This window comes from Pholcus phalangioides, unplaced genomic scaffold, assembly GCF_987345545.1.
Source record: "Pholcus phalangioides strain wild (caught in Gottingen) unplaced genomic scaffold, Ppha-v1.0 ptg000013l_1, whole genome shotgun sequence".
NCBI lineage: Eukaryota > Metazoa > Arthropoda > Arachnida > Araneae > Pholcidae > Pholcus > Pholcus phalangioides.
The window spans coordinates 18,638,987-18,711,075 of record NW_028301606.1 but is presented as its reverse complement, the minus strand read 5'-3'; the positions used below and the strand labels follow the sequence as shown (position 1 = coordinate 18,711,075).

Genomic DNA, 72,089 nt, shown 5'->3' with positions numbered 1-72,089 from the left:
ACGATCAAATGAAAGTTATCAGGTGAAGTTATTTGTTGGAAGCTAAATATCAAGCAGATAAATTGATGAAAGATCTTTAATATAGAAGTAAATATATTTTAAATATTGAAGTATTCACTTGCATTAACAGGTAAGTGCTCATTCATAGAAAATAATGTTCTGATAATATTTTTTAATACTGAGGAGAAACCCATAGTTTAAAATACAGAACTACAATACGCAGCAAGGCGTAATTCTTGTAATTATAAATTATCAATAATTTATTATTTTAGTTGCTCCAGAAAGAATTTGCAATTCGTTGTTTCAATGAATTTAAAAGGAATAAAAATGGATAATAAAAAATCATTTAACAAATTGGTCTTTAAAAAAAAGTGGCTCTCAATATTAAAAATAGTATTCAGCTGGGGCCTCAAGTAGGGCTCCTGAGGTGAATAGGGGGCCCAAAAATCTATAATTATTTTGCATAATAACCCTTTCAAGAAGAGCCCCCCCCCCCTCCCAAAAAAAAGGGGAAAGTCTGCCCCGAAAAGGCACATTACGGCCATAGGCTCAACTAGTGCCGGTAACCTTAAATTAAAATCTCACATTTTGTTGTAAGAATTTTTTTTTTCCAAATTTTGATTTCATCAGTATGCGACCTACTTATATGCAGCTGGGGTCCCATATACTCGCTTCTTCAAGCATCCAAAAGTGGGGTCCATGAGCTCGGACAAGAAAAATACTTTGACTATTATTATACACTCATTGCTATAAAAATTTGCGCACCAAGAAATAATTGTGGGATCGAAACGAACGTTGGCCTGAAAGTACATGTTCGGCAGATATGCAAATGATTTGAAATGCAGCGTGATTGCACATTGCGTAATGCCACTAGAGGGCGTTGAACTTCGTTCTCTTTGGAGTATAAAACAGGTAAGCAGAGCTTGCTGGAGTGTATTTAATCGTTTGCAAAGGAAATGCTGAGGGAGACATGCCGTTACGCCGCCGTCGAAGACCATATGAGCAGTTGTCAGAGTTCGATAGGGAAAGAATCATCGGGATGATGGAAGCTGGGTGGTCAGCTCGGCGAGTAGCTCGTCAACTAGGCCGTTCTGATTTTACTGTGAGGAGGTGTTGGGACCAGTGGACAGAAGAGACGCCATTTACACGGCGACCAGGTTCAGGACGCCCTCGACAGACCAGTCGTCGAGAAGACCTTCACATCATCCGAAACGCAGGCGTAGAGCCAACTGCCTCATTGGCCGCTATCCAGACACAGGCAGCAGCTTCACTACGGGCCCCTGTGTCTTCCCGAACCATCGCAAGGCGCCTGGCTGAAGGACATCTGGTATCGCGGCGCCCATTTCGTGTGCTGCCAATGACACCCACCCACCAACGCCTCCGTTTGGAGTGGTGTCGAGCACGACGGGATTGGACTGCAACGGAATGGAACCAAGTCGTCTTCAGCGACGAATCGAGATTCAACTTGAGCAGTGATGACAATCGTGTTCGTGTGTGGAGGCCCCGTGGTGAACGCTTCAATCCTGCCTTCGCTTTACAGCGACACACCGCTCCCACAGCTGGTGTCATGGTATGGGGTGGCATTGCTTACGATACACGGTCACCCCTAATATTGATCCATGACACAATGACAGCCCAGCGGTACGTCCATAACATCCTTCAGCCACATGTGTTGCCACTCATGGCAGGGCTCCCAGAAGCCATTTTTCAACAAGACAATACTAGGCCACACACAGCAAGGATGTCACAAGACTGCCTCCGCCACATTACCACCCTTCCCTGGCCTGCTCTATCCCCAGATTTGTCACCAATCGAGCATATCTGGGATCATTTGGGACGGCAAGTTGGACACCCTACGAGGTTGGTCGAACTAGAGGCGCATTTACAGCAACTGTGGAACGAGATGTCTCATGACATCATACGGAACTTGTATGCCTCAATGCCCGCTCGTATCGCATCGTGCATTCGCGCTAGAGGGGGTCCAACAGAGTACTAAAACTTCTGTTCATTTGTACTTTTTTCTGCAATAAATGTTCCTTTTTCTTGGATTTTCTAATCACTTACTTATATCAACGTAGTACTTACATGTGTAAAATTTCGTTTCATTTTGACGACTTCTTCCGGGTGCGCAAATTTTTATGGCAATGAGTGTATACTGAATCTTATTCTAAAATAAAGTCGCAAGATGAAAAATGCAACGTCCTCATACGTTTACAAAATAACTAAACTAGCCAGCGATATTAGAGTAAAAAAAATTGCAAAACACGGGTGACAAAAAGATCTATGGCGAGTCCCTCGGGAAAAAAAAGTTTGTTTACAACATGTTTGTTTGTAAACATGAAATCGCTGCCACAACCCACTGCGGAAAAACGATTGTTAAATAATTTGTAGTAGTCGTAGGCTTCAAACGGCATCCCGATTGGTTAGAGATCTGTTACTCTCGAAACCAAAAATTTTCTCCCCCTTCTAACTACTGTTTCACGTCACATGACCTTAAGGACTGGTAGTACATAGTACCTCTTAACTACTAGTAGTTGAAGCGGTCCTTAGCTTCAGTCCACCGACCGATAATGATAGATTAATAGATATATTCCCGTATAAACAAACTTCAAAGCATAAATAGGTGCACAAATCGATATCTCAACTCGCCGCGACACAAAGTTTGGCGATGCCCCTAGAAACAACGACGCACACTTTGAAAAAGATGCTCTATATCCATTACTTTTCCATTACTTTATATACTCATTTACTGCTGAAAATCATAAGGGAGCTTACTGCTATTATGCCGTGTAAAGGGTTGAAAGGCATCAATGAATAGTCTCATCGATGTAGTTAAAAAGTACAAAAAAAGTCGCTGAGAAAATAAAACTTGTAAAATAAAACAAAAAATAATAATAAATGCGATAATGACAGCTTTGCTATCTGAAGTTTATACCGCAAAAAAAAAAAAAAAAAATCAGACTACAGAATCATTTATTCCAGTGCTATTGCCAAAATTTAAATTCAAAGTTCAACATAAGTATAAATAAACAAATGCGGACACAGAAACATGTATTAAAAAAACAAAAACACCCCAGTAAAATGAAATGCTGAATATTGAGATTCAAAAAGGAAGGAGAAATGGTTCGACGTTTGTTTTTACATTTTTCCCGACTTCTGGCAGTGTGAGGGAGAATTTGTGAAGGAAACAAAATACATAAATGACTTCAAATATATATAATACATATATAATATATAAAAAGGAAAGCTACACAACGTTTTAATTATCACCCTGAAGTTATCGTCGAAAACACCAGGAAACCTCTTCGCTACTTCTTCCAGAACGCATGTGAATAATCATTTCAGCATTCTATATTCACAGAAGACAAATCTCAAAGATGATTCTTGTGCATGAAAGAAAAGATGATTCGATAAACGAGATCAAACACTGATTGCATGCACCATCAAAATTGAGAAAAAAATGTCTCGTGCATCTCTTGTGTGGACATATACGCATACACAAATTAAACATCACGTTGCACAATCGAAAAAGTGAAGAAATTTTTTTTTTAACTAATTAAGAAAAATTATTTCAAGTCACTGTATTTATTATAATTTTCGTGTTCTTTTTCATTATTTTTATCCCCTAGGGTTACCATCCCGTAAGGACACCATTAACCACATGTCGTTGTCATTTTCTTTCCACCATTTCTTGTATTCATGCTCCCTACCCGTGGGATTTGCGTTGTGCAAAAGCAAGGCCGGCACCAATGCCCGCGGGAACCATGGGGAAATGGGAATTGTAAACGGATATTAGCTTTTTTCCCCCCTCTCGGAACCAAATATTTCTATAGGGGAAGTAAAAAATCGTTTTGCAGACCCATTCAACACATGCGTTCAATTAACAATATTGAAGCTGTCGGTCTTTTTTTTTACTCAGCGAAAAGAGAGCCGCTGATAGCATACAATTAGTGTGCGGCTAAAATTCCCTGGCTGTTTTCTTGGATAGATTTACAGTATACCTATACCACATGAGGGGAAAAATCGTTTTTGCTGGACTTCCTACGGTGTGTAATTTTTTCCCGCTCATCTCTGTCCGATGACCAGCTACATGTAGAGAATCGAACCATTCCTTGCCGTTCGTGTAAGATTGAACTATTTATATCAGATAGTAGTACTGTAGTCACAAATTTTCTCCATTGGAATAATGAAACGCTCTTATGTGAGCAAAAAAAAAAGCTTAAGATTGGTTTTTTTTTCAAAGTTCAAAGGATTTCATAGTGACATATTGATGAACTATTCTATCCCACGTATGTTTTCTTTTATCTAAATGACATTTTTTTAATACTTTTTTTGCTTTCTTTTGTGTAATTAACTGTAAAAAACCAACCGCTGTCGTTTAACCTAGGAATATGTTTCCAATAACTTTCAAGTTCAACTCTTAAATTCGGTAAAGTGGTTGTGCAGATGTCGACGCCCGATTTCCGTATGGCCAAGTTTGGAATTCGACCCCACAAGAGTAGGGCAGACATAGGAACAGGCCTGGGACAATTACCATAATTTTTTTTTTCAAGCTGTAAATTCACTAGGGCCCGTGAAAAGTTTTGCTCGGGGGGCAGATGCGTATTAAAGTCAGTTGAGGCTCCGGACGCAAAAGTAAATACTGGAACCCTTAATTTAGAAAATAGTGTGACGTTTTCGTTTTACGTGGCCCAGGGTATGCGCGCACCTGGTGCGCCCGCACTTAAATCCGGCTCTGCTTGGGCCCGCCAAAAATCGCAGCCTACGGGATGTAAGGGCATAGCCCAGCCAAAAAAATTTAAACAACAGATATTCACTGACTAGCCAAGCATCTCTTCACCTTAGTCTCATCCCCCCTTTCCCCAATTCTTGTATTGCCACAGCTGTGGTGGCCGAGTGATCAAAGTGACGGACTTGCGTCGCGAGCATCCGCGTTCAAACCCCACCGTCGCCGCAGTGGTGGCCGGCTGATGTTGGTTTTCTGCGGTTCCCAACTTCGAGACGTGAATGTGAGCCGATCTCCCCGTTAGAAAGTCTCGCCGCAGAGAGCAACAGGCCTACAATGTTACAATTATTCATTCATTACACTTCATGCACTATGAGTTGAGAAAAAACTCATAGTTTAATGGCCCAGTTATGGATGAAGAAGACAGGTGAGAACCGATTAGTTGTGAACTACCGTCGGTTGAACAATGGAACAAAGAAAGAAAAATTCCCATTGCCACGTATCGATATCTTACTGGAAAATTTTGCCGGTTGTACAATATTTACGACATTGGATCTAGCTCATGGATACGTGTAGACACCGCAAACGGAGGAATCGAAGTTAGAAACAGCATTGATCACTCCAGATAGAACAGTGATAGATAGGAACAGACCTGGGACAATTACCATAATTTTTTTTTTCAAGCTGTAAATTCACTAGGGCCCATGAAAAGTTTTGCTCGGGGGGCAGATGGGGATTAAAGTCAGTTGAGGCTCCGGACGCAAAAGTAAATACTGGAACCCTTAAGATAGGACCCCCCACTCCTAGATAGAACTCCAACATAACAGTTTGAACGTATGATATTAGGATTAGCAAATGCACTGGCAGAGTTTAAAATACTGATGTGATAAATGTTGGGTCCACTCATAAACACGATCGTCTTGTGCTTATCTCGATACCAGCCAAGGATTGGATAGATATGATGGAGCGAAAGAGAAGTAATCGACAGACTGAGGACAGCCGGGATGACACTGAAGTTGATGAAATGTTAATTCGGGGAAAGATAACTTGAGTTCTTATGATTCGTTGTTAATACACAAGGCATTCGGCCAGGTGCAAGGAAGTTTAAGGCTGTCAAGGACTTTCAGATAGCCGATAATATGTACGAACTACGTAGATATTTAGGATTGACTAGTTATTTCAGAAGATTAATAAAGAACTACACAAAGAAAGCTGATCCATTGACACGAAAGAATGAAGAGTTTACTTGGAAAGAGAAACAGACGACAGCCTTTGAACATACTATCACACCATGATGTGACAGCTGAAGCCGAAGTCCATTCTGACGCGAGCTCAGTCGAGTTAGCAGGAATTTTGTTGCTGAAAGGGACAGACGGCAAGTGGCATGTAGTATATTATGAGAGCAAGAAGACCACAGTAACCAAGAGTAAATATCCCTCGCGATAATTAGAATTGATGGCGATTGGTTAGACGTTGCACAGATTGCGACAATTTCTAATTGGATCAACTTCAGTATCGTCACTGATTGTCCAGCTTTGATCTACATCAATGGGAAGAAATGCATGAATCCAGAGATAAACAGATGGTTTAATTTAATTCAAGAATATGATTTCGAGCTGAGACACGGATCAGGATAAAAAATGACGGATATAGACGCTCTTAGTAAACACTTGTTAAAGAGCCAAAGGATACTCTAGACTCATTTATCGATAAGAAATTAGAAATATGCGTGATTCTCACTGACGCAATGAATCCCAATAATCCATTTTACAGATGACGAACTGAATAAAATGATAGAAATACTACAGAAAACCGATGCGGACCAGACAAAGGAGAAAACACAATTAGTTATTGTGTACGAGCTGAAGCATAACCGACTCTTCGGAAAGGTGGACGACGAAGAAAAACTCAAACTATTATATGCAATTCCGAAGTAGAAGTGGAAGAACGAGCAGAAGATGGCTTGCGAAAGATGGGAAAACTAGAAAGAAAAAGGGTGATAACTCGGAAAAAGGAGAAAGGTATTTTAGAAAATAAAAGCAAAACATATATAGGTCTATAATTAATCAATTGTTTTATATCACTTTTCATGAAATCGGGAGTAACGATAGAAATTTTGAGACAGGAAAGGTACCTTCATTTATAAGTTCATTTTTTAAAAAGACATGTCAATACAAGAGTGTGTTTTTACAAGAATTTTTATCAATATTGCATCAATTCTCTGCGTGACAAAACTTTTTTTATCGTTAGTCCGACAATAGCGTCAGATACTTCACGAGATCCGATTTCCGTGCAAGAAAAGGAATGTATATTTGTTCTGATATATGTCATAAAATTATCACTAATAATGTCTCTAGATTGATTCCCAGAGGTGAATTACTAGTAAAATGATAGCCTAGATGTGATGACTCGGTGTCAGAGTAAACAGAAGTTTTTTTTTGTTTTTTTTCAAGATTTCATTCACTCATCTCCACTGTTGTCTTTAATTATTGTTGGAATGTTAACATTGTTTGCCGTGGTTCCACAACAATAGTTTTAGACTGTTTTATTCCTCTGTAATGGTTTAATTCGTTTTGGTTTCAGCATATTTGGAAATCCCGGGCAACGCCGGATATTGTTTCTAGTACACTTAAATAGCTTCACAGCGCATATTCTTGGTCTGATTTAGCATACTGGAAAATAAATTAGGGGTGGGGACAGAAAAACTACATATAAAAAGAAATTAATATTGATAAACCTTTATTAAAAGAACTCACTGGATCATAAGAAAAAAGAAGTATGTAACAGTACGAGATAATTTATCCATTGTTTTCAGGCAGTGATTTCCTTGTTTGCTTGTGAGAAAGTTGTTCAACAATCGGGATAAAAATTAACACTCTCCAGGAAAAAACAAATCTTAAAAGGAAAAATGTCTTTTTCAAAAACGTTTTGGGGAAGTCTCTTATTATTCGCAATAAATCTGTACAGATTCATAGTTGCTTCACCCGAACTAGAGAAAGTTCTTACTCAGTACAAAATCACCGATTTAAGCGTATCGTTTGAGGAGAATGAAGATGAACTAGAATCATTCGGCACCCTAAACCGCACCTTGCACATAGGTTTCGACTACTTCGGACATAACATTGCAATATCAGCCTATAAAACTCCAGATGTGCTGCTGAAAAGGACCTCGGTGGAAATACATGGAGATAGAGAGAAATACGACGGTCCATTTCAAGGCAAGTTTTACGAGTTCGAGAACGAAACAACGTCAGTATTAGGATACTTGACTGAAAGTGGTGGTTTCGAAGGAAATGTGAAAATGAAAAATGTCACTTATTATTGTGTTCAGGCGTTGAGGTACTTCAACGACACCAACATGATGACGGAGACTGTGGTGTACAGAGATGTCGATATCAAGGACAAGGCAACTCCGATTTGTGCCCCGAATCAGCATTCCACGGCCAAAGAAAAATATATGTTGACTGATCAAAAATCCAGAAACAAGAACGATTTGTACAACAACCGCTCACACTTTGATCACAAACTCAATGTATTTGAAGATTTCCCAATTGCTAAACAACAATTTCCCAGTTCTAATAATTCCCTGGTATGTAGAGTCGAGGTACTCGGTGACGTAGAACTTTATGAATCGTACAGAGGCGATACTCTTCAATTTTTGTATCTAAAGCTGAAGGTAGTCGACCAGGCGTTCCGCAATACAGATTTAGGAGCGGATGTCGTCCGAGTATTGCCTTGGAAGATTAAGATTTATAAAAATAAAGACGGACCAGACTATCCGTTTCCTGGACCTATAAAAAACATTTATAAATATCAAGCCGAATTCAAAAAGCTAAACGAAAAACGTAGTAATTATTCTTGTTTAATACTTGGTGTAACAGGAACGGACTTGAGTTCTTATGGGATAGCAGGTGAAGGAACTGTCTGCTCTAGAAATAATGGAAATTTCTTAGTCGTAAAAACTGGCGTGGCGCACTTAGATAAAACGTTCATTCATGAGTTTGGTCATTCATTTGGGGCACCCCATGATATAGATGAAAATGCTACATGCGTACCATACGGGATATTCAATTACGTGATGATGTCTCACGGTTCGATGGGTGAAAATAGCGAAAAATTTTCTCCGTGCAGTATCGATGGTATACGGGCTACGCTAAAACTGGGCTACGTGAGGGAGTGCATGAGACCCTCATCTCCAGAATGTGGAAATGGAGTGAGGGAAGGTGACGAAGAATGTGATTGCGGTCCTGATGAACATGTTTGCGAAAAAATGGACAAGTGCTGCACACCGAAAGGTGGTCTTGGTGAAGACAAAGAATGCACCTACCGTCATAGTAAAGGTTACACATGCAGCGACAAAACGGACTCGTGTTGCGCAAACTGTACAGTGGCCGTAAATGGGACACGATGTGCTTCTGAAAACGGTGGTTGCGTCGTGGGGACATGCGATGGTAATTCCAAAGACTGCTGGAAAAAAGCTTTTTCTAGAGATGGGACAACTTGTACAGGTATGAGCGACGGTGTTCATACCTGCTCTTCAGGTTCGTGCAATAGCAGCTATTGCCGAGACCACCATCTCGATAACTGCATGTGCAAACACGAATGGAGATGCAGAGTTTGTTGTTTGAAAGAGGGAAAGTGCATTTCAAGCGAGATACTTGGACTCGTTCCGCACGGCGTTAGGGCAAAATTGCCTTATGGAACAATATGTGGCCCCAAACTCCAGTGCAATGGTTACGGGTGGTGCAAGTCACCCACCGGTGAATACCCAAGTGATGTAAAAGTTTGGCCGTATGTTCTTACAACGCTTATCCTTTTTACTGCTATTGTGGCTGGTGCATACTACTATTGCGTTAGAAGAAAGAATAACGATCTTCCTCTAGTGTGGCCTTGCAAAACTGCACGGAATTCTTCCGCTCGTCAGGCTTTACATATGTCAAGAATTAAAGGAAAACATCATGTAACTCAAGCTCACCCGAAGCATCGGCTTGGAACACATCATTAGCTATACTTGGAGGTCACATCAGGAAATGACTTACATTGGAGATGATTCGAGAATCCACAAAACACTAAATCTCGGTATATTTTATACGAAGGTCAATATATGACAAATTTTATTGGAAAATGAACCTTTTTTGAAATGAGTTAATTTTCTCTCTATCTGTTTCTCCTCGGGAAAATATTTGATTCGTAGTAAAAGTGTTTCTTTCATCAGAAAAAAATTCAACACACACGCATCTCTGGTAGTATTTTCTGTTTACAGTTAGATCATTGATTATTTATTTATTTATTATTCATTGAATTATGTCTTTTTAATTCTATAGTAGTTATTTCTTGGGATAAAACGCATCACTCTATATTGGTCGCATTAATCCTCAAAATATGTTTATTTATTTACTTGACGTATTTTCTGAGAATGCTACCAGATAATTCTGAGACAATAATTTCAGTTTCCACAATATTATTGCATATAAGGTGTTCGTAAACTGTCAGGAAAAATGAAAGGGTGATATTACCGATCTAGACGAAGATTATTTGCAATGAAACCTATGGTCGCAATCCACTCAGATTTCCAGAAAAACGAAACGGAGAAACACGTTCAACAAGCACAATGTCTCACTTCTGACATTATTTCCGCTCTGCCGAAGAAGCAGCACTTCTCTAGAGCATAACAGTCAATCATTTGCCACGGTTAATATGGGTATTATCACCCGTCAATCATATTATAAATATGAGTGCTATATTAGCTCTCTATTTTCTTCCTAAACAGTTTATGAGCACCCTGTATATGAAATGACAGATTTTTTCTCCGTTGGGTTTTTAAAAGTAAGAATAAAAATATTAAAAGCAATAATGAGAATCTGACCTTCAGAATGAACACGAAACTTTAATCTAATATGCAGTTTTATTGATTCCATAATTTCCCTTCCCGCATTTTACAGGAGAACTGTTGATCCCACAGGCATACTTGCAAATAGAAAAAATATCCAAATAAAGATTGTAGAAGTTAGATATGTTATTCACGTTTAAAAGGTTTGTGTAATTGACACCCCGTCCTCAAATCTCAATTAGAAAGTTGTTCTGTCTATTCTGAGTTTAACAAGAAGTTCTCTCTGTTCTAAGTGGGTGCGGTAGCCCACGTTGAATAAACACTCTCCCAAAGTACCAACAAATGTCTAGAGGTGTCGTGAGTTCTATACCTGATTTCTTCTTGTCAAGATCTTTCTTGACGCGGAGGTACAACAGAAACGGCAACAACATAGGCACGCAAAATATATTCCTACCGCAGAGTCATACACCGAGGAGTTAGCGCTCCAACCCCTCGATAAGTATAAAAACCCCGCCATTCGGAGTTGACAATAAATTGTTGGTCCCGGTGTAATTCCACTTGTGCGCAGAAATCGGCCGTAGTGCGACAAAAACGATCAGTGACGTTATTAAGTGCAATATCCACTGAATTTTAATTCAGAATTTTCACGGTACTCGAATTAAAAACCAGGAAAATGGTGTGAAATAACAGCGCAAACTAACGGACAGCGCTTTGACCCCTCCCCCTTTCGTTTATGTTGTTCTTTCGATATTTAAATTCAATTATCTCAGTGAATATTTCACTTAGAAACGTGGAATGTTCTCTGTTGTGATCAGGAGAGACTGAACAACAACTTTCTTGAGCACAGGGTGTCCGTATAAGAAGTTAACATTTTTATTTTAATATACAAAAAAATCTTTTTGACAAGAATAGGGTGCAAAGGTGTCCACATCCTAAAAAATTACCAATAATTCTAACCATTTAAATATGCACAAAAATATAGATATATCCGGTAGACATATCACGGGTCACCCAAAGAAAAATTGTAAATTATTATATTTTGAACGCCAATACAGGCCAATAATAAATTTTAAAATACTGCAAACCCACAACCCTACAGTCTTATGCTGTCGTTATTCAAACTGGTGAAATAAATTGAGAGAATTTGCATATTTTATCGAATTTCATGAAAAGAACTGAATTGAATGTAAAACCACTACTTCTAGACAAAAATGCAAATCTTGTACGTCATATACGTAAGCGTACAAGTGTGTTTAGGCGGAGCCAGTAGAGAAACAGGTTTTATAAGCGCGCGTAAGTTAAGACGCGTTTCGTTCACTAGCACACCGCGGCGAATTCCTTGGTGTTATTTTGCAACAATCGGTTAATTTCAAATTGTAACAGTAAAAATGAGTAACCACCAACGTTTAGATGATGGAATGAGGTGACGAATTGTGGGGAGGCTAGAAGCAGACCAATCTCAATCCAGATTTATAGAGAATTCAATTTAACGCCCAGCGTTGTGTGTAACTTATGGAAACAGTTCCAGGATACCGGATCCATCGAGAAAAAGCCTGAGAAAGGTCGTCCAAGAGCCACGACGGCCAGAGAAGATTGTCATTTGTTGATTATAGCGAGGCGTAACAGGAGTGCTACAGCTTCTCAGCTCTCTCGTGACTTGTATGCAACCACAGGAACCCGTGTATCAAGGGGTTTTCAAAAGACTTCATGAGAGAGGATTGTTTGCAAGAAGACCTGCTGTTTGCGTCCCGCTCACTTCTACGGAGAGGAGAATCCGTTTATCGTGGTGCAGAGAGCATAGAGATTGGAGTATGGATCAATGGGCGAACGTTCTCATCACTGATGAGTCCCGGTTCAGCCTAAGTACCGATTCTCGCCGTACGTTCATATGGAGAGAACCAGGGACCCGCTACCTACCCTACAATGTCCGCTAAATTGACCATTATGACGGAGGATGTTTAATGGTATGGGCACGCATCATGTTTTATGGCTGCACACCTCTCCATGTCTCTCCATGAAAGTGGCACTGTTACTGGTGTGAGGTATATGGATGAGATCGTGGAGCCCTATGTTCGCCTTTTCAGGGGTGCAGTTGGTCCTGAGTTCATTTTAATGGACGATAACGCGAGGTCTTCTGCTCGACGACTTTCTAGAGAGTGAGGATATTCGCCGGATGGATTGCCCAGCCAGATCTCCAGACCTTAACACTACAGAGCATGTCTGGGACGGTCTGGGGAGGGCAATTGCAACTCGCAACACCCCCTCCAGGAACCATCCAGGGAATGGAAACAGCGTTGCTGAACGAGTGGGACCAATTGCCACAGGAAATGATAAACTGCCTTATTTCAAGTATGAAATCACGCTGCGAGACCATACGAGGGGACCATACCCCCTATTAACCCATTTATTAACCCATTTTCTTGTTTATTCTGCAACCGCTGTTTCATACCTTCCGACTCCAACGAGTGTTAGGCACGATCATGCGTGTGTATTACAATTATTGAATGGTTATTTGTTTTGTATTGCATCAATGTATGTGCATATCAAATTTCATTAAAATCGGTACAGTAGTTCTAGAGATAACCGACCAAGTCTGCAAATTCTCTTAATTTCTTACACCAGTGTATGATTAGGGCTTTGCTTGGTGGCTACTACTCCTTAAATTACATTTTTATTATGGATTTTGCTTTAACCACTTTACGATCAACGACATATTGCGTCCCAACCCCAGTTGAATAAATTCAAAAAAAGTTCGGTTTTCTTTCATTTCTCCACATCGCGAAGCCATGTTCCAACCCTATATTTTTTTCCCCCTTTAGGTTTTGTATACCCTGATAGTGAATTTTTTTCCACATACATATATGGTGCATGTTTCTTATGAGTGAAAGAGAAAAGGTAGGATGATGGTTTAAAAGAGAGAAATCTACAATTGTTTACCTACATTCTTATCAACGTATCTACTATACTGTTTTACACTTTCATTTGTTTTGTTTTTTTTCATTTATTTTAACGTGCGGTTAGGTTAGGGCTAGGCAACCATATTTATCTTAGATAAGTCAAATACAGAACATCCGAATTTCTTGTCAATCACTTGCAGGCGAAGGGACTATATATGTGTGCGGTGTGTGTGTGTAGGTGGTACATGGTACTGTGAGAATAACACAATATGTGCACTCATCAACACACACTCCTATAAAGGCTTTTGACTCTGAAATCTCCAAACATCACACGAAAAAAGATTTGAAGGGCTTATTTTATGAACTAATTTCGCACAGCGATTATAACGGGAAGAAACCAACCGCTTCAGACGGTTATGCTTCCCACGATGTCGTATTCTGAAGAGCTGTAATGACGCGAATAATATAAAGTTTCACTCCAAAAACTTCTGTTTCCGATTAATCACGTGAATGCGGGTTGAACGGGCGTTTGATACACTTAGAAATTGCAAATCTCACGATGAAATCGTGAATTTCATCGTGAGATTTGAATTTCATCGTTGAGAGATTTCGAAAGTTTTATGCACTCGTGAAATACACCTCTTGAGCTTAATTTAAGGGAATTTCAATTTGAGATTGTATTCTGGAGGGGTGCTCAGATCCATTTTGTAAAATGGTAACATTTCCAGAATATAGTGATACCACCGCACACCAAGTCCGGTCGTATCACTATACGGCATTGGATGGAAATAAATGCGTCATCTTTTCGTGGTCACCCCAGGTTAGGTAGGTAAAGAATTTATCTCTATGTTCTTTCCACGGTTCAAACCCATAGTTTGTCAATCGCGATTTCTTCTGCGCTTGGCAAAAGATATATTGTGAAACCATGGGAAACGATCAAGACCTAAATAGATCTCGGCATAATGACCCATTGCGTAATCATTACTATTAACTGTTGTCCAATAAAAGTTGCCAGCAACCCTTTGGGGAGGTTATTAGAACCTCCGCATATGAACAGTCAGCATTCGTGGTCAATGCTGGCTATTCAATCCGGAACGCGAAGACTGTGATAATAGGATATCAATTGGAATCTCTTGAAGTACGAGGCAACAAGATGAGCGAGGAAAGGGCGCTCAAGCCAAAAATTAGATCATGTCATCTATTCTTGATTATTGATTTACATCTTCTTTACACATGATTTACATCCGTCCTCTGACGGTGATTACGGCACGGTTCTTCTTCACCCGTTGGCGAAAAATATATATGTACACTGAAGAGCCAAAAAAACTTGCGCACCTGCCTAATATCGTGTAGGGCCCCCGCGAGCACGCAGAAGTGCCAGCACCAGGACCGGACACAACCGCTACAGACGGACTCGAACGCAATCGCACAAACAACTCGACCGCAAAATTTCTCAAATTCAAATCTATTCTGCGTTTGCATAGGCAAGCCTCAGCTATGGCATGTTGAAGATAAGTCGCTGCGGTCAGCGGAGTAGCAGATATTAGCAGCTAACTTCACCTTTTTCATAAACTAAACAAGTTAAAGTACGTTGAGAAATGAATTTCAGGAGGTCACATCAGGTCATTTTTTTTCTACCGCCACTCACTAAAATGAACTTTTTTAAAAAATGACTTGGTATTAACAATAATTTATTTTTTAATAAAAATACCAAAAACGAAATTCAAAATGTATTTCTAAATTGCTAACACACTTGAAAGAAAAGAAATAACTGCCTAAAATTTCCCGGAGAGCTACGAAATTTCTGAACGAGAGCAGCTTTGTAAAAGGTTTAGATTGATGTGCGGTATACTGCTACTTGAATCACCACATAGGATCTCCTTCTGGGCGAAAACTAAGAGGTGATGAACGAAAAAAAATGTACGTCGAGAAGCCGGGGGTTATTCACTCTTCATCTGTGAAAAAAATCATTGTTGAACGGAAAAACATTTTTTTGGGGTTTTGGCCAGTATTTCCGCAAAATGCACCACTGTGAGTTGCACAGGATCCATTCAATCGGAAAGAACGACTCACGCGCCACCACCAGGACCGGACACAACCACTACAGACGGACTCGAACGCCATCGCACAAACAACCCGACCGCAAACGGAGACAACTTATATTTATATAACAAAAATTCTTTCGTCAGCTTAAGAAAAAAAATGTGTGTCCATGAGATCCACTTTCAGTGAACTCAAGTTCTGAAGCCCTATCATGAAAAAATCACCGTTTCGGGGATATTTCCCGAGGGTAGTATTTCCGGGATTTGATCGCATTTGCTCGAATAGCCATTCGAGGGTAGTAAACCAAATCCTTAGATGAATGGAAAGACACGATGAGGTACCGTGCGTGGCCCCACAGATACTTACATATATACTAACATAAATGAATGAACGCCAGGGTCTCTGCCACCGGACTTATCCCGTTGCCGAGATCTCTTCCAGACCAGCTTCGTGGCAGAGTCTGGAACAAAGTGAGTGTGTACACCTATCAGTCTGAGTGTGTAGCTAGTGTTGTGTATGATATTTCAGTGCTGTCATCTATACTTCAAATTATGAGTGAAGTGTAATGATTGAATATTTGTAACGTTTTAGGCCTGTCGCTCTCTTTGTGGCCAGACTTTTTAACGGGGAGATCGGCTCGCATTCGCGTCTTGGAGTTGGGAACCACAGAAAACCAACTTCAGCCAACCAGCACTGTGGGGTTCGAACCCGGATCCTCGCATCGCGAGTCCGTCACTAACAGAATATGGTATCTGTATCTTCTGTTACATATATACTAACAGAAGAACTATTGCCAAGAACAATCAAATTTGGGAAAAGAAAATAATCAAAATATGATGCAGTCACAGAATTTTATTCAAACACAGAAATCCATCACAGAATACCAGAACATATTAGAAGATGGAAATCATATGCAAAATGCAACTATGGCACTAATATGATATTGATAGTGGCAGAGACCCTGGCGTTCATTCATTCATGTTAGTATATATGTAAGTATCTGTGGGGCCACGCACGGTACCTCATCGTGTCTTTCCATTCATCTAAGGATTTGGTTTACTACCCTCGAATGGCTATTCGAGCAAATGCGATCAAATCTGGGAAATATCCCTGAGATGATGATAATGGTGATTTTTTCATGATAGGGCTTCAGAACTAGAGTTGAATGAAAGTGGATCTCATGGAAACAAATTTTTTTGTTTGGGAGCTCCTTTAAAACGTCTCAGAACACTGTTTTGAAAAGTTTGTAATCTATACATGCTCTCTTTGGAAGCGAATAGCCAAGCTGGTGCCGCGTAGAGTAAAGATGGACGAATCAAAGCGCCCCCTTGCGCGTTATCGTGTTCTTCCATGTATCGCGCGCGTGCTTCCGGGTTAATAGATTTGTGTCTTTCTGAAAGCAAAAAATTTATGCCGTTGAAGTACCCCATTCTCAAACAGTAGTGATCCCATGTTGGATTGTTGTCTACAAACAGTTACACTGTCCGTTATTTAGAGTGAAATTCTTTCAAGAGTTAAAAAATATCCACAACATATTCATGGAGAATTTACATTTCGTGACATATTCAGAGTGATTGGTAGACGAAAAAACAATGCATGTTTCAAAAATCTTTAGGAAATCAGCGCTCTTGTTTCCGTTGCAGCTTAGTGGATTTTCAATGGTTTCATCTCAACTGGAGGAAATCTTATTCCAGTACAAAATTACGGAACTTCGCATATATTTTGGTGAGTATGAAGAAGGACCAGTACCATTGGATACGCCGGATAACATAAACATATGTTTCGACTATTTCGGACACAATGTTGAGGTATTGGCCGATAAACTTCCGGATTCCATGATGAAGAGGACCACAGTTGAAATACATGGGAATGGTACAACATACATCGGAAATTTCAGAGGTAAATTTTATGAACGAGAAAACGACGAGTATTCTGTTTCAGGATACCTTACGGATAGTGGCAGTTTCGAGGGGATAATCAATATGAAGAATGTTACGTACAATTTGGTACAAGCTTCCACGTATTTCAACGACATGCGGTCAATGACGATTGTTTATAGGGATATTGATATCAAACCTACGCGGTCTCCAAATAATTCGAGTTACCGACATTTCATTGCAGAAGAAAAGTACACTCCGAGTGATCACAAATTGAAAAGCATCACCGTTTCAAACTCGAGCCCTAAAAATACCGAAGACATCATGAGAATATTTCATGATTTAAAGAGGGCAAGAAGGCAAGTCTCTGGTTCTCGTAATATTCTGGTGTGTAGAGTTGAGATGATCGGCGATGCAGGATTTTACGAACAGAAGAAGGAAAATGCTCTCCAATACATGTATCTGATGTTGCACGAAGTCGACAAGGCATTCCGCAATACAGATTTTGGAAATGACGTCGTCCGAATATTACCTTGGAAACTCAAGATTTACGAGAGCAAGAACGAACCGGGCTATCCATTTAGTACACACTTCAGTGACACGAATACATATTTACACGACTTCAGAGTTATTTATGGTAATACTCGTCATACATATAACTCTTGTTTGACATATGCAGTGACTGGACAAAAGTTAAAAGGCCCTCAGGGAATAGCAGTTGAAGGAGGAATTTGTTCGAAACGTGGGGGAAAATTCGAGATCGTAAAAACTAATCCGGATGTAATAATTAAGATGGTTTTCATCCATGAATTCCGTCATTCCTTTGGAGCTCCTCATGATATAGACGAAAATGCAACTTGCAAGCCATATGGAATATACGACTACGTAATGGTAGAAGGAGGCACACCGGGGGAAAATAAATATCGCTTCTCACCATGCAGCCTCGATAACATGCGCCCTATGCTCAAAGAAGATTACGTAAGAGAATGCATGAAGCCCTTATCTCCAGAATGCGGGAATGGAATAAGAGAAGGCGACGAAGAATGTGACTGCGGCCCCGATGAACATGTATGCGAGGAATTAGACAGGTGCTGTACGCCGAAAGGCGGCAACAAGGATGGGGATAAAGAATGTACATACCGCCGTAGTAAGGGTTACAAATGCAGTGACAAGTCAGATCTGTGCTGCACGAATTGCACAATATCAGCAAGTGGAAAGAATTGCTCCAGAGACAATTTTGGATGTATTGTAGGAAGATGCGACGGTAATTTGAAAAATTGCTGGAACAAGACCAACGAGAAAGACGGAACAAATTGCTCAGATAGTGGTGGAGGTATCCATACCTGCTCTTCAGGCTTCTGCAACAGCAGCTATTGCCGAGATCACGGACTCGATACATGCATATGCAAACATGAATGGAGATGCAGAGTTTGCTGTTTGAAAGATGGGAAATGCATATCAAGCCATATATTAGGATTTGCCCATTATGATGTCACACCAAAATTACCTTATGGTACAATATGTGGTCATAAACTGCAGTGTAATGGTTATGGTTTTTGTAAATCACCCACAGGCGAATATCCAAGTGAAGATACTGTAGTTTGGCCGTGCATTCTTGTTGTGCTGATACTGATAGTCATCACTGCATCTGGTGCATACTATTATTATAATATCAAAAAGAAGAAACCTGTGCCACTAATATGGCCTTGCTGCAAGCAGCAATCTTCTGCTCGCCAGACATTGCATAGCACAGGAAGACACCACACAGCTCATTCTCACCCGAAACATAACATTGTATCACATCGCCAGCGACACCATTGGCATTGTTTCGATCGAAATTTGCAGAAAAATTTAAGATGAAGTGAAAATTTTCAGAGGACAGATAGATATAACAACACCGTGGAAAATAGTGCTCAAGCGTTATTAGAACACGTGTACATATCATTGTTTTTAAAGATTGCATCTAATTTTCTGATATTTTCAAGTAACTGCAATTTGCATTCATTTGTACTTTATCTTCGTTCGACTCTTTTGTTTCCTCCAGGCCGTTCAATAAAAATGTGATTTTTTGAAACATTAATGGGAGATTGTGCAATGCTATAATTACAAAAAATACTAGATAGATAGCATTCAGCTCAAAACCCCAGACTGATGCAAAGAAACGTTTGTTACCTCAAGCACGCACGCACACACACCTAAATATTTTGGCTGTTTTTCGAATCCTGCACCATTGTCAGGATTTTCTTACGACACGGCCGTCTTAAGCGCATCTCATCACGGGCCCTACGCACAAAATAATTTTTCTGAGGCCTCCTTCCTGATTACAAATATGCGCCTTCTAGTTTACACAATGTTTACATTATTTATTTATTTATTTATATAAAAACTTTTTTTTTAATTTCCACCAGGTCTTATTTTCATCTGTAATTGAAGTCCCTGGGATCTGAATCCTGGGTAAGCCCATGCGTGAAGACGGTATTGTCTGGCTGTAATGAATTTTTCAAAACTTTAATAAATGCGGAAAAAGAGCTATGGGTTCTTAGTTTCTAGCTTCATCTCTAGATTTTCCGGCTTTTAGCAAAACGGATGATTTTTTATGATGGCTTCTTTTTTTTCCATATTTTCGGACAATATGTTAGCTCTAGTAGTATGTTGAAAGTATTGACTATGGATATAACAACATTGGGAGTTGAGAGTTTAAGTGATCTGAATGTCAAACCATCATAACCTGGTGCTTTCCTTGGTTTAAAATTTTAGCGAGATTTTCCTCCACTTATTGAATACTTATGGGAGAAAAAAAAAGCTGTTGTATCTAGTGGAATATTTTTTGTCAAAAAATTCTGGACCTCCAAGTGTGTTTTGTCTATAAAGTTTTGAGATACAGTAGCATTTAGGGTAAATTGTCCTTCGTACACATTAACAAGCATTCCGGGAAGAAATAACTCAGGAAGTTTTTTGCCCACGAAAAGTGAAAAAAATTTTGTACACGAAACTGTTCGAAAAAATAGAGTTCAGTTCAAAACCAACGTCAATGTTTCGCCGATATATTTTATTATACTCAAACATTTGCTTTCGTTGATTGAAGAAGATAGCTTCCAGCTTTAACCTGGAATAAATGTAAGTTTTTGAAATATACTTTTGCAAAATCATTTATTTATTTTTCAATCTCTTCCCAGAGCACCAATAAATATTTGCCGGAGTACAGTTAACCGGTAATATCCCGAGTATAGTATACTGCTTGTGACCAGTCATTGTTTATGACGGAGTGTATTGCTTTCAAGATATTATTAGTCTATTATTATTGAAAGACGTTCCATTATTGCTTAAGTTAATTATTATTGTAATAAACTATTGCGATATCAAACAATCTACCATTGCTTACAAGAAATCAAATTATTGTTTATTACACAACACATGATTAGTTAAATAATTAAACACATGATTAGTTAAATAATTAAACACATGATTAGTTAAATAATTAAACACATGATTAGTTAAATAATTAAACACATGATTAGTTAAATAATTAAACACATGATTGAAGAACAATTAAATGCTTTACATTACACCATTACATGTTGATTTGTGTACGATTTTAATTGTTGCCTCATTCAACAATTTACCATTGTTTAGAACATCATTGTTTGTGGCACAACCTACCATTGTTTATAACGGAGCACATTATCAATATAAAATTTTAACAATAATGTTCTAGGCAGGGCAAAAAAGTAGGCACTAGAAGGTCTCACCTTGGGGTAAAATGTCTGCTTTTTCAACAAATATATTTTGTTTAAATTTGAATTCTTAAATTAGTAGGGCCATGCAAAAAACGGGTCCAGCTCGAATAGTCATTAAAGTTTGTAGAACTTTTGTTTTTGACGTGACTCAGTTACCCGAATGTCAGTTTTGAGAAAATCAACGTTAAAGTTTTGTGTATTTTCATAAATGCCTTATCAAGTATTTTTGGCATTAAAATTGCCCCGCTCCATATGAAAGTCCTTATTTCTTCATCTTATTTCTTTAGTGCTTTTATGGTCATTATTTGCCAAACGTTTGCACTTGTAGTACCAGCTTCATTGGTTTAAGGCATACTTCACCATTCAGCTGCTCTTTTCAATGCCAATGTTTTTTTTTACATTCGAATGCTAAGATTTCGCCATCTCGAACTTATGGAACGACTCGTTTTACTAGACAGATAGTGAATGAGTAAGTTAAAGTTTCACTTGAATAGTAATAATTAGAACACTTGTTTAGTAAATAAAATAAATTGGCTCCGAAAGGGACCGTTTTTTGAGTGTGAAAAGAAAGAAACATCGAAAACGGCAACGAAAAGACACGAATTGACAAATCCAGCAAATGTAAAGAAAATGTAAACAAACAAGGAAAGCCGGTTACAGTTTGAGAAACAGTCAAACGATTACTAAATGAAAGCATAATTTTATAAAGATTTTAAATTAATTTTTCCAGATTTTCGCAAACATATCCGAACACTAATTGAGGAAAAACTACAAGGATTTGGAGAAAGAATGACTGTGTTCAGGTTCATTTAAACGAAGTCCCTTTAAGTCGAGCCTGCTGATGTAAACAAAGAATTTCACGGACACAAAAAATTGACGATTATATAAAAAAAACTACTATACGGATTTCGATACGGTTTGAATTGTCAGAGTCTTTGAAAATTTAACTATTTTTATAAGATTAAAAGTAAAAATCGATTTCTTGATTATTTCAACGTCATGTGTCCCCTTAAGCGCTGCTTTGATTCTCATAAATGCAGATCGACAACTGTGTGGCGAGCAAACACCTTCTATAGCAGAAAGTCTCCGCGCGAAGCTTTGACGTCATTGAAGTCGTCCATTTCACCTGTAGCCATTGGATATAACAGGTCGACGTTTTGCGAAATCTTTACTTTTTCTTGTAGTACATCCGATGACTAGAACTTTATTCCTACAATCAGCACTCAGGGCTGGGCATGGGGAAAACCTCTGATACTGGTCTGGTAGGTGAAATGAAAGACTTCAATGACATCATGATCTTCGCGCGGAGACTTTCTTCTATAGACGGTGTTGGTAGGTGGTTCCGTTCATAATCCTGACAGAGTCGAATTGAAAAAATTAATTTCCCCCTATAAGCAGCACTTCACGCTTTTTGACGGGATTTCATTTCTTGCGGTGACGGTGTTGGGGTGCCAATAAGAACAACAAATTGCGAACAGACAAATAGAATGTATTTGATTCAATTTATTATTCTTATCAACGCTCCACGTCGCGAGAAATTCAAATCTCTACAGAAAACACGAAGTGCGGCTTATACGGCGAAATTAAGTTTTTACATTCGACCAACTTCTTAATAAATTGACATATTCATTAAGTTGCGTTCCTAGATAAAGATGTAATGCATCAAAATACTTAGCTTCTTCCGCAAATTACTCCATCCAATACAATCACCCATACAGTGGCGTCGGAGTCGGGGGTGCTCAAGCACCCATAGTGATTTGTGGCATGAATCCCAACACCCCCACAATTGATTCAGAAATTAAAATTTCCGATATAAAACTAAAGACGAGCACCCACAGTTTAGAAACACTTCCGACGCCCCTGCATCCACATAAGTTTCATGTTTTTTAAAACCGAAGCGATTACAGAGGTTGCAAATGATAAATTTCCTATAGCAAATGGTAAAAAAATTTCTTCATCCATAACTACTACCAGCAACAGCACAAGACTAACGAAAACTGACAAACGGACGAAAACTTTTGCAAAAACAATTTCATACAAATCTTTTATGTAGCGTAATGTGGTCCATTTCCTTTATAAAATAAATTTTATAAAAAAAATTGAATACAAAATTTATAAAAGAGCTTTGCCAAGTTTTATAAAAGAAAATTTATCAAACTTTTATAGTGTAACGCCGACCTTATGCGCTAACCACTATACTAATTGCGGTTATAAAACACCTGTAAAATCAAGCATATCTATCATTAAACGTCGCCAAGTATGTTGGCGTCAACCAACAATCGTGTCAAATAACCAAGATCATATCCTGCAAGCAAGCTCTAGTGAAGATGAGAGGAAAAAACCTTCTCCACTCCCTATTTACTGACGTCATAAAATGCTGCTTTTTTATTGGTTGCTGGTTTTGGGTCTACCGCAGGCTGTAGACGCACGTTTTTCTTCTGGATGTTTAGCGGTGTGCCTTCACATTTCTCGGTTGGCAACAGGACATTGCCAAAGTTGTAAATTTTGAATGGTTCTCAACAAATAGCGGTATCCATAATTTTCGTAACAATGTTTTGATGTTTCCGAAGCGCTGTGTGAAGATGAATTACAATTATGAAAGAAAGTGCTCTTCGAAAAACGAATTTTCTCAAATACACAGTTATAAACTCATTTCATCAAACACAACCAGCACACACTAAGCACAGCTATGCTTAAAATCGTTTGATAGTACTTCTGAAAGAGGCATGCACCAACCCCCTGCTTACGTCAAGGAATATCGCATCATCATTTGAATCTTTAGCCATTCCAGAATGTTTACGAGTAGTGAGTGTGGTAGTAAGTAAATAGGAAAGGTAGCTATTTAAATGGTGCTCTTGAAGAAAAAGAACAGAGTTTTCTAAATCCTTTTCGCAAATTTTTATTAACATCACAGAGACTGCGATCGAATTTGACAACTTGGGGATAAAGGATAAAAAAAAACTATGCGTTCTTGTATCTTTAACCTTTTTAGACCCGAATATTGAATTTTGGAATTTTATAGATGTTTGCATTTTTGATACACAAAAAATACATTAAACACATACTGTATATGTCAACAAATCATTATTTTTGTTTCAAATTTTCGATTTTTTAATATATTTTTGTAAGTTTTACTATTTGTGAAGAAATGATTCACGTGCAATTTTTTTATTCAAGATCATGTACATTCATCTTCCCATACATGAATTTTTCGAAAACTTAATTGCTAAAATTTTATGTAATAAATCACATTTTTCTGGAAGCACTTTCTCCTGTAAGCCATTTAAAAACCCCCGGAAGTTCAACTCTAAGTGCCGCCTCTGATGAAAGCCACCTAAGTTTATATTTGTCATATTTTTCTCACTCAAAACGTGAGTAATCCTTAAAGTCAGGGCATAACTCTCAGAGAGGTTAAAGAAAGAAAAATAGAGTTTGAGAAAATGTGCAACCACCACATTTGTGCATGCAGGTTTTGAAAGGGTTAAAAAGGAGCGTGTACCCAAGATCTACATTGTCAGGGTGCAAGGAATGTCTTTCAGAGAAATTCTAAGTACCAACCAACTTAGGGGCTCCATACATTCTCCTAAGTTGGTCTTACCAACCTAAAACCTTTGAATTGACAGAAATTGATTATAATGGCATTAAAAAGGCCTTTTCTTTCCATATATAATCTACAATTTTATAATAATAATCTTTAATTTTATGTATAATAATATTATTTTTCAGTTATCTTTGTGTGTGTGTGTATATATATATATATATATATATATATATATATATATATATTTTTTTTTTTTTTTCTCAATCAAGCTAAACACTTTTATTTACATAAATATTAAAGACATTTTAAAATTTTTGGTCTGCACGGAGAAGGCATGAGAGGAAACTTATGCCACCAAATTCATCTTTCTACGCCTCTGGCCTTAAAATTAGCTAAACGTAAGGTGCCTGTAAAATACAGCAAGTTAATCGTTCTCTACCTTTGAACAGAAAACAGATTAGTCGCCTAAAGTGAACTCCAGTCGTTCAAAAAATGAGAACAGAGAGAAGCGATTTTTTTTTATTTGCTCTAGCAACATCACAATTGCGTTCAAATATAACGGTTTAGTCAGCCTTCGATTCGTGGAGCTCTAGATGAATGAAATTAGCAAATCGCTCGTGATAGCAAGAATTACGTTATTATACATCATAATACAGGGTGGGCAAAAAGTCCGTATAAACTTTAAAAATTCATAAAAACCGGAAAAATTACCTTAATAAAAAATTGTTTGGAGGGTTAGCATCGCTAGGTCATGGGAATTTTTTTTTTGAGACAGGAGAAAAAGTAGCTCAAAAAACAGCCGATAGGCGGCGCTGCCGTACACAAGTCAAAGAAAAGATACGAAAATAACAATCAGTATGCTCCAAATCGTTTACTACAGCAGTATGTGCTCCACATGGCCATCACCACAGGGATAACATATTGCAGGCATGTCACAAATCCAGGAACGGCAGAGTGCAGCAGGTCCCCGTACACGGTTTACAACGGTGAACTGGTTGTGGATTAGGAGTGCAAAACCTTATAACCGTCTCATTTGCATATTTCCACCGAAGTCGCTCGTGCCAGCACCACCTATCGATTGGTTTTTAATTTTTTTTTTTCCTTGTCTTAAAAAAGTTCCCTTGTATTAGCGATGCCAACCCTGCAAACCGTTTTTTATTTCGGTTATTTTTCCGGTTTTTATTCATTTTCAAAATTGCATAGAACATTCTTTACATCAGAAAAGAACGTATTTCATACTCACAGGGCTGAGGAGATTAAAAAAAAACACAAAATTGCTATATTACTCTCGGTTTTTAAGCTAACTACGGTTAATTTCCGAAAGCAACAGATTTATGCTGCTGAGATATCCAAATTTTAAACAGTAGTGGTTCCCATGATGGACTGTTGTCGACAGTCACGTGGTTCATTATTTAGAGTGAAATTATTTCAAAAGAAAAAGATATCCACAATATGTTCATAGAGCGAAAACCGTCATTTCATGACGTATTCAGAGTGATTGGTAGAGGAAAAACAATGGATGTTTCAAAAATCTTCAGTGAATTGACGTTCTCGTTGACGCTGATGATTTGTGGCTTCTCAATGGTTTCATCTCAACTGGAGGAATTCTTATTTCAGTACCAAATTATGGATTTGCGCATATCTTTTGATGAGTATGAAGAAGGACCAGCACCATTGCATACGCCGGACAACATAAAAATAGGTTTCGATTATTTTGGACACAACGTTGAGGTATCGGCTGATAAACTTCCGGATTCAATGATGAAGAGGACCACAGTTGAAATACACGGGAATGGTACAACATACAACGGGCCTTTTAGAGGAAAATTTTATGAATGTGAAAACGACAAATACTCTGTTTCTGGATATATTACGGACAGCGGCAGTTTCGAGGGGATAATCAATATTAAGAATGTCACATATAATTTGGTACCAGCTTCCACGTATTTCAACGACATGCGGTCAAAGACGATTGTTTATAGGGATCGTGATATCAAACCTACGGGGTGTCCAAATAGTTCGAGTTACCGACATTTTATGACCGAAAACAAATACACGTCAAGTGATTATGAATTGAAAAGCATCAACGTTTCAAACTCTAGCCCTAAAAATACCGAAGACATCATGAGAATATTTCAAGATTTAAAGAGGGCAAGAAGGCAAGTCTCTGGTTCTCGTAATATTCTGGTGTGTAGAGTTGAGATGATCGGCGATGCAGGATTTTACGAACAGAAGAAGGAAAATGCTCTCCAATACATGTATCTGATGTTGCATGAAGTCGACAAAGCATTTCGCAGTACGGATTTCGGAAATGACACTGTCCGAATATTACCTTGGAAACTCAAGATTTATGAGAGCAAGAACGAAGCAGGCTATCCGTTTAGTACACGTCTCAGTGACCTGGATACATATTTAGAGAACTTTAGAGCTATCTATCGTAATACTCATCATGCATACAACTCTTGTTTAACATATGCAGTGACTGGATACACGTCAGAAGATGCTCAGGGAATGGCAATTCGTGGAGGAATTTGCTCGTCAAGTGGAGAAAAATTTGAAATCATAAGAACTAATCCGGATGTAATTTTGAAGTACATTTTCATCCATGAATTTGGTCATTCCTTTGGATCACCTCACGATACAGAAGAAAATGCTACTTGCAAGCCATATGGAAAATACGATTATGTGATGGGAGGTGCATTTGGGGAAAATCAATATCGCTTCTCACCATGCAGTCTCGATAAAATACGCCCTAAGCTCAAAGAGGATTATATAAGAGAATGCATGAAACCCTTATCTCCAGAATGCGGAAATGGAATGAGAGAGGGCGACGAAGAATGTGACTGCGGTCCCGATGAAAATGTATGTGAGGAATTAGACAGGTGCTGTACGCCGAAAGGTGGCAACAAGGATGGAGATAAAGAATGCACCTACCGTCGTAGTAAAGATTATACTTGCAGCGACAAGTCTGATCTGTGCTGCACGAATTGCACAATATCAGCCCCAGGAAAAAACTGCTCAAGAGAAAATTTTGGATGTATTGTAGGAAGATGCGACGGAGTTTTGAAAAACTGCTGGAACAAAACCCACGAGAAAGATGGAACAAATTGTTCAGATAGTGGTGGAGGCATCCATACCTGCTCTTCAGGTTTCTGCAACAGCAGCTATTGCAGAGATCACGGACTCGGTTCATGCATATGTAAAGACAAATTTCAATGCCGAGTTTGTTGTTTGAAAGATGGCAAATGCATATCAAGTCATATATTAGGATTTGCTCATTACGATGTCACACCAAAATTACCTTATGGCACAATATGTGGCTATAAACGCCAGGGTAATGGTTATGGGGGTTGTACTTCACCTACGGGTGAATATCCAAGTGAAGCTGTAGTTTGGCCGTATATTCTTGTTGCGCTGATACTGATAGTAACCACTGTATCTGGTGCTGCATACTATTATTACATTATAAAAAAGAAAAAACATTTGTCACAAATATGGCCCTGCAAAATCATGCAAAAATCTTCTGTTCGTCGAACATTGCATAGCACAGGAAGACACCACACAGATCATTCTCATCCGAAACATAATATTTGATCACATCGTCAACGACGCAACTAACATTATTTCGATCGAAATTTGAAAAAAAATTGAAAATGATAAAGATAACAATTTTCAGAGAACAGATAGGTATAACGAAACCGTGGAAAATAGTGCTCAAACATTGTGAGAACACAGACACTTATCTAATTTTTGGGATATTTTCAAGTAACTGCAATTTGCAATCATTTTTACTTTAGTTTTGTTTGTCTCTTTTGTTTCCTCCAGGCTTTTTGAATAAAATACAATTTTTCGAAACATTGATGAGAGATTGTGCACTCATATAATTACAAAAAATGTTGGATGGATAGTTAGAACCGCTCACAACACCGGACATAAGCAAAGCAACTCCAGTTACCTAAAATGAAGAAGGGTTGCGTCGGAGAAAAGTTAGCAAATATTCATAACAGTGTCTTACTACCCGAGCTACTAGCCTTTTTTTTTGTGTCATAATGGTAGATTTTTCTTGAACTGATCATCACACACACACACACATATTTGATGGACAACCGTTGTCATGTGTGGCATGTCGCTAATCCAATCAGTACAAAATGAACAACTCGGAAAAAATTCGAAAAGCCAAGAAAAAAATTCCTGTCAGCGCAGGATTTTGAGATCATATCAGATCACATATTTGAAGAAACATCACAACTGAAACTCTGTTTTTATCCATTACGGATCCCTGAGTAATGATCATCCGTTGTGGTTACATGCGAGAAAATTACAGAAAGTCTCTACCAAATCACAAGAATGCAACAGAACAAAGTTTGCGTTGTAGGGTGGTGGCGAATGGCCAAATCAGTCCAAATAGCAGTTGCGCTGGAAGTTTTTTAGACCTGTGTATGTTTCGAGTCACCAGTTTCGCGTTTGGTTGGTGATTGAAATGATTCGATGGTGATGTCGAATAATCTGACTCCTATCAAGATCGAGAATTAACTTATAAATCTTATTTATTTAAAAACGTATCAAGAAAAAACATGGTTGTGCACACGATCGACTTACGTCATACACTGGAGCGTCGTGCTAATACGCAGATGCAAGCGGGAAGATCGCAGCGACATCTTCTGTGACATATCTACAAAACATAAATTACTATTTGTGAGGCGATTCACTATAGAGTAACCGCTCCCTCCCACTGAACGCGTTGTGATCAATACACAAAACAATGATGAGGAAGATACAATAATAAGTTTAAATGAATGCAGTAATAGGAGTAAAGTAATGGAAAAATAAGTATAAAAGTGTGGCGCGGCCTGCTGATTCATGGCGGAAGACTCGTCGTGTGCAAATAACGCGTGGGCGAGTATAAAAAGAAAAAAGTGCGGTAGATGATAAGAAATAGGAAACTGTTAGGCCCCTTTCACACGAGCACTAAAGATGACGACCGCATCTTTAGTCAGTTCCCTTCAGTTCGATGCTCAGAAGTGGTCGATGGGAGAAAATATCTTGAAATATGTTCAAAAGATTTAAAAAAAAATCTAATATCTGTCTTTTTGGAAAATATGAGAGAAAAATTCTAAAAACATCCAATGATGTTTCAAAAAAAAAAAAAAAATTCAGGAGATATCAAAGACTTTGCAAGTAGAAAAAAGGGGAGGGGTGGAGACTTTCAAAATGTCTGTGCTTAGAAATATTCACATCACAATTCTGTCTTGGGCCGTTATTACAGTATAAAAGTTTGATAAAATCCCTTTTATAAAACTTGAAAAATCCAGCCAATAAACTTCATACGTTACATTCGAGCAAATGTGTTGCGACCTGAACAGATGTTAAATGCTCTCGCTACATAGGTGCGAAAAGCCGGAAGTTTCTGTTGCATGGGATGGCAAGATCTGAAATGAGGTGGTAATGAGACCGCGAAAGGCTTACGATAGACCGAGGTTTGGATCGGAACACATTAGACCATGAACTTGAAACCATCAGAGCAATTGCGATAGACAGGGGGTTCAACACCAACATCGTTGACGAATTAAGTAGAAAATTCTTGAAACCGGCACGAGGAACCACTCTAGAAAATATTACAGAGAGACCACTCAGAGAAAGTGTAGTCATGCCCTACGATCCAATACTCTCACTGAAGATCAAACCTACTCTTAAAAAGTTTAATCTAACAGCCATAGATGTGCCCACTAAAAACTTTGGTTTCATGCCCCCTAAAGATGCTATACCGCAGAATAAACAATGGGGCATTTATTACATTCCATGTGGTGATTGCTCTCTTGGTTAGATAGGATAGACAAGGAGACCCATAAGACCAAGATTAAATAAACACGCTCGCTGTGTTAAGAATCAGGAATGTGAAAAATCGACCATCGCCGCTCACTGTTGGCAAGAAGGCCATAAATTCAAATTTCAAGAAGCGAGAGTTTTTCACAAAGTCAAGTCCACAGTTGATCTAGATTTCTACAAAGGCACATATATTCGGGCATTCAAAAATATACTAGTGAACGATAATAAATCTACACCCCCGATCGCAACACCATGGCGTACATTCATTTCGAGCGGTGGACCAATCGGATAGCACTATTCCGCAAATGTCCAATCAGGACGCTGCATTAGTATCTCACGCAGGCTCACAGCTTCATTCTGACCACGACGTTTGAAGTGAACAGACGTACTTCTTCCGCTGAGCAACCGAGCGTGAAGATTTGGTATTCAACCCAAGTGGGAAACTCGGTCAGCGAGACTAGTGGATTAATTTTTCCTCTGAAGACGGCACCCATTGGTGTTGAAATGCATTAGGACTTTTATTATTTTTTGTGTATTTGCCTTATTCATTGGTGTCTTCTCAACAAAAATATATATACACAAAGTGTGCTAAAAAATGGAAAAAAATTGAAGAGTGAAGAAAACATACCAAGAGTTAAACATTTCAAAACATGCCGCCTGAATTAACTATTAGGAAAACGTGGGTGAAATTTTGAAACCCATTTAAAAGATGATGGATAACCGTTGCCACCTCAAAAATTAAAAAATTCAGAATATGCTTCTAAAAAGTCCTTAGCATTATTACGTGTTTTTTTAATTTTTGAAAGTTGTCCAAAAATATATTTTTCAAAATTCTGATACTAATATTAGAATTGAAAAATTAGACAGAAAATTGACTTTAAATTTAAATTCTTTCCTTTTATCGAAAATACCGATATAGGCTATGTTATTACACTCATGTCCATAAATTAAGGATAATTCAGAATCACACGGAAATCGAAATCTAAAGTAAAAATTTCACCTGTGGAATTATCACACACATCTGCAAGAATGATATGAAAATTTCAGGAAGCCACCAGATGATGCCGATAGTACGTCACAACCACGAGAGTGTACGAGGGGGTATGTAAGGAATGGTGGCAAAGAAGTGAAATTGTTCACAAGAGTTCTGTAAGGCGCTCAGTGCCATAAGCGAAATAGTTATGACACAGAGGACGCACGCATGTGGATGATTTTTTACGTGGTAGAATTATCGGCCGCCTGGAATGTGGGCGTACTCAGATGGAAGTATCCGAGGAACTTGGAATTGCCCAAAGTGTCATCTCTAGGCTTTGGCAACGATTCCAAGATAACGGAAATGTCAGTAGACGTTACAGTACAGGTCGCCCCCCGAGTTACAACGCCGAATGAAGACCGGTATTTGGCAGTAACTGCCAAAAGAAGCAGACGGAGCACAGCATCCGACCTGTCTCGTCAGCTATCTGCAGCCTCGGGTACCACAGTTTCAAGGCAAACCGTGTACAGACGTTTGGGAGATATCGGTCTATATGCTCGCAGGCCTGTCAGATGTGTTCCGCTCACGGCAACTCACTGCCGGCCGCGATTAGATTGGAGTAGAGAACATGCAATGCGGACATCGTCACAGTGGGCTTGTGTGATGTTTTCCGACGAGTCCAGGTTTAGCTTGCAGTTTGATTCACGTCGGACTTTCATATGGATAACGCCAGGTACCCGTTACCACCAAGACAATATCATTGAACGACACCGTTACGATGGTGCAGCATTGCTCGTTTGCGGTGGAATTATACTGGGTTCCAGAACAGATCTGCATGTACAAACCGGAACCACGAAAGCCCAAATTCATCGGGACATCATTCTAGAACAACATGTACGTTTGTTTAGGTGTGCCATGGGCGCAGAATTTGTGTTTATGTTTGACAACGCCCGTCCTCACCGAGCAAAAATCGTAAACGAATGCCTTGAATCTGAGGATACGGAAACCCGTATGGAATGGCCATCATTCTCACCTGACTTGAATCCGAGCAAAAATCGTAGTTTTTATGAATGGTATCATACATACACCATCGTTTTTGTTCTTTATCTTTTGTTTAATAAATGGGGTTTATGAATAAGTAACGTTTGTTTTGTTTCTGAACCTTTATTTGCCGGAGCTGCATTATCCTCAATTTATGGACATGAATGTAGATAAGCAAATTTTAAGATCGGGGAAGAATTGAGAGTTCCCTCTTGAGAACGACCTCCGCATTGATCCTAATTTTTTCAAATTTTTCAATTACTTCTCATTTTTTTCGCATTTTCATAATATCTAATTTATAATTTCGAGTTATGTGTATAAAGCAGCTTTTTGTGGCGCTATACTCTCTAAATTTTGAAATTTTTCATTGAGATCTGGTTTTTGTCAATCACTCTTTTGATGCATACTACATATATACACAGTATATATATACGGGATGTTTTTAAAAAACTATCCCGACATATGGGCCCCTAACTATCATACCATTCACTGAATCTGAATGAAATTTTGACATAAGGTATTTTGAGGTATGCGCTCAAGAATGATATGGAAAACAACAGTGTCACTCTAACAGTTACGGTTACAGTGAGAAAATTTCGAAAATATCAGATGGCAACACCATGTTTTTTGTATTGGAATGCGATCTCCCTACTGAAAAACACTAAATAGCGTTGGAATGGCACCTGTAGCATGAAAATCCCCGGAGCTAGGCAAGGAAAAAGTAAAAAGGACTTTGCCGTGCACCAGAGCACTAATGTTCGTTTCATTCGTCACACCGTTTCTTCGGCTGAGATCCCAGCCTGATTAGTCCCCCACAAGGTCATGTGGAAAATTTGTGAAACACAATAAAATGCTTTATTTTATGCTGCTTCTCTGTCCTTATTGGTTGTCCTCACTTTTAGCCTATCTACCGCCGGTGATTTTCATGCTACAGTTGCCGTTCGAACGCTATTTAGGGTTTTTCACAATGGCGATCACATTCCAATACAAAAAACTTGGTGTTGCCATTTGATATTTTCGAAATTTTCTTTCTCACTGCAACCGTAACTGTTAGAGTGACACTGTTGTTTTCCATATCATTCTTGAGCGCATACCTCAAAATACCTTATGCCAAAATTTCATTCAGTTTCTGTGAATGGTATGATAGTTAGGGGCTCATATGTCGGGATAGTTTTTTTATAATCACCCCGTACTTCCTGTGTACCAACGACTTGCTTCCAATGAACTATTAGTGAGGTGTTCCGCTGCTAAAACACAAAGTGCTAACGAGAGCCTCCACAATCTGATACGGACATACTGTCCCAAAGAAATCTTTGTTTCATTGGAACGTTTGCATATAGCAGTTGTTTCTGCAGTGTCTCAGTTCCCCCCTCCGGGGGGGGGGGCGAAGTGCTTACGTTGCTTCTTGCGACAGAGCCTGGGTGTCTCGCGGTTTCTCCAGTGTCTCAGTTCAACATGGGATGTGAGAGCTCATTGATTGTCAAAGGGGATCAGAATGTTGTTATACTGTAAAAGAATTAGTAACGTTAAATAATAGTATCGTTCGAGGAATAATGGTATGAAAGGATGGACTTTGAAATTAGGTATTTCAAAGCCATACCAGCCAGTCGTGTTTCAGCTTTAAGGCTAATTTGTAAATAATGTTAATCAAATTATAATTAACAGCCTTCAACAAGAGATCGTAACAGAAACAATTACGTAATGTAAACAGAACAAGAAATTTCGTAGTGTTCGTATACTCTTTCTTTCAGAGTTGCGTTCGTTAGTGAGAAGGGTGCTACTGTGCAAACTGAATTGAAATTCACACTCGAAATCATGAGCTTTTCAAAAATATTCGTAAAAAGTGTTTTTTTGATTACATTAAGCGTCTCTTGTCTATCATATGCTTCATCACTTGATATGGAGAAATTTTTGCTCCGATATCAAATTACACAATTGCGCATATCCTTTGATGAAAATGAAGATGGCGGATGGCAATTCGTGGACTCGCCGAAAGACATCTTGCACATAGGTTTCAACTATTTTGGACAAAAAGTTGAAGTTTCCGCCAATAAATCTCCGGATATTCTGTTGAACAGGACTACGGTAGAAATACACGGACATGGAGAAAAGTACATCGGACCTTTCCAAGGCAAGTTTTACGAGTTCGAAAACGATACGACTTCAATTTTGGGATACATAACTCAAAATGGTGGTTTCGTGGGAATAATAGAAGTGCAGAATGTCAAATATAATTTGATTGAAGCGTCCACGTATTTTAACGGCACTTACATGGAACCAAAGACGATTGTGTATAGAGATGTCGATATCAAAGAGATGAATACTCCGATCTGTGCCCTGAATCAAAACTTCAATGCAAAAGCAAATCATACGTTTACTGAAAACGAATTCAGGAACACGAACGATTCATACGGCAACCGCTCTGATACTGAATACAAATTTCATTCATCGAAAGACCTTTCATTCGTGAAGAAGCAAATCTCTGGTTCTGATAATTTTCTTGAGTGTAGGGTCGAGATGATCGGTAATGTAGAATTTTACGAACAATTGAAAGACGATGCTCTCCAATTTATGTATCTAGTGCTGAAAGTGGTAGACAAGACATTTCGCACTACAGATTTTGGAGAGGATATCGTGCGAATACTGCCGTGGAAGATTAAAATTTACAAGGACAGAAATGGACCAGATTACCCATTCCCTAAAATCACAAGAGACATTTACGAATATTACGCTGCTTTCAAAGAAATCAACGCCGCTCGCAGTAAAAAATCATGTTTGATATTTGGCGTGACGGGAACAGTATTGAGCTCTAAAGGAATAGCAATTGAAGGAACTGTTTGCTCGAAAAAAAATGGAAACTTCGGAATTGTCACAACTTACAAAACTCCTTACTCATACCGCGCGTTCATTCACGAATTTGGTCATTCTTTCGGAGCTCCGCACGACGAAGATGATAACGCTACATGCTCACCACAAGGGAAATACAACTACGCAATGAGACCATTCGGCTCTCGTGGGAATAATAACTTTAGCTTATCTCCGTGCAGTATCGATAATATTCGTCCCGTGTTAAAGCTGGATTATGTCAGAGAATGTATGAAGCCTTTACAAGCTGAATGTGGGAACGGATACAAGGAAGGAGAAGAGGAATGCGACTGCGGTCCCAATGAACGTGTATGTGAGAGAATAGACAGGTGCTGTACGCCGAAAGGTGGCCTGGATAATGATAAAGAATGCACTTACCGCCGCAGCAAAGGTTACACATGCAGTGATGAGGCAGATGGATGCTGCACAAACTGTAAAGTGGCAGCGTTTGGAAAGAATTGCTTTTCTGGTAATGGAGGTTGCATTATTGGAACTTGCAATGGAGTTTCGAAAGATTGCAAGAGCCAGATGCGTGCTATTGATGGGAAAACTTGCGTAAGCACAAGTAGCGGGGTCAAAACCTGTTCCTCAGGTTCGTGCAACAGCAGCTTTTGCCGAGACCACGATCTCGATGTATGCTTTTGTTCGTACGAAAATAGCTGCAGAGTTTGCTGTTTGAAAGATGAAGTGTGTGTTTCCGCCGAGAAATTGGGATTTGTCCCTAATGGTATTTCAGCAATATTGCCTTATGGTACAATCTGCGGTCATGAACTCCAGTGCAATGGCAACGGGTATTGTATTTCACCCACAGGTGTATATCCAATCAATGCTGGAGTTGTTGTGGCATACATTTTTGTTTCACTGATTTCGTTGGCTGCTATTGCGGCTTGGGCTTACTACTATTACGTCATCAAGAAGAAAAGGCGTCTCTCCTCACTGTGGCCTTGCAAAAGAGTACAACCATCATCTTCTCATAAGTCTTTGCATAGCCCTCATGGGCAACATCATGGAATGAAAGCTCATCCGAAACTCACTCGTAGGCAGAATCATTAAGCAAACACTCATAGGCATCTTAATCAGAAGTTTTAAAACGTTAGGCAGCATCGATACAGAAAAATTTGCTAATAAAGAAACATTGAATTTCAGTTCAATAATATGATTAAGACGGTTGACAGCTTCATTTGGAAATGTGCTAATCGGAATGCTTCAACTCGAAATACCAAATGAAGATGTTCTTTTGATTTCGTGATAGTCACATTATGTGATATTGTTCTTGCAGCAGTTAATTGCTATGCAATCACACTGCTCAACACTGAATTTATTGCCAAATACATTTCAGTCATTTTAAGGTGAAATGTAAATAAATAATAAACAAATGAATGCAGTAAATCAATTTAATCATGAATAGTAATCAATCATACTCAAAATGGTCTCGTGTTCTCCTAAAGTCAGGGCCGTCATTTCAACTTTTTCCGGGGGGGTGGGGGGGTGGGGGGGGGGCAAATCACATGTACTCAATGCATGTATATATATATGTATATACTACATATACCATTTTTAGTGTATTTTGAAAAGCCAAAGGGGGCAACGGAACCCTCCTGACCCCTCTCTCAAATGACGGGCCTGCCTAAAGTAATCCTCCTCCTTTTCGCCCTGGATTGGAGTATGCCATAAGGTTTGGAAACCATACTTACCGAGGGACATTGACTTGGTCGAGGAGGTGAAGAGAAGAGCCACGCGTTTTCTTGATGGCATGCGGGCCTTTATCTATGAAGAGAAATTTTATTTTCTGAATTGTTTACATCCCTCGGAAGAGCGCAGCTGTGCGGGAGATAGTGTGGGCAAAAAAGTCCACGTGGAAACTTTAATCTACCGTTGCTGGATTTGTGACTCGCCTGCAATGTGGTATCCCCTGCAGTGGATATCACGGTATCAATGTGATCACGTGGAACTAGGCTGACCATATTTCCTCGAGAAAATTCGGGACATTGGGATTCGAAATACGGGAAAATACGGGACACCGCCAATTATCGCCAAAAACAACGCCAAAACCAAACAAAGTTGCCAAATATTGTTGAAATAACGGAAAAATCACGATGGCGGGAAATGATGCATCGCTGCAAATTGCAGTGGATTAAAATTTATTCCACGAAAAACAAACGTTCAAGTAAATGTCGGAGATTAATATTCTCAAATATAGTTGTAATTATCGTAAAATAATTTATGAGTTGAAAAATAATGTCAATCTTTGACTTCAATAAAGAATAAAAATTCAAGTAGGCTTCGTGTAAAATACGGGAAAAACCGGGACACTTTTGCCAAAAAGTCGGTACGGCCAGAAAAACAGAAAATACCGTGACTGTCCCGGGAAATACGGGACGTATGGTCACCCTATATCGTTGTTATAAAGGTGCTTTGGAATCGAGTTCAATTACAACTTGAATACGTGTGTGTGTGTTTCATAAAATTCCTCGGTTGTGTAATTCAAGCGTGCTTACGCATTTTCACAAGCGACATTTGCTACCGTTGAATGCTATTGTAAAACATTTTATTTGATTCCTTGAGACTCTTCACCTTAACGTCTGCGTATATGACAATTTGGTATGAATTTTTTTTTTTTTAAATCTTATTTTAGAGGTGATTCTTGTTTGAAAAAATACAATATTTACAAACAGGAAGAAAAAATATAAATGCTTCCTAATCGGGTATGAGTGGTGTGTTTTAACTCTTTCCACAGCACAGTAGAAATCACTTACCCCCCCCCCCCCCAATCCTCCCCACTACCCTTAAAAAATGAAATATTTTTTTAATGGCTTTCTTTCGAGTTTTAGCAGGTGCAAAGTAAGGGGTATAGGGAGAAATGTTTCGAGAGAAATCAACTTCACAAAATATTTAGGCTTGTCAATGCTGAAATAAGAGGCTTTACGATCCATGATTTTTTTTTCGAGCTGATAACTTTTTTCACAGTCACTGACACGTACAGAAAACCATAAAACTCATTTGAAGAAATATATTTTTTATTGTAGTTCTTACAGGACCCTTATTGAAGATGTGCAAAAACTACACATGAAAAGACAATGTATCGAAATAATATCATTTTCTATGCAGTATATAACTACCTACTTTGTAATTCACACACAAACTACATTAAGAAAAAAATATTCAGTTGGAAACTTCAAGTTAACAAAAATGCAAACAAAACATTTTAATCGTAGTGAGCATGGTTTTTTTCACTTTTTCTTTGACAATAAGGGGTCATTCAAGTATTACGTCAGCATCGAGGGGGGGGGGTTGAAGGTTGCTTACGTCATCAACCACCCCTTTTTGAAGATATGAAATATTCTAAGCTGCTGACAAAATTTCGCTGACGGGGAGAGGGGGGGGGGGGTCAACGTTTTGCTGACTTTTGCTGACAGGGGGGGGGGGTCAAAAAATGGCTGAAAATCTGCTTACGTAATACTTGAATGGCCCCTAACAGATCTAAATTGTTTTAATTGGAGGAGTCTTACTTCTAAACCAAACAAGTACATCGTTCATATTCCTCAGCGGAACTTCTAACGAATTGGTACATGTTGGGATGTGCGTGTCCATGGTAATGTTTTTGTGTAATGCTTGTTATAGTGCTGCCATCTGCCACATATTTTTCGAACTTCTTCATTCTTCAATTGCTTCGAACATGAAGTTGCCAATTGGCAACAGAATATAACGGAAGAACAGGAAATATGTTGCCAATATTCAACAGTATGCTCTGAAGGGTTAAGGCGGACAGATATTTTTCTATGCCGCTGAGAGGGTAAATAAAATCATTCCTGTATCAAGGATGAAGCACTACAGTACTTTTACCACACTAAGTCTACTAACACCAATTATAGTAAAATGACATTTTTTTTTTTTTAAATAATACCCTCTACAATGATATACACGAATTTTCATAGTAATAAAGATCAAGTAAAGATGATTTTCCACGACTTTATTTAAATGGTCGCTAAATTCAAATAGAAAAGAAAAAATATATATAATAATTGTATTTTTAAATAATATTTAAATAATTGAACAGCCTGGACGAAACTAAATGATGAATGGAGCTAAAATAAAAATGTTTCTGCCAATCTTACAGTAACTTGAAAGCGTCATAAAACATAATTATATAAAAACCGGGGTAAGTGTACATGATCTCACAATCATTGTGTACTAATTTCCACGGTGTCGTTATGTACGTATCTGTTCTCTGGAAATTGCCCTCTTTATAATATAATTTACATCGTATCATCTTCACTCTCTCTCTGCAGTTTCTGATCAAAATAATGTCATTTGTGGTGGTGATGTGATCTAAGATTTGGTTTTGGGTGATATTGATCCGCGTGACGTCTTCCTGTGCTATGCAATGTATGACGAGCAGAAGATTGTTGCATGATTTTGCAGGGCCATAGTTGTGGCAAACGTTTCTTCTTTTTGATAATGCAGTAATAGTATGCACCAGATATAGTGACAACCATCAGTATCAGCACAACAAGAATATACGGCCAAACCACAGCAGCTTCAATTGGGTATTCACCAGTGGGTGATCTGCAATACCCGTAACCATTACACTGGAGTTTATGTCCACATATTGTGCCATATGGTAATTTTGGTGTGACTCCACCTGGATCGAACCCTAGTTCTCCGGTTGTTATGCATTTTCCATCTTTCAAACAGCAAACTCTACATTGCGATTTGAATTTGCATATGCATGTATCAAGTCCGTGATCTCGGCAATAGCTGCTGTTACATGAACCTGAAGAACAGGTATGAATGCCTCCGCCGCTATCAGAACAATTTGTTCCGTCTCTCTCGTGGGTCTTGTTCCAGCAGGTTTTCAAAATACCATCGCATTTCCCTACAATACATCCAAAATTTTCTCTAGAGCAATTCTTTCCATGCGCTGATATTGTGCAATTCGTGCAGCACAGGTCCGACTTGTCGCTGCATTCGTAACCTTTACTGCGGCGGTAGGTACATTCTTTATCGCTTCCAATGCCTCCTTTCGGAGTACAGCACCTATCTAACTCCTCGCATACATTTTCATTGGGACCACAATCGCATTCCTCGTTGCCTTCTCTCATGCCATTTCCACATTCTGGAGATGAGGGCTTCATGCATTCTCTTACGTAGTCCTGTTGTAGCATAGGTCGTATATTATCGATACTGCACGGTGAAAAGCGATATGCATTATATAAAGCTGGATGTCCTTGTTTCATCACGTAATCGAATATGCCATATGGTTTGCAAGTAGCATTTTCATTTGTATCATGATCTGCTCCGAAAGAGTGGCCAAACTCATGAATGAAAATTTTCTTCATTATTACATCCGGATTAGTTTTTATGATTCCGAATTTTCCACCACGTTTTGAGCAGATGCCACCCACAACTGCATGTCCTTGAGGACCTGGTATAGTATATCCAGTCAAAACGTATGTCAAACAAGAGTTATATGCATGTTGAGTATTACCATAAATAGTTCTGAAGTTTGTAAAATATTTATTTATGGTACTGAGATCTGTACCAAACGGATAGTCGGGTTCGTTCTTGCTCTCATAAATTTTGAGTTTCCAAGGCAAAATTCGGACGATGTCTTTTCCGAAATCTGTAGTGCGGAATGCTTTGTCGACTTCGTGCAACATCAGATACATGTATTGAAGAGCATTTTCCTTCTTCTGTTCGTAATATCCTGCATCGCCGATCATCTCAACTCTACATTCCAGAACATTATGAGAATCCGAGACTTGTTTTCTTATCACCGTTAAATCTTCAAATATTCGAATGATGTCTTCAGTATTTGAGAGGCTCGAGTTTGAAACGTTGATGCTTTTAAATTCGTGATCACTCCGAGTGTATTTTTCTTCGGTCATAGAATGTCGGCTACTCGAACTATTGCATATATTCGTAGATTTGATATCAACATTTCTATAAACAATTGTCTTTGACCGCATGTCATTGAAATACGTGGAAGCCGGTACCAAATTGTATGTGACGTTCTGCATTTCGATTATCCCCTCAAAACTGCCACTGTCCGTTAGGTATCCCGACACAGAGTACTGATAATTTTCATGTGCATAAAAATTGCCTTTGAAAGATCCGAAGTAAGTTCCTCCATGTCTATGTATTTCCACCGTAGTCCTGTTCATTAGTGAATCCGGATATTTAACGGCCGAAACTTCAACTTTGTGTCCAAAATGGTCGAAACCTATCTGTAAGTTGTCCGGCGTATCCAGTGGTGTGGATCCTTCTTCATTTTCATCAAAAGATATGCGCAATTCCGTAATTTGGTATTGGGATAAGAACTCATCCAGTTGACATGAAACCTTTGAGAATCCACAAAGCATCAAGGTAATTAAGAACGCAAATTTCCCAAAGATTTTTGAAATATCCATTTCTTTTTTTTGCCAATTACTCTGAATTTATTACGAAGTGCTCGTTTACTTTGAAAATTTTTTGTGTTTGCTTTTTCACTTTTCAAAGCACTCTTAACAATAGGCAACACAACTATCTATTGAGGACATTCAATCATAGAACCACTACTGTTTGAAATTGAGAAATCTTAACAAATCTGTTGTACTTTTGAAAAGAAAAACCACTGTTTATATTTCTGTATTGTTTTTACATGCTCATATATACTCATTCGTAATAATTATTATGCGTTATTGCGACTGTTCCATTATAAAGAAACGCAAAGGTAATTCAATTCCACGTCCGAACCACCTTTTTTGTTAAAATAATTAAATGAAATTCGTTCTTGAGTGTGTTTGACCATTACTTTTGACATTGGACTATTCGACGTAGAAAGAGTGACGTGAGTGTGTTTATATGACTAACTGTATTTATCGAGGTCGGAGTTTCTCAGGATACCCGATTGATACGAAAGGTTTGAAAATGGTTCTGACCCACTAGATTAGAATGATAGGGATCCACAATGAGAATCATTGACATAAAATACGTCTTACCTTTCAAAACAGGGAAGTACCACACTCTGAAGTACCCCCATTACGATTATTAGTTTTACGAAAAAAGTGTTGAGAGAAAGAAATCGAAAAACTTGATAACTCAAATACATTATACAGTATAGTAGGCCTACACTGTAAGCCCTTTTTTTATAGAATGCATGATCTCAAGTTTGAATGAACATTAAATAAAGCATGTAATAAACCCTAGGGTGGGTCACCGTTGTATAGAGATTTTTTTTTTTTAATTTCTATCCGGCACAGCAAGGAAAGGATGCCAAATGATGTCATTAGCTTACGTAGAATTTTTTTTTGGATAGGTTATCAATTATCATCTTCTGCTTCTGGAGAGATTGCTTCAGAGATTACATATTTTGAAAAAAAAAAACTTCTTTTCGATGAATTGTTACAATAAGAGTTTAAAAAGTTTAAACTTGTGTGTCTATAAAACAAATATAAAGTGCATGATTTATTACAAGCATTTATAACAATTGCATTTATTTATTACAAGAAAAAGTTTATACAAAAATGGTATTTATAGTATCTTTATCACATTTCAAATCGCGCGAAAATCCTTCTTGCTATGGAATTTCGGCACAGCTTTTGAGACTTTGTTTGGTTTTTATGATGCATTCTTTCTCAGATTTTTAGCACAATGTGGCTGAAGCTTCTGTCTAGGGGTGGGACGAATAGTGATTTGGGGTCATTCAAGTATTATGTCAGCATCGAGGGGGGGGGGGGTTTGGATTTGCTGACTTTCGATGACAAGGAGGGAGGGGAGGTTAAAGGTTGCTTTCGTCATCAGCCAACCTTTTTGAAGATATGAAATATTCTATGCCGCTGACGAAATTTTGCTGACGGGGGGGGGGGGGGGTCAAAAATGGCTAAAAATCTGCTTGCGTAATACTTTAATGGTCCCTTTGGACGAATAGTTGAATACCGAATATTCGGCGGCAGAATATCAATATCCTTAAAATTCATCACAATCATACATAAAATTTGTGTATTTAATTGAAAATAAAATTATTGGTAATTTCAAATAGTAATTGATATTGAGTATTAGTTATGTAATTTATTATTTTAATAAATATTAAAAAACTGCTAATTGATTTTTATTCCCATGATACTCAGTCAATCAAACTTAACGATGATATAGATATTGAGTATTTTAATATATATATATTACTTAAAAAACAATTTTTTTTTCAACACTTGTTACATTTTTACACCTAATCAAAATATATATATATATCAACAATAATTTACTCTTAACTATAGCAATGCACACGCATGAAATGTACAGCATATATATTTTCTTATTTTTCTTCTTTGGATGTTATTTTCCCCTTTTGCCTCTTTCAGTTGCTCAATATGTATCTTGTCTAGATACATCCTTCAGTTATAGAACTTGGTGTAATGTATTTATGCTCACTTCCACCTTATTTCAGTAGAATTCCATTTTCAGTTTCATATCTTCCCTTATCGTAGAAATTCACCCTGACAACCTCTTTCACAGAAAGGGATATGGATCATTCCCAAAAAAAATTGTACAAACGGTTTCCGAGACTATAATTTTTTTTACAAAACTTTTAATTTTTCTTCTAGTTCTTCATTTAATTCTCTGCTCTGAAATTTTGTAAAAAAAAAAAAAACACGGTGCCATACGGTGTTAAGATAATAGATGAGATGGCATGGGGGCCCCCTCAATTGCTTTTAAAACCATCCTAATATGTGTATATTCATCAGTCTTAACGAAACCCCGGAACTTTTCTCCAACTCCCAACCCGTCTGTAATCAGCACAAAATTTGTTAATCGCGACAGTACCTGCCCAATCGTCCTGGGGCAATATGTTGTAAAACATTTTGTATGTTTTTTTCTTTTTTGACAACAAAATGAAGTGTTCTAGACTCTGTCACGAAGCTACTCTGAAAGAGATCTCGGCAACGGGGTAAGTCCAGTGGCAAAGTTCTGGCGTTCATTCATTCATGCCGTAAGGTGTTTCTTAATTAGTTTCAGATGGTATCGAATTTTTTTTAATCATTGTAGCAAAACCTCAAAATCTGGCTGTCCCAGCTTAAAAAAGTGTCAAACAAAGACTTGGTGGAAAGCCAGAAATTTTTTGAAAAAACTTAGAATCATATTTTATATATGGGCCATAGGTGAATAAAACTGGCAAAAAAATTTTTTTTTTTATGAAAAACTATTTTTTTGTTCGTGTCCCAAAGTTTTTCCCCATTCGAAAATGTTCACTCTGTTACGGTCATTTGGGAATATATTGTTCCGGATAATTTCTCACAAGTCCTTGAAATGGTTGGAAGATGAAATAATTTTCAAAGGACGTCACATATATTTCTTTACAGACAGGTATTTACAATTATTTACAAGAAGCAATTTTTTTCTCGGAGATCTCGCATCAAGCAAAGCCCAACAACTCTCCTGACTCTCTTGTGATCGCCTGACTTTTTATAGGTACGGTCGAAACTGCGAGAAAAAGAATACTCCACAAAATTCCATTTTACAGTTTCCAAGTTGGCGGTGCCACCGCACAGTGATCAATTTAGCGAATTTAGGAGGAAAAAAATGTTTTCTCGAAAACTAATGAATATTTTTGAAAAATTCTTTTTGCTTCACATCAAAGATAGGCATCCACACAGGCTGAGAAGTATAATTGAATAACAATACCGTTTGGTAATTTTAAAACTACTTTGGCATGATTACTACGTTTTCTACATTTTCGCAATTCTTTCCATTTCAATGAAATAATTAATTATTTCTAATTAATCTTTCCAGCTTTTACTGATGTTTCCTACTTATCTGATGAACTGTCTCCAAAATAATAATGCATCACTCATATTTATTACGAATAATATTTAAAAAATAATAGTAATACCAAAGCACATTCTAAACAAAATATTGCCGTGAAAACTGGGGGGAACACTTAATTGAAGTTTAATATGTAAAAAATAAAAATTTTCACTCAAAAGATAATAAATTATTCTTTTATAACACAAACATTAAAAATAAACAGTGCAAATAAACAAAATCTATGATTTGGGGGCTTGATCCCCGATTGAACATTTTAAATCGGAATGAAATTTTTCATAAAAAACAACCAAACTCCGCTGATTATTAAATACTTACAAATTTATACTCGCAATTCTACTAACACTTAAAAATATATATTATTTCATTCCCGGAATTAATTTACGTTTATGCACAATAATTTTGCATATAAATTAAAAATTTACCTAAAACGCACCCACCTTATGCGTAGTGTCAATCACTGTAAGACTCTGAGGATGCGCTTTTTTCCTTTTTCTGTCTCGCTAAATTTCAGCAAAGTCAAAACCTCTTTTGGCTATGCTCCCTCTTTTGGGGCAATTCTCGTATAGAAGATATTGGATGATCTGATGATGTAAGAAGATACAACCTTGTCGAGCGCGGGAAGAAAGACCAATAATTTATTTTCTTCCTCCACGGAAGCGCGCGCTTTCTCGTGACGATCGCAGCACCACACTTTTTAGCATGTTTATCTCGAACGCATCCCTCTTTCCAAGCAAACTTCCCTTTGCACTTTTTTAAAATGAATTTTCAAACTGATTTGAAATTCAAAATTTTGAACTTGGGCGCTGTTACACGTACCGTGATTCACCCTTCTTCATTTCCTGTTCTTGCTGAAAAGGGAAATTCGCAGATGGTCATAGGTCAAAGGTCAACCCGAAAATGCCTGAGAACGGAAAGAGATGAGAGGACCTAGATCCCCATTATCGTCCCTTAGCTGCCCCTGTGGTTTCGGTCGCAAACACTACGTTTTTCGATTCGGTCGCGAATGTCCCGGTCGCCAATAAGACGACACGCACGAACGTCCTGGTGGTGCCGGTCGGAGATGCTGGGCTATTGTTGGGTTGGGAATGTGAAAGAAGCAGGGTGACGACAGAGTTGGTGAGGGGCGCCCTGAGGCGTTGGGTTGGCTTGGGGTGGCTTCACTTGGCTGATACACCAGTAGGTTTTCCCAGTCAGTCCGCGGTCTTATGACCACTGTGCTTAAATTGAAATAGCGATAGAGCCTGGACGTGTTCGGTTCATTCTGTATTCTGATGAAAGACTCTCTCAACGATAACAAATGATGGGGCAGGGTGGCCGTCTGGGTCAGGCTCACAAGGGGACCCAAAATAACCCATTCAGGTCGGGAAACTAGAACGGGCCGATGAGCAGGGAATAAGGGACCCTTCATCATATATGGCTACTACTGTTGTTATCCCCTTAATAAAAAAACTTTCCACACCAGATCCCTGTAGTCGAACTTAAAATACACACACACACAAGCACACTCGGAGCACTAAGTGGCACAAGTGTATCCATCAACATCATACACAAAACGCTCTCAAACACATATAACACACCATTTAACACACAAACATACTAATCGACACAACTGGCTCAATGCTCATTTCGGAAACGCTGACACTTGACAAACAACTACACGGCAATGTCTTCCTATTCACCTTTCTCGTAGTACCCAAGAACATTTCCAATTACTACCGAGTTCTTTAGAACTTTGATTTCTTGAGCCAGCACAACATAAATGTTTTTCCGGGGAACAAATGCATTGGGGGACCTTTCGGAACACTCCCCTTTTAGTCAACAACCGAAAAGTCCCTCGTTAAATAGGGTTTCAGTATCCACCAGACGAACGTCGAAGCACCAAACAACTAAAAAATGACAATATGACAATAGTATCGTAATTTCTAGAGCAAGTAAAGGGGGACAAATTGTGATAATGCCCAGAGAGCAATACTCGGAGTTAATGACATCACATATTTCGAGTGGTCCTTATAAAGAATTGAAGAGAGATCCATCCGATTCCCCAATTGAGAAAATTGAAAGACGTGGGTGAAAACGAGTGTTTCTCTTCTCTAGCATGCAAAAAAGAGGGTAATTCCATCAAACGCCATTTTGTCACGTTTCTATGACCTACCCAGAGTACACAAACCAACACTCTCTCTCCATTCCATAGTTTCTAAAATTGGGACAGCTTCATACAAGCTCGCTAAATTCCTTGTTCCGATTTTCTCTCCACTCACTAAATCAAATAATAATACAGTTAGAAATTGGTCTTGCTTGATAATACGTACAGTTGAACCCATACAGCTCAACATGGTGTCTTTTGACGTAATTTCAATGTTTACTAACATTCCCATATCTGGCAGCATCAGTTGTCTAGAAAGACGACTAAAAACACAATTTTTCACAGCCTGAAGTAGAAGAAATATGCATTTTCACATGTATCTCACAGCCTTCCGTTTCGATAACAAGTTTTACACCAAATGGTCTTGCAATGGGAAATCCCATCTCGCCGATTTTTTGTGATATATGAACGACTTTGAGAGTAAGCTATTGAACGTCGTGCCCTTCTCATTTTATCGGAGATACGTGGACGATACTTATGTGCTTTGGGATGGCTCTAAAGATGACTTGGAATAATTGCTACTCATTATGAATGACAGACTCCCACGTTCAGTTCACAGCCGAACTTGAAACTAACAATGAACTCCCTTTCTTGGACGTATTGGTAACCATTAAAGAGAGAGGTGCGAACAAGGCGATGTTAGGAAGAAGATTGTTTATTATACAAGAGAGGACACAATATACAAGCACATGCACACCTACGCACATAACTAGAAACGACCGGTTGATGGACATGCAGCGTCATCTATACACATACATATATAACATAAACTAATGCGATTACATTTCTAACACCCGCCCTTAATCGCACATTTTCAGACAACACAAATGCATAAGTTCAGACAATACAAATTTAGGCAATGCTTTCGTGAGCATATCAGCAGTTTGCAATTTAGTACAAACATATTCAATTTGAATATAATTTTCTTTGATAACATCACGTAAAAACTTGAGCTTAATGTCCACGTGCTTAAGCCTACCATGACTATGGGACGTGGGGAAAAGAAAGGCTCTTCCTCAGAGCGAGGATTGATGTACGCGCTCAAAGCGCCATCAGGTGATTATTCTAGTTATTGCGCAGTTCGTTTCTCGTCATGTATATAGGATGTTGTGTGAAATAAAGTCCGTCCCTTGTGTAAGATATAAATGCATGTCTCTGTCCTGTAACTACACGCAACCGATGCATCTCATAATTCCCGATATTGGTGACCTTGGAAAGTCTAATCATCAGTTGAGACATTATATCTAAAAAAGAAACAGCGGGCGCATCTCAACGGAAATAACACGTGCTGTTAAACATTCTCGACCACGCAAAAGCGAAAGCATGGCGGACGTTGCAGCGGTAAAGATACCACCGTACAATTTCGCCGATCCTACACTGTGGTTCTTGATGTGCGAATCAACTTTCGAACTGGGGATTCCGAAACCGGTAACAGACAGTCGCACAAAATTCAACTACATAGTGGCCCATCTACCACCGGAAGCAGCTTCCATCATCCGCGATGTCATTACGAATCCAACGGCAACAGATCCCTACGGACACGTGAAATCGGAGTTAATCAAGCGCAGTGGTGAATCGTCACAGCAAGATATACGGAAACTTCTCACTGGGGAGCAACTCGGTGATCGTCGTCCAAGTGAACTTTTGCGCGTCATGCGGCGTCGCGCGGAATCACACAGCGTTCCGGACGAGCTCATGTTGGAACTGTTTCTTCAGCATTTGCCAACATCTGTGCAATCCATCCTGGCTGCGGTCACACCACTAACGTTGGACAAAGCGGCCGAAATCGCCGATCGCGTCATGGACGTAGCACCACAAGCGGTAAGTGCCTGTTCTAACTCTTCCGCGAATTCCATCGAGGAACGTTTGTTGTCGGAAATCGAAAAGCTCCATTTTCGAATCGACGAGATTTCCCGAGGGCAAAGTCGTAGCCCATACCGAAACCGCTACCCGCGACAGCGTAGCTGATCGAAAAATCGCGACGAGTGTTGGTATCATCGACGATTCAGCACCGATGCCAAGAAATGTCTCTCTCCCTGCAAAAATATTCGGGAAACGAACTCAGCAAAGAGTAGAGGCGACTTGCTCTTTGCCATCTACGTCACGTCGCCTGTTTGTGAAAGACATGAAAACGAATCTATCTTTCCTCGTTGATACGGTCAGTGATGTTTCGATCTTGCCGGCAAGCCTTTCTCAGTGCAAACAACGGCCTGTTCAAACGTTCGCAGCCGCGAATTCATCATCCATCGAGGTGTATGGCCAAAGTATTCTTTCCGTGGGTTTCGGCTTGAGACGAAATTTTTCCTGGCCATTTTACATCGCCAATGTGTCAACTCCTATACTGGGTGCGGACTTCCTTCATTATTTCGACTTAAGGCCCGTTTACACGAGGCAAGCGCTTTAGCTGGTAACTTAATTTCAACTTACCGATTCTTCTTGAAACTGTCCACACGATAAGTGGTACGTAGGCGCTCATTGGATAATTTTTACGGAGGTGAGCGCAGTTAGCGCATGCGCGCTTCAGTCTAATCAAATCCACGGAGAGAGACAGACGTACAACGCGCGGGAGAATAATAGTAATAATTTTTTATTTATCTGGCATTCAGAGAGGTGCTTTTTTTAAAGCTGGTGGGTGAAGATGATCAGGTAGAACTTACGATTACTGTGATCAGAACCACATTATATGATATTTTTTTTAAAGAATATAAATTTATTCATTTTCACTTACTCAAGGGGGGTATAGTTATATGATACACATTGAGGACGATGTATATTCTGACTCTAATTGAAGAAACGGTTGATAATATTTAAGTTCATTTAATTTTAAAAAACTATTTACATAGGTTAACAATATTAATTCCAAATAATAAAAAAGGAGAAACTCTTTTCTCACTTGCACGAGAGCAACATACTGAGCAAGAAGTAGGTCACGCAATGGAAACAGTTCGCTTGTCCCCTTTTTTCGCCTCTGCCACCCACGCAAGGGGGCGAGAGATGACGCCACAGGGGAAAAAAGAACACACAACATATTATAAACTTAAGTAAGTCATCGAGAAGAAATATAAGATTTCTCTATTTCTCCTTTAAGTTGTAAATACCGATTATATGATATTTTAATCGATGTTAAAGAGGAGATAATTATGAATTATGTAAGCCGAAAATACGGGAGAAAATTCTTGGCATTCGTAGGAAATTCTAAGGGTTAAAAATTAAATAATAAAAATTCATTAAACAAAAATTATTTTCGAAATCATTATTATTTTTTAATTTGATCTATAGAGATGACATCTTTATGTTGAATATTTGATCATGTATTTTTACAACAGATGGCAGCAAATTCGTTCTGGACGAGAGAAATATTCGAAACCCCCCTCTCCAGTTTTTAATATATAAATCCTCCCCACCAGATAAAAAAAATTGAAGATTCAAAAATATATAACTCCTAACATCACGTCGACAGAATATTCCATAACTTTTCCCAACATCGAATAATTTTAGCTTGTTTGAACAAGGTAATTTCCATTTCTATAGTTCAACAAACATTCATGGCGAAGATATTTTTCAATAAACTTGAAGCTTGTGTCCTCTGGCCACCTCACCATCCAATATTTCCGCGGAATTCTAGCGAAACTTCAGGAGACGACGGAGTATGAACAGGTTCACGCTTGAGATCAAAATAAACCCCTCCGTGAGAGAGCAAAAAGACCCCTCCAGAGTGGCAGGTCACGCCCACTGGCGCATGCGCATAGGTCTACTTAACCGGAAAAAATAGAACCGTTCTTATCTGACTTACCAACTAAATCACTTCTGCACTTGTGCACTTGTCAACTAAAGCCGTGTAAACGGCCCTTATCGTCTGCATACGTTGTATCGTACTTGGCAACTAAAAATTAAGTTACCAACTAAAGCGCTTGCGTCGTGTAAACGGGCCTTTAGTCCCGGACCTTCGCAACAAGTTCCTACGTGACTTGAAAACGAAATTGAAACGTCCCGGACGCGTCTCAAACGCAACGTGCATTCATTCGGTGAAAACGATTACCGGTGACTCGGCGTATCACAAGCTGATTTCTGAATTCCCGGAGATCACTAAACTTCCTAATCCAAATGCACCAGTAAAGCACAACACCATCCATCATATATCTACAAAATGACCGCCTGTGGTGGCGAAACCTAGTAGGTTAGCTCCAGACAGATTAAAAATAGCGAAATCGGAATTTCACAACATGCTGCAACTGGGGCATTTGAGACCTTCGAGGAGTAATTACGCCTCACCACTTCATATGGTACCAAAAAAGGGTACCTTGGAATTTCGACCGGTCGGAGATTTCCGTGCTTTAAATGCACAAACGTTAAAAGACAAATATCCCATTCCTTGCATTGCTGATTTCACTGCTGAACTGCATGGTACTAAAATTTTCAGCCATGTGGATCTCATAAAAGCCTACCATCAGATCCCAATAAATCCTGATGACATACACAAAACAGCAATATGCACACCTTTCGGATTGTTTGAGAGCACCAGGATGCAATTCGGATTGTGCAACGCTTCTGCAACCTTCCAGCGATTCATCGATGAAGTGACCAGAGGACTTCCTGGAGTTTACGCATTCGTCGACGACATCCTGATTGCATCAAAAGATCCTGATGAACACATCCATCATCTCAAGACTCTCTTTAACAGACTTCAAGAATATGGACTCTGCGTCAACGTCTCCAAGTGCAACTTCGGTAAAGAAACCATCGACTTCCTTGGATTCCGGCTATCTACAAGCGGCATCGAACCTCTGACAGATCGAGTTCAGTGTATCTTGGATTATCCACAACCAACGACCTTGACACAACTTCGAAGATTTCTCGGTATGTACAATTTTTATCGACGTTTCATTCCGAAAGCTGCCGATTTGGTACATCCGTTAATAAAATTTCTCGAAGGTCATAAAACTAAAAAATCACCTCGTTCTGCTCGCGCCAACGACCAACTCGCGTGCACCGATGAAGCAACAAAGTCGTTCACTTTGGCCAAAAATGTCATGGCAAATGCCACACTCCTGAGACATCCACTTCCTGGAGCTAAATTAAGTGTTTGGGTAGATGCTTCAGATGTCGCAGTGGGTGGTGCTCTCATGCAATTAGCCGACAAATGGGAACCCATCGCATTCTTCTCTATGAAATTGTCCAAAAGTCAAAACAAATGGTTCGCATACGACCGAGAACTGTTTGCAATTTATTCATCTATAAAAAAATTCAAGCACATGCTCGAAGCCAGAGAGTTCATTATCTACACAGATCAGAGGTCCCTAATTTATGCCTTCAAGCAAAATCCAAACAAATGTTCGCCGCGACAGCTTCGTCATTTGGACTTGATATCCCAGTATTCAACCGATATCCGTCACGTCCAAGGCTCTCAAAATTATGTCGCAGATGCACTGTCAAGAATCGAAATCGATGCAATAACTGGTTCTAAGGACATTAATTTTAAAGAATTTGGGGAATTTCAATCAAGCGACCCGGAACTGAAAGAAATTTTGAAGGGTAACAACACATCTCTACAGCTGGAACTCAAGCCATGTCATCTAACAGATGGTGAATTATGGTGTGACATTTCAACTGGCTCACCCAGACCTTTCGTTCAAGACTCGTATCGAAAGCTGATTTTTGACCACCTTCACAATCTATCGCATACCGGAATCGCTGTAACAAAAACCTCATTTGCTCACGATATGTGTGGCCAAACATGAACAAAAACATCACAGCTTGGGTACGCTGCTGCCAATCATGCCAGCGATCGAAAATCCAGAGGCACACAAAAGCACCTCTGAGCACCTTCGCACTTCCCGACGCTCGTTTTTCACATGTGCACATTGACATTATAGGCCCTTATCCACCATCAAACGGGAACATCTACTGTCTTACCATGATAGACAGATTTACAAGATGGCCCGAAGTAACACCGATACCGGACATACGCGCCGAAACCATCTGCAAAGCATTCTTTGATTCATGGGTCAGTCGTTTTGGTTGTCCCTCAACAGTGACCACAGATCGTGGAACTCAATTTGAATCTCATCTCTTCCAGCAGCTCGCAGTACTACTAGGAACAGATCGCATACGAACCACTGCATACCATCCAATTGCTAATGGTCTGGTCAAGTGATTTCATCGCACCCTAAAAAGTGTCATCATTGCTCACGACAATACCAAATGGTCAGAATCGCTTCCGATAGACCTCCTGGGTCTACGATCCGCTTTCAAGGAGGATCTTCAAGCTACCTGTGCCGAACTGGTGTATGGAACCACTATTAGATTGCCATCTGACCTACTTTCAGATGAGGTGTCCAAATCTACACCAGACCCTACCTATGCATCAATGCTGTCTTCGCTCATGAGGAGTTTATCACCCGTGTCTCCATCTCATAAGAATACTTTCAAGATTTATGTTCATCCTTCCTTAAAATCTTGTTCTCATGTGTTCTTACGCGTAGATAAAGTTCGACCTGCATTAACTCTTTCCCTACTATATCCGGCCGATCCGGCCCGTCATGCAGACTACCAGATCCGGCCCAGCCGGCCGAGGTAGGGGGGATAGGCATTTCACATTCTTTTATTCCGTGGGCGGGACGCAGTGACGGATTGTTGACGGCTGCTGAGTGGGGTTCTTGCCGGAGAAAGATGATTATTTCAAAGCTAGTTACCTATGAAAGAATGACTATTGACAATGACAATACCTCGGATGAGCTTTGAGAAAGACGCGTGGTTACTATCTTTTGAAATTTCGCCAACATTCTGATTTTCATTGAAGGTTTATTTCGTTTTCTTTGAAACTAGTAAAAGATCCGCCAGCTAGCTATAGGCAAAGCGCTTGAAGAGGCAAGCGCTTTGGCTATAGGTTTAATTAGTAGTCGAAGAATTTTTTCCGTAATACAATAGAAAAAAAAGAACATTAATTTAAATACATCAGAATATCTTAATTTCTTTTTCTAATTAAAAACTTACGAAAATTTTATTTTTGACATTTTTTATGAAACACTCAAAAAGTTCAGATGCACTGTACATCGGACCCATTAAATTTTGAAGGAATCAATGTCGAAAAAGACAACTAAATATTATTGTATTTGCACATCACTGTCGTTATTGTTAATTAACTTACGTACAATTTCAAATGATTTCTAGAACTAAGATTACCGAAGTTCGATCTTTCCCTATTTTTTCTAGCTGTTTGTGTTTTTCTAGCAAAACATACGCACACCAAGAAAATAAGATGTTTCCGTCAAAAAAGTAATTAAATATCGGTAAAACTGAAAGGGAAATTTTTATTTTTTATTTGTTTTGGATTTAGTGCGAATTCCATCTTCCACATCCAACTGCAGTTGTTCTCAACCTTTCGTCACTCGTGGCAATGCCCCCCCCCCCTCCCTCCCCACATATTGAATCAGATTGGCTCGGATCTCTTGCATCACGGGCCTTCTTATGCGGGAGGGGGGAATTAAGAATCATCCCGGACCCCGGGGCTGGTGTCCTGTCAGCTCTACCCTTGTGAGGGTCATGCCAACATCTACTAGAGAATTTTCAAGGCCGCAACACGAGCTCGTGACGTCACTAAACTTAGGCGACTGCTTGCGCTACGCACTGTGGAATCGACTTGATATATGTACCGTACTCATTTATTATTCCGCGAGTAAAATTGGTGCTATGAAATATTTCTGCCTTAACGTTTTACTAGATGAATTTAGATTATATATATTTATATTTTTTTATTTTACTCACCTTTCCCCCCCCCCCCCCCATTTTTCAGTTCAGACAAAAATACAAAAAATTCCCTGTACTTGTCTAGGTTCATAGGTAAATATGAGCCACAGAAAAAAATTATCCTTTTCCTCCTTGAAAATGGTTTTAGGAAAATAAATTTATAACTGAAAGGAAATTTTTCTCAATCAAGTTTCATATCACACACCTACAGAGAAAAAAAAATCAACAGAAAGTGGAAGTTTTTTTTAAATTAATATTTTCTAGTGGGTTTATTATGTTTTCTAGTGAGTGTTGGTCATGCTCGTGCCTCCCTTGCCCTGTTCATAGTTCATCTGTGGCTCGCAAAATAATTTAATATAGATATTGTACATCCATAAAAGAACCACTTCAAAGCATAAATAGGCACACACATACACATCAGTATTTCCAGCTCGTCGTGACGCCCCTCACAAAAAAGTGGGAACACCCCCTAGGAGCCACAACGCACACTTTGAGAAACACTGCCCTGCCGGCTTAAAATTGGTGATAACAAAACTAGAATAGATTTTGATAAGCACCACTCCTTGTCTCCAACATTTTCAGCTTCTAATCCACTTGACAGAAGGTTGAGATGCTTGAAGAATTCACTATCGCAAAGTGGACAATACATGTATGAGAAGATAAGTAAGGGCTGTTATACAGGCGAGTTCCAAGAAAAATTGGCTTGGCCTATACTCAATACATATGTGCTTGTAACAATAGCAGAATTTGGGTTGTGGCTCTCACCATCGGTTTGTTGTGCTGTTTGTTATCCTGCTGCTTTTTCGTGTTTGGACATCTCTTTTCATTTTTAGCTCTCGTTTTGTTTGTATCAAAACAACGGCTGGATTAAGGAAAATATTCGCCCACGGGCAGGGCACTGCAAAAGAAAGACTTCTTGAAAACAGAAAGACTTATGGTGAAAAGATTCGGGGCTTCAAATGATTTGAATGATTTCCTACTGCGATTGGAGTTTGGGAGGTCCTTACTTATCTGAAAACACGGTATTTAAAATTCTTTTCAAAAAAGAGGATTTTTTTTTTATCGATTCATAGATTGGGAGTGGAGAACTACGGCTCTGTGGGTACGTACACGTGGCTCTTCAGTAAAACTAAGAAAAGCATAATACAGTGTAGTTTACTAGCAAAAAAAAGAAAAACTTTTTGTCTCGTGAATAAGTTTTGAGTTATTGTGAAAGACAGCTTTGAGGCTCCTTGGACTGAAAAGCTAGCTGACCCCAAGTGGCGTGTAATTCAGAGATCTCTATAAGTATTTTGTTGGGAAATGCAAAGGTGTTGTATTAGAGAAAATCTACCTTTATTCTCGTGTATTTCCCAGGGCACCTTTTTTTGACCACCAATGCGTCTGGTATTGGGTTCCATTGTGTGATAAATAAGGATTAAAAGTTTGTGGGATGTTTATATAGTCTAAACTCACTTCTACTAACAGACATGCTACTAGTTATAAGCAATCTTCTTGAATAGATAATGTCCACAACATAGGCGTACGCAGAATTTTCTCGAGGGGGTTTTCAGATTTTTTTCCCTTCTGGGGAGGGGTTTTTACTTTTTTTCCTGCAAAATATCCTGCACTATAATCTTGGCTCAACTCCCCCCCCCCCCCTGCGTACGCCAATGGTCCACACAATTCTGTAATGTGATTAGTTTAGGGATTATTTTTAAGCTTTACATTTCTCTAGTTTTAGTCATCTTGTCTTGATACATATTCTGTTTAAAACAGTAGGTCGTAAAATATTTTGTCACTCAGCCTCTTAAATCTTTATCGATTAATAAGTTTAATCCGATTTCTGCTGTCACAAAATGCCGTTGATGAGGGCGATTGGCGAAGTTGGTTATGTCAAATAGCATAAGTAGCCAAAACTTTGCATCACGGGAAATTTACTGTGTGAAGAAAGACGAATCTTCTTTTCATACCCGTTCGCTTTGTTTGGTCGGAGAAGAGAGCGTTGAAATACTTTGCTTTCTACGAGTAATCCAGTCATTGTTGCGAAAGGTTCTACAATGTGCAGCAGAAGAATAGACGAAATGAATATGGGGGGAAAGAAATTTGTCTCGAAGAAGCTCTCCGAAATTCTAGGGTCCATAGATTTGCACCCCTCTGGTAGGTAAAGAGTTAAGCGCACCCTACACTGGACCGACAAAGTTTTTGTAATCAAAGTAAATGGTAAATCTATCTCAGTGTCTATTGACAGAGTCAAACCTGCATTCACCATGGATGACAGAGAACCACCTGCAGTCACCGAACTACCAAATGAGATCAGTTCTAAACAGGACTCCAAAAGTCCAGTGTCAACGACAGAAAAAACAGTAACAACTCGTTATGGACGAAGAGTTCATTTTCCAGAACGATTTGTTTCGTATTTTTGATTGCATATGTTTTTACACCCATTTATATTCTTGTGTTATGCCTTTACATTTTCGCATATGTGTATATATTATTTTCGCATTTCTCGCATAAGTGTTAATTTACATTATTTTTTTTTTCAAATCATTGCAAATATGTTAACATCGTATACATTCGTATTTTTCATTCGTCTTTGCAAAATATTGAATTCTCAGCTGTCGCAAATATTTATACACACATGCACATAGCTTATTATTTGTTATAATTTTGTATCATCAATATGTGAATGTCAATCTTGTATTTCCTACATTAGCGTTCGCTCGCTCACTGGGGGGATAGCCTGTGGCGTCACCGCCGACGTGGGGAAAAGAAAGCCACTTCCTCAGAGCGAGGATTGATGTACGCGCTCAAAGCGCCATCAGGTGATTATTCTAGTTATTGCGCAGTTCGTTTCTCGTCATGTATATAGGATGTTGTGTGAAATAAAGTCCGTCCCTTGTGTAAGATATAAATGCATGTCTCTGTCCTGTAACTACACGCAACCGATGCATCTCATAATTCCCGATAATCTTCCACGGTCGCATCATCGATCGGGTCGTCTATGTTGTCATTGATGACGGCCTTCTTTTCTTCATTGAATTTCACATTTCTTGAGACTATGATACGTTTCGTCTCTGAATCCATGAGTCGGTATCCCACTGAAGAGTGTCCGACGAAGATCATTTTCTTCGATCTCTTATCCAGTTTCTTTCTCAAAGCTGCAGGAGTTAACACGTACGCACTGCATCCAAAAACTCGAATATTGCTTAGATGAGGATCAGATCCAAACTTCAGTTTGTAAGGTGTCCAGTTCTTTACGGTATTGCTTGGAATTCGATTATTCAAGTACGCAGCAGCTCGAATTGCTTCGCCCCACATTTGTTTTGGCAAGTTGGCTTCAAATATGAGGCCCCGCCCTTTGTCCAGCAAAGTTCGATTCGCTCGTTCAGCAACTCCGTTCAACATTGGAGGAGTATAAGGAGGAGCAGAATCAATCGTGATACCATTTTCTGTTGCGTAACGAACAAGTTCACCTGTCACATATTCACTAGCATTATTACATCTTATTTTCTTCACAGAAGTATTCAGCTTCAGAAATTTTATCAGTTCTGTAGGAACCTCACTTTTCTTTTTCAGCAATCGAACCTCCATGAATCGTGAGGGGTCATCAATAAAAGTGATGAAATACTTCTCACCTTCATGGGTCGCTGGAGTGATCAGGCCACAAACATCAGTGTGTACCATCACCATAGGCTCGGTTTCTCTTTTCCTCGGTCCTTTCCCAATCGGTTCAGCGCTCTGTTTGGAAAATGTGCAGACTTCGCAAAATGAATTTTAAACTGGAAACCCAAGTTCCTTTACAGCTGAGTTCGATGGATGACCCAACCTTCGATGCCACAGTTTCGCATTACATTCAGCAACATACGATGAAGCTATGCGAGGAACGAAACCACTTACATACTGTCCTTTGCTGTTGAGTTGAGCTATGCTGAAATTTTGATTTCCCTTCCGGACACGAACACAGCTTTCTGAGAAGATAACCGCAAATCCAGCTGCTTGAATTTGTTTCACAGACATCAGCTCACCGTTGAGCTCCGGAACATACAGCGCGTTGGTCAGGGTCAGCTTTCTCCCGTCAAGTTCAACAACGATGGACGATGGTTCCAATTCCCTGAATATTCAACCGTTCAGTTTTCGAAGCACAGTCAACAGTTCCATTATATGATGTCATCGTTTCAAACAATTCCCGCTTGCTACACATGTGTGACGTTGCACCGGAATCCACAATGAAGAATCCCTTGTTGACACCACCGACAGCGAAAGTCACAGCAGCCGATTCAAACTGCTTCGCAACGGAATCTTTCCGAAATAAACAATCCCGCTTGAAGTGGCCGACACGACCGCACCCATAGCACTTCGGTTTATATTTCTGGAATTTCGATGAGTTTTCTTTCTTCTTGGAAACACCAAAAGCAGCATCACAATTCGACGTAGCATTTTTCTCGATCGATTGTCCTTTCGATGTGCTTTTCTCCAGCATCAGTGCTTCAGCATCAATGAATCTTTTCGTCACAAATTCCAGACTTAGAATGTCACTAGGCTGATTCTCTATCGCTGACTTGATTACATCATATTCCGCTGGTAATGACATGAGAAGATAAACAACAACGTCCGCTTCATCCACTTTCGCCCCCGCGAATTTCATCTCGTTCACGATACCGACAAGTTCATCGATGTGTTGACGCATCGAACATTCGCGTTTCTTTTCCATGGTAGCGAGCCTTTTGCGACATAAAATCTGACTCATCGTCCCATCCTTTGTATACGTGGATTTCAGCTTGTTCCATATCTGCAGGGCAGATCGTTGTTCACTCATGGACATCAACACCTTCTCGTTGATAAGAGTCATCAGCAATGCGTATGCCTGCTTGGCTTCCTTGACCTCCCTTGGTTTCGCCTCATCCGCTTCACGTAGTAAGTAAGCATCAAGCTCTTTCGCAGCAAGAAGAGCCTCCACCCGTCTACTCCACAACGGATAATTCACACCGTTGAAAGGTTCCACTAAATATTGAAGTTTCCCTTCCGCCATGATGAAACCTACGAGACGATCGCTTACGAAACCAACATAAACCGCACTCTGTTGTTAAAGAGAGAGGTGCGAACAAGGCGATGTTAGGAAGAAGACTGTTTATTATTCAAGAGAGGACACAATATACAAGCACATACACACCTACGCAGATAACTAGAAACGACCGGTTGATGGACATGCAGCGTCATCTATACACATACATATATAACATAAACTAGTGTGATTACATTTCTAACAGTAACTAAACAGAAATCACAGTTCCAAACCTCGGTTAAACCTCAAGTTGTCATGGGTAAGATGCGAATTCGCTTTCAGAAAGTGAATGAGGTTGTGGATCTTCTGCATATTTATAGATGAACGGGTCATCCTAGCTTTCCAGAAATACTGCCCCAAGCTTCAGTCACCCAAGAAAAATTAATGGAAAAGATGTGGTGAGACACAGTCAGTTAATCAAGCGCCTTCACTTCCAACCCATCTCACTAATGGCATTAAATTGCAATATAGCGATATGGCCAAAGTTGGTGTTTGGTGAAGTAGTAGTAGTAGTCAGTTAATCAGAACAATTTACAAGGCACCACTCTCGGAGTCCTTCTCCGAGGAAGGAAGGAAGAAAAGACATTGTGATTCAACGAAGTCTACTGCCAACCACAATATTTTCCCTATACCAGCAAGGACACAAGCATTGGGGGTGTGTGGCCTCAGGGCTATATGTGACCGCTGCTGTTTCAATGCGTAGAAGAGAAGGCCATAATGTCTGAATGAAATGAAAATTTCCATGAACACAGATGTCCACAGTGGACAGTGAAATGCCTGTTGGTGCCGATAAAGTATATGACCCCCCCCCCCTATAGTGAATCCATAGTGTGGAAAACAAAAAATTGATGAGTTTAGACAAAAAATTGAGTGAAGTTTATGGAAACTGACGAAATTGAAAATTTTTTCTCAATTTTTTTTAACATTACTTAAGATTGAACGATCGACACACAAAAGTTTTTTTATGTTTATTTTATGGTTCAATAGAGTAAAATAAATTAAAACATCATTATTTCAATGTTTATCGGTCGCGTAATGTGTTAAATTACCAATTTTTTTCAAGTTTCATTGTGCAGCTCTTCGCCTGCTTTGTCAGAACAAAAGGACCTAGAACTTACCATGAAGAGGTGGCTGCATATCGAGTTCCACTTACACCCTATCCAATTAACCATCCAAAGTAGGAGAGTTTGTGTAATTGACATTATATTTAAAACTATTTACCAAAATTGAGACATTCAAAATCTGACGATTAGGAGGTGGCTGCATATCGAGTTCCACTTACACCCTATCCAATTAACCATCCAAAGTAGGAGAGTTTGTGTAATTGACATTATATTTAAAACTATTTACCAAAATTGAGACATTCAAAATCTGACGATTAGGCGTAACTGATCTTGATAATAGTGTAGATCTGATGTAGCCATCTCTAGATTCATGTCTACATACTTTAGTTTAGGCCTCTGTAACAAGTTTGACACATCTCTATATTGTCCGAGTGTGACTGGGAAACTTTTTGATGGCTTTGATGTTAGTGTCGGAATTTATGAATGGGGCCGTTCAAGTATTACGTAAGCAAATTTTTAGCCATTTTTGATCCCCCCTCCCCTTGTCAGCAAATTTCGTCATCAGCTCTGCCCCTCTGAATCCTAATTCATATTTTCATAAAGGGCGGTTGATGACATAATCATTATCCAAACCCCCTCCTCTTGTTATCAAAAGTCAGAAAATCGGAAACCCCTCCCCCCCCCCCCACCATCGATGATGACTTAATACTTGAACGGCCCAAATACAGGTATATCATCATCATTACATACTTCCCGTAGCATTGGGGGAGGATACAACAGGATACATATTTATTTTAATTTGCGTGCTTTTTATTTTATTACCTTTCCGCACTGCCAACGGCAAAAGCCACCATCCACCCTCTCATAGCGTAAACTTGTATCCGGCCCACGTGCCCAAGCCTCTCCAATAATTTTGAAGGACCGGCTCAGCCCTCCCCTCCCCCCCCAAAAAAAAAATTGCGTGGATACATTTCCCATATTTGGCTTGGAAAAACAATTTTTATGATAAAAAAAAATTGTCCCAAAAAAAAAGTTTATTAAAAAAAATCTGCTCGAGATTTTATTTTAACTTTTTTTAAAATCCAATCGACTTACCAGACCAGACCAGAATGAAATTTATTTTCCAGGGCCATCTGCGGGCTTACAAATTGTAGCCTCGGGGACTACGTGTGAAGGGAAAGACAAGAGAGTTGGTGTGAATGAGTGCATGTGTAAAAAAAGAAAATTTTGTGAAGTCCGGGTAGGGCCAGTTTAACTACTGGTCTGGTAACGCGATTGCAGGTAAAATGCGCCACAACCTTTTGTTAGTAGTTTTAAAAGTGGAAGGACATAGAGAAAATAAGCTGTGAAGAAATTAATTGTTTTTATTTTCCATCTTCTGCCGCAACAATGCGACAAGTTTTGGCTCTGATTGCCGTTACTTGAAATTTTGGGTGAAAAAGTTTAGAAAAATGCCATGGTGAGAGAAGATATTCCGCCCTTTGGGGCAAATTATGCCCAGTCGACTTGTCCTTGCCTTTTTTTTTTTGTTACAATTTCTAGTATTTTTCTCACGGTCAACGACGACACTCGATCTTCAATTATCATTCTCCCTCAGTGCCAATCGTAGCTTCCCAAGGCATGCATCTCTGGATGGCATCTGGAGACGAGGAGGTGCTTTGGTCCTTTCTTGTTCCCGCTGTCGAAAAACTCAGAAGCATCTCTTCTTTTGTTTTAACGTGACCCTTGGGGAAGGAGGCTTCCAGACGATGCAGGAGGAAAAGAAAAGTTAAAAAATAAGCCAATAATGATTGATACCAAAACAAGTACACTCCGAGAGCCATATTTTACTGATCGAGTTCGGCAGCAGGGCCAAAACATTTCTGACAAAATACTAAATGACGAATAACACTGAGACAAATAAACAATAGCTAAATGAAATGCAGTGAAACTTCGATATAACGATTGTGGACCAAGAAAAACTATCGTTCTGGAGAAATTATCGTTATATCGAGAGGCAACATTATCATCACATGCCTTGAAATTTCTGTTGCTGTTGGCATCTTTTCTGAATCGGCGTTGTTAGTACCACCAAAAAAAATGCGCTTCTGAGTATTTATTCACCGCAAAAATAATTTAATAGATTATAATTTATAATTAAAATTCATTTGGATGTGTTGCCCTCGTAAAGAGCCTAATCGCAACACGCCGTGGCATGGCCCTCACATCCTTTAGTAGGGCGCCTAGACTAGAATCTTTGGCGGGCCCCTAGCCAGACTTTTCACGGGCCTCTACATAGTAAATTTACAGCGTGAAAAATAAAAAAAATGACAAGAATCATCCCGAACCCCTGGGCTGGAGTCCTGTCAGCCCCACCAATGTTGGGGGAGGGCATGCAGACGCGCCCACATGAAGAAAACATTGGGGGGGGGGGATGAAAGTTGCTGGTCGTCCCGTATATTCAAGACTCAAGCACGTACGCAGGAAAGAGAGTGCATTGCATTGTTTTTTTCAGAAACTATTGGGGGGGGAGGCTCAGCCCCCTCACAAAATTTATTGGGGGCTTCAAATGGCTCTGTCGGTCCAGGGAATTAATTTGAAAGAAATTAAGTTTTATTTGAACATCAATATATTTCATCAGTCATTGCAGAAAAATAACGTGCGGCGTATAAAACGCTATGAGGTTTTCACAAAAACTTTTGGCCCTGGGCAGCAATTTTGAGAGCACGGCAAATTTTAGGGGATAAAAAAACAATCTTCCAAAGTCATCGACTTTAAAGGTGATCACTGTGGAGGTGATGTAAAAATTCATTTGTATCAGCCCCCCCTCACTCGACAGAAATAATCTACACACTTAGTTACGACCCTGTCCACGGCACTCAGAAAGTGCTGCAACAAACAGATTGGGAATCACAGCCCTATAAAAATACAGTTCAGTATAGTGTACATTCAATGTAATTTATCTGCAAAGTATCTCTTAACAATGGGCCCCCACGTGATCAAATAAGGCTTCTGGATTGAGATGTTTTGTGGGTACCGGGACAGGATTTCCCAATCCCCCATCTGTTGTGAATTTATATAGTAAAAATCGGAAAAAAATTCTTCCCGAGACTCCAGCCAGGAGCACTGTGGGACCTTCCTTTATGGGAGAGCCATGTGGCTCACTCTCTGGAAATCATTGATATACAGTAAGACCTCGATATAACCTCGACCACTCTTACCGTCAACACTCCTATAATGTCAGTTTCTGCTAGCTTAACTGGCAAAAGTTTACTCGTTATTAAATCACCCCGTTAATTAATTCATATTTATTAGGTACTCAGATGTGACGTTATACCGAGGTCTGACTGATGTTGAAATGTCGTCGGACTCGGAAAAGCGGTTTGTTGCAAGGAGCAGATCACCCCGAGATTCAGAAATAAAAATTGGTTATAAGCATATATTTGTAATTTTTTCCGCAAATATTAAACACATGGCCCTCACATCCTAGAGCAGGGCCCCGAGTCTGGGATCTTTTGCGGGGCCCATTATGGTGAATTTATATCGTAAAAAAACAAAAAACGATGTGAATCGTCCCAGACCTGGAGCCCAGTCAGCCCCACCCTTGTGAGGGCCATGAACGTCTGGCGCTAGCTGGGGGTCTGCGTCGTTTATCCCCGGGGTTTACAAAACCGGATTGTGCTTACTGAACACCTCCCTGACCGAATGTCATTGCCATCTTCCCGCCATTTCATGTATTCAACACTCCCCTGTGATTTGCTTCCTGTTGAAATTCTCGGTGGTCCTCAACGCGATGCCCGAGGGTACCATGGCCAAACGTTTCTATACGAAAAAAAAAAGAAAAATCATTTTTTGCAGACTGCACATACTGAACACGTGCATTCAATTAACAATAATTGGATCTGTCCACCTTTTCTTTACTCAATGAGAAGGAAGGCGCTGGTAAAAGCATACAATGAGTGAATGCCAGTGGCTCAAGTCCCTTGCTATTTTTTGCGTAGTTATACAGTATACAGTATTGCCACATGAGGAAAAAAACTCGTCTCTACTGCTGCAGCCATATATTTTTTTCCAAGAACTTTCCATGGCGTGTGTGTGCGGCAAATTTTTCTCATCTGTTGGATGAACAGTTGCATATAGGGAATGCGACCGTTTTCTACTTGCCGCTCCTAAAAGTGATCTCAAATTTGTATTATTGGAATGATGAAACATCATTATTTTGAGGAAAAAAAGGACAATTACATAATATTTGTTGCCTCAAAGAATTTCGTCTACATTGATGAAGTAGATTCTACTTCACTTCAATGGGGGTAAGTCCGCTTTTATCTAAATGAGTTCTTAGAATTTTATTTGTTTGAATAACTCTGGAAAAAAAAACTTCTGTCATTTAAAAAATGTTATGTGCGTGTGTTTTATTTATTTATTATTTTTTTTTAAATTCAGCAGTGTCTCCCACAAGCGTGCGGCTGGAAGGGCTGTAGTCCTGGGGCCCCGGGACGATTATCATTATCTTTTGTTTTGTTTTTTCATGCTATTAATTTCACTACAAAAGGGCCCGTGAAAAGTATGGCTTGAGAAATTGAAAAAGATCCCAGTCTAGGGGCCCTGTTCCAGGATGTGAGGGCTATAGCTACCAAGAAAAATTTTACCTACATTGCCACCTATTTTCCAAAATTACATTTGATCCCAAATGGAAAAAAAAATTATTTTTTAACCTTCATTGACTAAAAAAATTAATATCTAAATAAGAAAATTAAAGAAAAGTCCATTTATATGCTCGTCTTGAAAAACACCACAATTGTGATTGGATTGGTTGGGACGGGGGGCGGGGAGGACAAAGCCGTATTGCACAGATCCGTCAAAATTGGGGGTTCAGTGGGTGCTCGATCACCCGCGGTAGTTTGTGGCATAGGTCCGAGCAGTCCCCCACCCCCCGAATTGATTCAGAAATCAAAATTTCCTCGATAAGAACAACACAAGAATCCACAAGTTCAAAACGCTCCCTGGCCCTGGTGTTAAGGATAAGGGGCCATTCAAGTATTACGTAAGCAGATTTTCAGCCATTTTTGATCCCCCTTTGTCAGCAAAACATTGACCTCTCCCCCCCCCCCCCCCCGTCAGCAAAATTTCGTCAGCAGCTTAGTATATTTCATATCTTATAAGCTTTGTAATATTTCATATCTTCAAAAAGGGGTGGTTGATGACGTAAGCAAACTTCAAACCCCCCTCCCCCTTGTAATCAAAAGTCAGCAAATCCGAAACCCCCCCCCTCCCCCCTCCGATGCTAACGTAATACTTGAATGACCCCTAAGGCCTTGGTTGGGATTCCGAAGCTGCTGATTTGCATCAATTTCCTATAGAGGGGCCTGTGAAAAGTCTAGTCTGTGGCCTGTCTAAGACCCCAGCTTAGGTGCCTCCTTTAGGGTGTGGGTTCCACGTATGAATCATTCAGACGGAGAACTTCAATTTTCTTTGGAACCTCAGAGATGTCTGAGAGAGGAATAGCGAAAAAAACGTGGAATTATAATTCGACGAAAAAGCCCAAAAAAGGGACATTTTTGTTGAAAGCGTTGTCATTTATCGAAACCGAAAGTTAGTTGGACGCAGCGAGCAATATCAATCATTTTTGACTTCCGGCGTCGCTGCCCGCATATTGTAAAAGACAAGAAATATAAGTCGCGTGCAACGTCTGCGATATAGCAAAATTTAGAAGGAATTGCGATTTTCAAGTTGTATAACGCCGTAAAACTACACTGGTGTAAGAAATTAAGAGAATTTGCAGACTTGGTCGATTATCTCTAGAACTACAGTACCGATTTTAATTAAATTTGATATTAAATAATAATTGTAATTAACACGCATGATCGTGCGTAAAACTCGTTGGAGTCGGATGGTATGAAACTGCGGTTGCAGAATAAACAAAAAAATGGGTTAATAGATGGGTCAATAGGGGGTATGGTCAACACCTACTAGAGAATTTTCAAGGCCGCAACACGAGTTCGTGACGTCACTGAACTTAGGCGACTGCTTGCGCTACGCACTGTGGAATCGACTTGATATATGTAGCGTACTCATTTATTATTCCGCGAGTAAAATTGGTGCTATGAAATATTTCTGCCTTAACTTTTTACTAGCTGAATTTAGATTATATATATATTTATATATTTTTTGTTTTACTCACCCCCCCCCCCCCCATTATTCAGTTCAGACAAAAATGAAAAAATTCCCTGTACTTGTCTAGGTTCATAGAACGATTGAAAATAAAATGAGGCCACAGAAAAAATTATCCTTTTCCTCCTTTAAAATGGTTTTAGGAAAATAAATTTATAACTGAAATGAAATTTTTCTCACAATCAAGTTTCATATCACACACCTACAGAGAAAGACAAATCAACAGAAAGTGGACGTTTTTTTTTTAAATTGATATTTTCAAATATATTTTACGAATTGGGAACATTATCTACTTTAAACACTGTCTTCATTCTCAAACAATTTAAGAAATAATTTTAAAATTTCCTTCAAATTTTTTTCATTACATACAAGCAAGAATTTTAATATTCAAAAGCTAATAAAATGATTCTTATAACAGTAAATGAGAACAAGATAACTTTCATTAAACTTTATTTATAGAATTATATATACTTTATTAAAAAATGATATATTTTATAAACAGTTGTATCGCACAAACCATCAAATTCCTTTATATCTTTGTAAAAATTTGCAATTTTCTGTACTGAAATGTAATTCACACACCTGTGTAAGAAAAAGAGAATTTTACTTGGCAATCTACTGATTTACAAGGATTCGTTAAAATATCAATTAAATAATAAGCGAAATATGCCTGATGAGGATCATCAGGATAATTAAGGAGATAATCAAGCACTATAGACAGCGTTGACAAAAATTGATTGCTTCAAAAAATCAAATTTTTTGAAAAAAAAATTCAATATTTTCTTTTCCTAAATTTCGAGTCGAATCGAAAATGCTAACTTTGCAGGGCATTTTTCTCTAATAAGGTTGTGAATAAATTGAATAGCTTGCCTTCGTGGTCGTGAATTTTAATACAATTGTCACATTTAAAAAGAAATATGATAAACATATGGGGATTAATCAAGAAGCTATGCGCCTATGCATAATAAAAAATGAGACAACCATAATTTTTTATGGGCAGTATATTTATATTTTATCATAATTATTGGTTTTTGATTGCTCTTATTGGGTTACTGTATTTGTGGAATATATATTAAACATCCATATTTTTTATAAGGGCAGCTTTTGTCAGCCACCTCGTTGGACATTTTGTTTGTTGTGGTATTTGTATTAGGGTGTATTAAATATTTTTCATAACAGTTATAGTTCCCAGTTTTTAACTTATAGGCAATATTAAGCTCTGAAGATCTTGCTTAAAAAAAACTACTAAAAATCTCATTCAGCATACCAATGACATCAAATTCTACCAACTGTTTATCTCGCCCTCCCTCCCCAAAAAAAACTGCATTACATTTGTTTAAATATTAATTAATGTGTAAATAATATGAACTAATCTACCCTTTACTCGTATTACATCACACATGTTAAAAAAAAAATCATATTCAAAATTGCTTCAAATATTAGTCTGATTTAAATCAGAAATTTTTCGTTAGCAAATGTTCATTAGCCAATTGATTATTCAAATCAATATTTTTAGCTTGAGTTACGTGTATTAAATTTCGGGAATAAAAAAGAAAATTCTACAGTATGCAATATTATATATTATTTGTTTCTAAAATCTGGCAATTATGTAATTCCAATATTAAAAAATAATTTTAGTTATGCGCTTACCTTGTGATTCTCTGTCGGAACGAAGTCTTTTCTTGAAATGGCTGAAAGCCAACGCTTCCTCAACATGGCATTCTCTGGGAATGAAAATACTGATACTTTGGGACCTTTAACATAGTTTCCCCGACAATGTGGTACACAGCATTTATATGGCATGATTGTTAAAGTTTTTTAGATGTTGAAATCCACAGAAACGAATAAAAAAGAACGATTTTAAGAGCTTCGTTTTCGCACATGTCTGACAACAACAACGTGGAAGATACAAAGTAGAAGCCAAGCAACGTGCTTTGTTGGCGAGAAAACAACGTGCTTACACAACACCCCCTATAGATAAGCCTCTTATCTATGGGGCGGGTGTTAGCCTACATGCGTTAAAGAAAAATTGCTTTTTATCACTTGGCGCGTTTTCCGGAATAACTAATGGCTTATCGTAGGCTGATGGCAACCATCCCATTCAATTCTTCGGCCTAACTATGCTACGTCACAACTACTTTTGGGTTACCGTGTAGAGGCCTTGTTTTCTAGTGGGTTTTGGTATGGTCCCCTCTTACAGATATACAGGTCTCGCAGCGTGATTTCATACTTGAAATAAGGCAGTTTATCATTTCCTGTGGCAATTGGTCCCCCTCGTTCAGCAACGCTGTTTTCATTTCCTGGATGGTTCCCGGAGGGGGGGAAGGGTTGCGAGTTGCAATTGCCCTCCCCAGAGCGTCCCAGACATGCTTTATAGGGTTAAGGTCTGGAGATCTGGCTGGCCAATCCATCCGGCGAATATCCTCACTCTATAGAAAATCGTCGAGCAGAAGAGCTCTATGTGGCCTCGCGTTATCGTCCATTAAAATGAACTCGGGGCCCAACTGCACCCCTGAAAAGGCAAACATAGGGCTCCAAGACCTCATCCCTATACCTCACACCAGTCACAGTGCCTCTTTCAAAGACATGGAGAGGTGTGCGGCCATCCAACATGATGCCTGCCCAGACCATTAAACTTCCTCCGCCATAATGGTTGATTTCGCGGACATTGGAGAGTAGGTAGCGGGTCCCTGGTTCTCTCAATATGAACGTACGGCGAGAATCGGTGCTTAGGCTGAACCGGGACTCGTCAGTGAAGAGAACGGTCGCCCATTGATCCATACTCCAATCTCTATGCTCTCTGCACCATGATTAATGGATTCTCCCGTCCGTAGAAGTGAGCGGGACGCAAACAGCAGGTCTTCTTGCAAACAACCCTTTCTCATGAAGTCTTTTGGAAACAGTCACCCTTGATACACGGGTTCCTGTGGCTGCATACAAGTCACGAGAGAGCTGAGAAGCTGTATCACTCCTGTTACGCCTCGCTATAATCGACAAATGGCGATCTTCTCTGGCCGTCGTAGCTCTTGGACGACCTTGCCCAGGCTTTCTCTCGATGGATCCGATACCCTGGAACTGTTTCCATAAGTTACACACGACGCTGGGCGTTAAATTCAACTCTCTACAAATCTGGACTTGAGATTGGCCTGCTTCTAGCCTCCCCACAATTCGCCACCTCATTCCATCATCTAAACGTTGGCGGTTATTCATTTTACTGTTGCAATTTGAAATTAACCGATTGTTGCAAAATAACACCAAGAAATTCGCCGAGGTGTGCTAGCGAACGAAATGAGTCTTAACTTACGATCGCTTATAAAGCCTGTTTCTCTACTGGCTCCGCCTACACACACGTGTACGCTTACGGATTTGACGTACAAGATTTGCATTTTTGTCTAGAAGCAGTGGTTTTACATTCAGTTCAGTTCTTTTCATGAAATTCGATAAAATATGCAAATTCTCTTAATTTATTTCACCAGTGTACGTAGACTGAATATTGCTCGGAAAAAAAACTTATAAAGTAATCAAAATCCTGTAGAAAAAAGCTGAAATAGATAAATCTATGTATATGAAATTTATTTATGTTTGTGTATGTGTATGTTCTATATACAAATCTACAATTTGTTATCTATCGTCGCCAAATTTTTTGCGTATATTCCAAATGGGACCCGACTTGAGGTACTTTAAAAGTTCGTCAGAGCTGGGCAAATGCCTGAAATGGGCATTTATTGGCTCCACAAAGCAACATTGTACCGGGTATTTAATGCACAACAAAGTGTTTTTTCCCCGTTCAAGTATCCAGTGTCTAGATTGTCTGAAATTTAATTTCTTTTTTATTATGGACTAGCTATAATACCCGGTGCTGCCCGGGATTTCTGAGAGGATTGCAAAAGTGGCAAACCATTATAAAGACATATGCTTGTCTGAAACGCATTGCTTGAGAACCCCGTAACCAAAGTAAACATTCCGAAAGTGATTGTTGAGGCCCAGTAATCATGGGTGCACAACAGTTTTTTGTTTTTCCATTCCAGGCATTTGCCAAGCTCTGACGAACTTTTAAAGTAGTTCAAGTCGGGTCCCATTTACTATATATGCAAAATATTTGGCGACGATAGATAAAAAATTGTAGATCTATATAGAGAACATACACACAAACAGAAATAAATTTCATATGTATAGATTTAACTGTTTCAGCATTTTTCTACAGGATTTTTATTACTTTGTATATGAACTTACTTATTACTTTATATGAAGTTTTTTTTTCTGACAATATTCAGTCTACGTAGTTTTACGGCGTCATACAACTTGAAAATCGCAATTCCTTCTAAATTTTGCACTATCGCAGACGTTGCACGTGACTTATGTTTCTTGTGTTTTACGATATGCAGGGTAGTTAGTATGAAAGGCGCTGGTTCGCTGTCGACACCGCCCATACTACCGTTATACGTAGCGATCGCAGCAGGATTCCTTACCACGGTTCCCTTCTTATTTCGCACATCCACCATCGAGAAGTTTTACACTGTTCTTAGAATGCACACAACGATATATCCTGCCTTCTTCAGTAAGCCTAATCCAAAATATGAAACTTTGAGGATATATTCTTACCGTCAGATTACTATAGAGAATTCTTTTCATATATATGCTGGAATGTCAATCCTTTACATAATGTGTTTAAAAGGAATTATCTTCAATGCATTGAATGCATTAATTATACCCAATTGATATTATAAAAACGATTCGATCTTGCCTGAAGTTAATTTTGACTATATTTTGTGGGAATGTTCC

General features: G+C 39.0%; 4 protein-coding genes across 4 annotated transcripts; 3 read left to right on the top strand and 1 right to left on the bottom strand.

The window, feature by feature from the left end:
• The first annotated feature begins 26,166 nt into the window (after positions 1-26,166).
• On the top strand, positions 26,167-28,245 carry LOC149078713 (disintegrin and metalloproteinase domain-containing protein 10 homolog). Its single transcript, XM_089240438.1, has one exon. The coding sequence runs from the start codon at positions 26,167-26,169 to the stop codon at positions 28,243-28,245; it is 2,079 nt and encodes a 692-aa protein (XP_089096564.1).
• A 6,145-nt stretch (positions 28,246-34,390) lies between these two features.
• LOC149078712 (disintegrin and metalloproteinase domain-containing protein 10 homolog) lies at positions 34,391-36,409 on the top strand. Its single transcript, XM_089241415.1, has one exon. It carries the CDS (start codon positions 34,391-34,393, stop codon positions 36,407-36,409), a length of 2,019 nt encoding a protein of 672 aa, XP_089097541.1.
• Positions 36,410-39,663: 3,254 nt separating this feature from the next.
• LOC149078711 (disintegrin and metalloproteinase domain-containing protein 10-like) lies at positions 39,664-41,718 on the bottom strand. Its single transcript, XM_089241414.1, has one exon. It carries the CDS (start codon positions 41,716-41,718, stop codon positions 39,664-39,666), a length of 2,055 nt encoding a protein of 684 aa, XP_089097540.1.
• A 6,908-nt stretch (positions 41,719-48,626) lies between these two features.
• Positions 48,627-49,271, top strand: LOC149078710 (uncharacterized). Its single transcript, XM_089241413.1, has one exon. The coding sequence runs from the start codon at positions 48,627-48,629 to the stop codon at positions 49,269-49,271; it is 645 nt and encodes a 214-aa protein (XP_089097539.1).
• Positions 49,272-72,089: the final 22,818 nt, after the last annotated feature.

Coding starts and splice junctions, on each gene's coding strand:
- LOC149078711 (XM_089241414.1), bottom strand. CDS start 41,718: ATGCTTTGTGGATTCTCAAAGGTTTCATGTCAACTGGATGAGTTCTTA.
- LOC149078710 (XM_089241413.1), top strand. CDS start 48,627: ATGGCGGACGTTGCAGCGGTAAAGATACCACCGTACAATTTCGCCGAT.
- LOC149078712 (XM_089241415.1), top strand. CDS start 34,391: ATGGAGAAATTTTTGCTCCGATATCAAATTACACAATTGCGCATATCC.
- LOC149078713 (XM_089240438.1), top strand. CDS start 26,167: ATGGATGTTTCAAAAATCTTCAGTGAATTGACGTTCTCGTTGACGCTG.